Source organism: Porites lutea, chromosome 11 (assembly GCF_958299795.1).
Source record: "Porites lutea chromosome 11, jaPorLute2.1, whole genome shotgun sequence".
In the NCBI taxonomy this organism is placed as follows: domain Eukaryota; kingdom Metazoa; phylum Cnidaria; class Anthozoa; order Scleractinia; family Poritidae; genus Porites; species Porites lutea.
The window spans coordinates 791,150-857,386 of NC_133211.1; the positions used below are offsets into that span (position 1 = coordinate 791,150).

The following is a 66,237-nucleotide window of genomic DNA, read 5'->3' on the forward strand; positions in this document are numbered from 1 at the left end:
ATTCGAAATCTAGTGCGAGGCCGCGGAAAATTTAACGTGTACGAGGAAAACATTTCTTTACAATTTACTGTGCATGACACATCACATCATATTAATATTTAATATTGTAAACAGTGTCTGAGAAAACTACAAAAGCGACATGGACTTCGCACCAGGCAGGCATTTCAGAGAAAGCAAGCCAAAGAAACTAAAATCTTTATTTAGCCGTAACAAACAGAGGTCAAAGAAAATTTAAACACTTTACAGCTGCATCTGAAATCAAATCCTATCAGAAACACCCACAGAAGCATAAACCACAGGAAATGATTACTCAGCATGCATGTAACAAACCTGCTTCATGACCTCTAAATGTAAGACTTACAGCGGCAAAACGAGATTTACTCAGTCAAAGTCTAGGACTGCTAGTAACCTTCGCGCGAGAGAGAAAAGAAGAAAAACCTCTGTTCAAGCAGACTCTCAAGGTCACGTTTTGCATTATCACGAGCTTTAAGATGATGTTGTGTTTGGCCTGTCAACTATTATTTTTAACCGGATATTATTTAACAATTTATGCGAAATAGAATACCCTGCCAGCAGGACGCTGGAACACAATTAGCGACGGCGTTACGCAGACATCCCTTTTCCGCGTGCAAGAAAGGAAATAGGAGACGTCTGCACGCAGGCAACAAAGGAAATAGAGAATAAACCTTTACGGTTAAAAAAATTTAACCTCAATATAATTTTGACCTATGATTTAACATATATTCACTGCAATGTGTGAATTATGGAGGAGATTGTTGGCCTGCACTAAATCAGGAAGACCACCAGTACAAATAATTTCCTGAGCCACACCCACATTATGATTTGAGGAAAGGATCAATTTTCATTTGTTGGGATGGGGTGGTTGACATTCAAGGGGAGAGGTACTGGAAAAAGAGACAGTCTCCAGCATTTTAGATCTTTAGAGGATAACATCTCTAGACATGGAAGTTGCACAGCAGTGGTAGAAAATAGTATTAATATCTGACAAGCATGTCATAATTGTCAAGACAAAATGAAAACTACTGAGCAGTTTTACTGACTCTTTAACATAAAAAACTCTTTAATGTTTATGAGAAAGTTACACTTGACAAGTTCTGTTAGATTTGCTACAAAAACATCTATAGAACATAAATACAAATATTAATTACCTGCAAAGTTAGTAACACTAAGAAATATGATGATGTAACGCCAGTGCTTAAGAATTTAAGGTGGTTACCAGTAAAAACCATTTTATACTTCAGAGGTGCCGTTTATGACTTTTAAGTGTATGAAAGACATGGCCCCAGAATATATTTAGGTAATAAATTTATTTTTAGAGGCAACATAAGTGGGCGGGTGAGTAGAAGTTTGCAGAACTTGAATATTCCAGTATTTGTACCTCGACAAACATGGGTCTCGGGAAAATTTTGGCTCAACATCTTGAAATCTAGGAAGCATTTTTGATAGGTCTTGAAGTGTTGTTTTTGAGTGATTTTTACCTCTCAGAGAGTCTCGATTTTTTCTTTTTGCTGATGGGTGTCGGAGTCTCGGATTTGTTGTTTTGTCTTTTCATTTAGGGGGTGTTTACATGAGAAAACTCGCACCGGTGCGAGTTTCATACCAGGATGACTTTTTGATTTTGTATCGCGTACTGACTGGGTCATTTCACATCTTGTTATTTGAAGGTATGTACACTTCAATACGTTGATAAAATACACGTGTGATTCAAAAATAAAAATCACAAACATTACGCATGGGCTACCCGTTCCAGTGTACTGGCAGCCCGATTCCACACCGAAACAGGTGGTTGTTTCGCGTTTACATGATACCCGTGTAAGATTTCATACCGGAGTGAAATTATCGCCCCCGGTACAACAACTAGGGTGAACTCATGCTGGGGTGACTCGCGCTGGTATGACATTTCGTGGTGTTATCATGTAAACAAATGTAAAGCCATAAGAGGGAACCGGAGTGATATTGCACCTGCACGAAAGTCACCTCGGTGCCATGTAAAACCCCCTTAGGCTTCACTGGAGTTGCATTTTTAAGAGTTCCTGGGTACAGATTCTCAAACTGAGCTAGTCGATATTAATTATGCAAATGTATGGGCTTCTGCATGCTAGCTCGCTTCCATTGGTGTTTTTGGTCATTTTATTTATATTTATTTGCACCATTAGCTCAAAATTTTTGGCACATAGAGTTGGCTCAGAATTGATAAAAACGCATTAGTCTCAGTCTTGAATTTTGAAACCAGAGTTACCCATTCTATACCCCTCATTATTTATGTGCCAAATACCTTTTGTAGAAGAACTGGAAGGTCTTAAATACATGCACCTCCTTCAATGATAAAGATTTCCACAATTCAATTCCCTCCTGTTAATTTATCCATAGCATGGTGACCTGTGGAAGGCATGATCACTGTTTGAAATTATTAAATTCAACAATGACAATAACCCTCCCCTAGGGGACCTTTGATGACAAAATGCCCCCCTCCCCACACCACCACCACCACGGCAAAAAAAAATGCTATCAAATGCTGAGACCGGGGAAGGGGGATGACGGGTATCCTTGGCATTGACTGAGCCATCACAGAATACAATAATTTATGCAGAAGGCTTTATTAACAATAATTATGTGAAAATACTAGTGTTGCTATTTTATTTTATTTTATTAGCTATGCCCTGAAGGATACAAAAATAAAAAATAAAAACAAAAAACACTGTAGATATGCAAACACTAGTAATAAGAACGTAACAATACACTAATAATAACTTGAATATTAGGGCAGGGACACCACAACAGCTAAAGCCAATTACTGCGGACCCAAAAAATAAAAAGATATAAAAGTAGCAATTTAAATCACATGCAGCAGCTAATTTCCTGGGCTAAAAACCTGGCTGTGTTACTTTTCAGGTAAAATCTACAAAATGCTACAATATTGTAATTGTGGAGGCAAGGTGTTTTAGTTGTATGAATTTTTGAGGCGGTAAGTTTATTTCGGTCTGACAAACTGAGGTGGCCCACTCAGACTCCATGGGAACTGTGTTGAATTTTATAATAGAATGCTTGGGAATAAAAATAATATATTGCCCGGCCTAGCTAGCAGCTGTATATCATTTGAAAAGACTTGAAATAAAGAAATAAAGATTAATTTGGTTTATTAAGTCTGTTTGCTTCTAGAACAGAGAGTTAAATCCCTAAGGGTATTCCCTATAATAGCCTGTATGAGGAGGCTCCACTTCAAAGAGTATATATGAAAGCTAGGGAAAAATGTTAATTCAGCTCGACGTATAGAGCCCCAGTCCATGGACCACCCCGGTGGACTTAGCTGTCTATGGACCCTCTTTTGTGGACCCAGTCCATGGACTACCCCTGTGGACCACCACTAATTATTGAAAATGAATTTTACCAGAGGTCTAACCAAATTTTAGGAACCTCAAATGAATGAAACTCTGGTCAGTCTTTATTAGCAGGGTTATGGGCTCTTACATTCTACACTAAGTTCAATTTTTTTTTTGGCAATTTCATACCAATTAAATGGGTTCATTTTACTCTTGTGAATATGGAGTAACTATAATTGAAGGGAACAGGAAGAGTGGTGTGGAGGAAGCAGTCTACTACGTGGTTCTTTTATTCTGTCATCGTGTTGCATGAAAGTCAAGAAAAAACAGGTGCATGCATACGAGACTATTGGAGAGAGCTCATGTACATGAGTATTTTGTAACGGCAACATTCTAGACCTGAATGAATGGCAATTAATGAAATAGTGTACACAAAATAGTGTACACAAACTTAATGGTAAGACATCTGACCAACCACATTGTTTGATAATATGCAGGTCATTTGTGCTTGATTCATGAGCTGAGGATTCACTGAGTTTGCCAACAAATAAACATATTTTCCATCCAATGGCTATAAAGGGAAGAAGGAAAGTCTGCAGTGGGTACTCAATCATAATGCATTACCTCTTCTGCTCCAATCTCATATGCAGCTATTTTTGTGTTGATCTTGACAAGCAATGTATACACACAAAAAAAAGCTGCATAAGTGAATACTTCCTCCCTGCCTCTCATCATGTCCTCTTCAAATAGTTTCTCCTTCCAGACTAAACCGAACCCATTGCATGAAATTCAGACAAAAATATGAGCAAGTGTATAATATGAGAAGCCTTTAATCCTGATAAACTGACAAAGTTTCATCCATTTAAGGTTTCTAAAATTCATAAAGACTCTGGTAAAAATTAATCTTCTAAAATTAGGGTTGGCAGGGTTGTCAAAGGTAGCCACATGCCGGCGAAAATTGCCACCTACTTGGTTAGTATCAGCTGACTACTCTGCTTGGCATTTCTTTACAGGTGGTATTTTCAAAATGAAATATCACCATTCACGAACAAGATTGGAAGATAAAGAGCATAGTTTATTCTCCATTTTTTTAGTAATTATGGAGAAAATAGCCTGGAGAGTGGAGAAAACAGCATTTTAGAGCGTCTAAACGTAAAAATTTTCCTGGGGAGCATGCCTCCAGACCCCCCCAAGAGGCTTGTGCCTTTGGCGCTTGGCAGTGCCTCCGGCCCAGCGCTGGCTGCTTACTTTGACAAATCAGCCGTCTACTTCAAAACTTTCTGACGACCCTGGGGTGGTCAACAGGGGTTGTCCATGGACCGGGACTCCATGTTTTGTATACATTTTCAGTTTAGATTTTAAAAGGACCTTAATTAGACCAATGGATGCATTTCATTGTTGTAACTCAAAGACACAAACTTCGCAACTCACTGATTGATTCATAATATAAAGATTAGCCATAATAAACGGAATGCAGTGTTTTGAACTGGATATGAGAAAGGGGTGCCATTTGAGAATTGAAGCTCTCAATTTAATGATACATAAGAGGGTGAGGGGTTGAACCTTGGCGTGGAGCCTCCCCATATAAAACTTCGTTGAGTGCCCCCCGCAGCACCGTAGATGTTTGATAAAGATTTATTCCTTTTGCAATAAAGGTCAGTTTCTTGCTACAATTGATTATAATCTGAAATTTTTTATATTTGAATTTTTCATGTTTTACATTTGAGCACATGACTATATCAGCCCAACTGTCATTGTACATGTTTGAATAAATACCATGCAATTATGTTGTGGTTCAATATTTATCCTTGGTTTAAGAAAAGGAAACAGTTTGGTGTCAAAACAAGGTCGACTTTAGCCTCACGTTTACTCAAACTCTGGGAAACTAAGCCCACAACTGTGAAATGGTCTATTATGCCTTGTTCTAGCCAGGGGCATAGCCAGCTTTTTGACTACTTGTAGGCCTGGCTGACTTTCATTTCCACATATCCTATTAGGCACCGACCTCGAAAAAACTTTGACCTCTTAAGCTTTTTAGTTCATCCCAACAATGCATAATTTATCAAAAATTTCTAGGTCCGGGCCCACTGGTGTATGGGCTGGCTACGCCCCTGCTACAACCAGTTGCAAAAATGTTGAGAAACTCCCACGAAAAAACAACCTTTCATGCTTCAAATCGCTGCTAGTCACAGGTCTGTGAGATATAACACTGACCTCCCTTCTCCCTCGCATTCAAAGTTGTTCCTCCAAGTTTATTTGAGCATGGTCTTGTATTGCTAGCAACTTTGATAAGGGATGGAGGGGGGATCACAAGCACATGATCATGGACAGGCCATTTATGCCAAAATACGGTACAGTGTCTAAAGTACTTTTGCAACTGGTTGTCAAGGCCGGCATCACATGTGAAGTTAAACATTTGAACTTATTCCCAGTCCCTAGCTATTGGTGATACTTAGAAAGGTATTTCTTTGTAAAAGTACATTTGCATTCTAGTTGAATATTTATAAAAATTATGCCATTTACACCACCTAAGACTGAAAAAAAAAAACAGCTTTGATTTTTTTACCTTGAAAAGATGTCTTCCAAAGCTGTTTCAATTGTTTTTCTCTGGACTTTGATTCCCATTCATTAGGCAGCTTTGTAGCATGTTTAACTTCCAAATATATATATTAAATCGAAAATAGACAGCTGTTCCTCAGAAAACAAGTGGACAACAACACAGCTGACAACATAGAATCTTTGCCAGGCGCCGTCACGCGAATCGCGCGAAAGCGCGACAAGAAGCACGCATGCGCAAACGATTTGGTCTTTCAGTCTTCACACGCGCATACTAACGTTTTGGGAAGTATGTTACTGTACTTTTTTCACTTTGTATCGTTCATTTAAGAACTGAGAGAGGAACGCATAATGTCGAACAAACAATCGCCTGACGTTGAGATGTGCTATGGCGGCTCATCTTCTTTGACAAGCTTAACAGCGTCACCCACGCGAAGGGCATCTTCCCGATTATGACCGTTGAGATACAAAGACAAGATCAACTGCCCGGAGGACTTAGATCTCCCGGTAAGAAAAAAATGGTAATGTTTACAAAATATTTCATTTAAAGAGCATAGTATAATGCAGATGTTAAACCCTTTGAATGCTCGCCCCCAAACGGCGGCCATATTGGATTTTTGGACGGAAGTGTATTTTTCGCAGTTTGGACCAATTCAAGATTTTTAACACTTTATAACAGCTCTTTTGTTGTAATTCCCGCGTTAAACAAGTAAGTAGAGTAAAAATGTAAGTGATTTTGATTTCATGTGAGCTTACCGTAACTCCTCTATTAGCCCCTCCCCACCATTTTCAGGGGAGAAAAGTTAATAAGCCGCCCTCTCTATTAGCCCCCCCACCCTTCCCCCCAATCTTTATTCTTCACAAATAATTAACGTGGCTGGAAATTCATATTGTTTTTCGTCTTTGGTTGCATGACCTTCAACTTCATGTGCTAAACTTTTTCAACTTCATGTTCTAGAATTGTTACCATTTTCTTATTGTTAGAAAAAGCAGTATAGCGACCAGTAACCACAAGTCCGTCCTCGAGAAACCTTGCTCCTGTTGATGCATTTCGCTAAATTAAATGAGCCCCCCCTCTCTATTAAGTCCCCCCTCAAAAGTGCTTGAAAAAAGTAAGCCCCCCCCCCCCCCGGGGGACTTGATAGAGGATTGACGGTTTTTCAAATTTCACTTAAATCAAAAAAGTATTGACAGGAGGACCCTAAAGTTTAACCTGCATTGAGTGGCTGGTTAATGGAGCTTGGCTGTTTAATAGAGCTTCATTATACATGTAAATTAGTATGATAAGAACATAAGTTACTTTATTTTCAAACAAACACAATGATGGAAGCAGCATTACTGAAAAAAAGCCAAACCAAGTGTATCAATTTCTTGGTGGCTGCTTAATAGAGGTTTGCCGCTTAATGAAGGTTTAACTGTACTTTCCTCACTAAAGGGTTGCCTAAAGTTCACAAATATAAATAGAAATTAAACAGCTAATAAAATCATAAATACCAAAAATATTTCATCCAGTAATAGCAGGGGACAATTATCTCTTTTTCGCATCAAAAGGGGGCAATTTTTTGAGGGAGGCAATTATTTCAAATATTGCTCACTGCAAGTCATAGACTAAATATTTATTATTTCATGAAATCCAAAAATTATTACATCAAATAAACTGAACAGGCCTTTTAAGTGTTCCAAATTTCATTCTTCCTGTGTGGGGGGGCTGGGGGGGGGGTGTAGGGGTCACATTGCAGGGATGTACATGTAGCAAAGGAAAGAGATAAGTAGGCTTTTTTTATTAGTCAAGCCGGTGTTTTTACTCAATGTGCCTTCAATAGATGCCCCATGTCTTTTTTTTCGGAACAAGGTTGGAGCTCACAACCATCTTAATTATTTGAGATGGTGGTAAGCTCTATACCAGCTGGTGAAAATAGCCAGCTGTCACCTCTTAGTGTCATCACTGAATATTTTTTTTTATTGTCTTCTTACAGTGCATTTTGGTTCTACAATCATGGCTTTGACAGGAAGGGTTGAAAATGAGGTACACTGTAAAAGGGCAGTGTCAACATGTTTTATTCACACACAGGTGTCTTTATTGACAGAAGTGTTTGTTTATTATTTTATTGCAGTTTGAATTTTCGCCTGCTGAACTTGATAATTCCTGCTACTGTCATTTAAAAGACTGCCCCAAGTGGAAATGCAAATATGTGAGTTGGTTTTAGTACAGTCGACTCTCTTTTAACAGACACCTTTTTAAGATGGACACCTAAAGTTGGTCCCCGCTTTTCTTTACTCCCTTTATGTGACTCGCTCTAAAACACACACTTATTGCTGGTCCCAAAGGTGTGCGTCTTAGAGAGAGTTGACTATACTACAATCTGTTAACCTTACCTAAGGGAACGCGTCCAAATATCGGTAGGGAACCCGATCATGGGAAACGGACCCGATTAATTTTTTGATTGATCGGAATCGGTACCGATCTAAAGGCACCAGTTGCCGTTTCCGATTACGATAAAAACTTTGCCGATTCAATCGGAGCCGGTTGACATTCTGATGTTCATATGTGTCATCGTCATATTATTTTATCTGATATGTAAAATGAAACGTGTCACGAACCAAATAATGAAAGAGTCATTTCACTCCAAAATAATTTCAATCGACTGTACCTTTTCCTACTCCATAACAAATAGCAATATTGTATGTTCCTGCATGTTGTGTTTCGAGTTTGTTGATTTGACGCGTGCCTATACATGTGATTTTCGGCGTTTTGCAGACGTATTTCCTTCAGTCGATCGCAAACACCACGCTGCTCCATAACATTTATTCTATGAAAATTGAAAGGAGTTAAATATTATGAAGCAAAACACCACTGTTCTTCGTTGATATATAGCAAACAAAACACCTTACTGAGTAGTGTGTTCTTTACTCGATACTTTCTAACAATGCAATCCAAAAACACAACCGGAACTCACTTTTCCGAAACGCAACTGGATTCATAGACTTGTTACAAGTAGACCTCAACGGGTTTCCTAGCGAGCGGAGCGAGAGCAAAACCATGGATAACATAAAACCACGGGATAAACTTTTACTAAAATTTGTGTCTTTCATTCAACGATCCTAAACGCAAGGTGTAATGTACCCTGCTAGCATTAGGAAAGATCGAAGCGACTCTGCTAGCAGGGTAGGTGTAATGCGACCTGAGGCAAAAAATACTGACCAATTAGATTGCGGCCTTAGATTGTCTCCAGGGAATTAGCAACAAGAACTGAAAGATTCCCACACTCGCGAGTCACGGAAGACACGGAAAGAAGTTTCATGCAGGAGCTACCAAAGAGAGAATAGCTTAGCGACTTTGCTGTATGTTCTGTGAGCTTGAGCATGGTGCTAAGTGAAATTGCTTTCCACTCTCAGCACTTAGAAAAATTTGCACTTGACTCTAGGTGGCTGACTTTTTGACAAAAATCAGAACCTTTTTTACCGGAGTGTTCAACTAAAGCAAACTGTGCATACATCTGGTAAGTTCGACTCAATTTAATAACGGAAAGAGAATCGAGAAAGAGAAAACCAGTTGAACGCCTCCATCAGTCACTTTTTTGAGTTCATATGCAACCAATAAACAAGTTGCAGCCTGATTCTCAGACGATGTCCTCTTCTCTCCTGTGGCAATTTAGCAGTTAAAGTACACAACATGGTAACAACATTTGCATTTTGGTCGTGGATGTTCTGACTTCTATTTTTTTTGTTTACAGTCCTAAACTGTTTATTCCTCCAAAGATTCCTATAATCATGCGTTTTGGGTCCGGTTAGCACAGGCTCAAGCTATTTTAAAATTATCATTTTGAGATCGTACACTTGCAATGTACATTGCCCCGTCTTTCACTCAAAAGATGCTCTTCAGCATTGTTAAATGACCTGCAGTTTCTTCTCGTGCCCATTTTGATACACAGATTTAATATTTTCTGGTCATACTCTGTCATAGGAAATACAAACAAATGTTCAAAACTGTGACGTTAAATTTCGGTTCAAACAAGACACATTTATAAGAAAGATAAGGTTATAAAAAACAACATTCACGCTTTTGCTTTTGTGACGGGTTATTTGAGCTGCCAGATATTTTTGATGACCTTTGTTAATTGGCCCGATAAAGACTTGAGACCCGTTGCCAATTCCATTTCATTCTATCGATTTTACCGATTTTACCTCAAAAATTTCCCCGTTCACACAAAGGGATTTGTTCCTCCGACGTGTCGCGCAGCGTTTGCCTGAACTGTACACCGGGAGTGATTTGTCACCGCGACTTGTTGTAGCAACTTTTAAAATTATCACTTTGAATAACGCCTTAGGGCCTGTTTACATGGAGGTGGAAGACCGGAGATAGTTGAGGTAACATGTTGTGGGTCACCCCACCTATCATGTTTACGTGATCAAATAAAATGAGAGATTATATGGACAGGCTGGTTACCTCACCTAAGTGGGTTACCTCACATACCTGGGGTCCACCACCTCCGTGTAAACAGGCCCTGAATGTGGTAATATGTTATCTAGGAGCGAAGACAATCAGAGCCTGCTTTCCCGTCCCGTCGCCATAGTAAGCAGCATGAGACAAGAGCGACTGTGCCCTTATCATCAGAGTTAACCACAGCACAGAAGGAAATCAGCTCTTTACCAAGTAGTCTGCTGGTTAGTAAATCGCGGTCATCCTCAACTGTTGGCCTAGAATCACTGAACCCAGATTCTCATAGCGTTTCATCAGGGTACCTGGGTACCTCAGAGTTCTAATCACAAAATAGCAGCTAATAATTAGCAACTAGCAGTAATCAGATAAAAAATCGATAAAATCGGGTCTGACCTTCAACGGAATCGGAAAAATCGGTGCCCAATTGATCGGCATTGGCGTGACCCGATGCCGATATTTGGACGCGTTCCCTAACCTCAACCTAAGGATTTTGTGCAAATATCTATAATATGTTACATGATACAGGTCAAATTTAATCTTAACCTCGGATAAGGATGATAAACCGTAGGCCCTGTCTCACAACCCTTTGCACAAATTCATTAATGCATTTGAAAGCTGGTTTTGAAACTAGCTTTCTCTTTTGTTTTTCAATGTTGCTTCTTTATTCCTACTTCGTTTTCCCAAACAAAAGATACAAAAATAATGCTCCTGATCTGCCGATATGCATGCTTGGGAATTGCACTGGATGTCTCATTCAGCGTGTAAAGAAAGGTTTGTCCAATTGCCTGGGCCCCACAGTAAGTGGAAAAAAGCTCTGGTGCAGAGCACCTGGATTTACTGGCAAGTGGATTGTGCTAGTATCAATCGTGAATTCTGATCTTAACTTCTAACTCAATCCAAAAAAGGTTTTTTTTAAGGAGGGTGGGGTTCAAATAAGGCAAGTTTTTGTAAAAGACAGGTATAAAATATATCCTCAACATCCTTTAAGACCAGAGAAAGTTAAATTGAAGAGATATTCCTTTTTGCTTGTCATTTGACTGATTGCTCTTTTAATCAAATTTACTGACATTCTAGAAACAATCAACACTCTTTCACTCAAACGAACTTTGTGCTTTCAGTGTATGAATCTGTAAAGATTTAATTTTACAGCGGCCAAAACTGATTGCTTATTTTTGTATGAAAATAATGAAAGTTGCAGCTTAGAAAGAAGGTATTTGAAAGCTGTTCTGGTCGTCCGCTTGGACTAGAACTTGGAGTTTTTGTGTGCTGAGGGACAAAATTAATAAACTCGCTGTTGTTAAAGTTGCTTGTTTTGAACAACAGCTAAGAACTGGTTTCAAATTACACGTAACATATGCAGATTTTAATTTTTTTGATAAAACATTAAATTGCAAATTGATATTACAGCCTGAATAAGGCTACTGTTGTAGTTTTCAAGCAATTATAGGATTGGAGCTAATAACATAGCAATTTTTTGTTTAAATTTTTACACACACAATCATTCATTTCTTTTGTACTTTCTTTAGTTGAGATACATGTATTTATCAGTTCTTTTCAGTACTCACGCTCAAAGTTGTTTTATACCTGTATCAGCAGTTCCTTGTTCCCCATGATTATACTTGCAGTTAATTTAAATTTAATTGGAGGTTTCCCATGTATATCTGATAGGTTAAAGCTCAACTTAAATATCACGTGAAAAACCATCCAGGATGGGAAAAATGTTCAAGCTGCAAAAGTTTGAGTGCTGTTTAATATTGAAGAACATTCAAAACAATGTAAATTTCAAGGATTTTGGTTTGAACACTCAGATAGAATCAGGTGATTGAATAACATAATATGTAGATTTAGCCAGGGCTAAAAGCGAAGCTCTGGTTAATAATACATGTGAACAAAAAAATTTGAATCGTATAATGCTAAACAGGGATGACAATGAAAATGGCTTCAAGACTAATAGATCTAATTAGCAAAAAAACAAATTGTATGTGCAGCACACTTTTTCGTCTACAGCTGTAATTAGCAAAAAACAAATTTGCATGTGCAGCACACTTTTTTGTCTTTCCCTTGCCGTTGTTTTTCACGACTTCAACGCTGTTTTGTATGACTAAAACGTCAAATGTCCTAGTTACACAATATTTTTATGGAGGTGCGGACAAACAGTTGCTAACTCTGTGTACGGTCACGTGATTACCAAATTTTCTCAGATGGGTAGATTATCACATTTCCTTAGCTATGGGGCTCCGCAGCACCGCGCGTGGAGCTCCGCTATGAAATCCACATTGCATTAGTTAAGGTCTCACATTTCCCTAGACTTTTCTCAGTACTGGTTTCTCAATCCTTTACCTTGAGTGTGGGAGAGGTTATTGAGGTTACACTGTCACCTGAATTTAATTTTGACCTGTAACACATATGCTTTATTTACCAAGCGTTACATGTAGGTCAAGATGGATATTTTTTTGCATTTTAATGATCCAAAGAAAAGACGGATCATTATACGTTTTTGGCAAACTGCCCACCTACCCCTCCCCTAAGGCAACACTTTGCTCTACATGTAAGCGAGAAGTAAGTGTTAACGTTGGCTTAGGGAAGGCACCATTCCAGTTAATTCTTTCAAGGGGGGGGGTCATGTAGACAATCTGAGGGGTCATCAAGGAGCATGCAAAGAAAGTCATGTCCAATAGCCCGGGGCTAGTGGATTTTGCTATCGGGCTAGTGATTTTTGTTCTCAACTTGCCTGACAGGTAAGTGTTTTTTTTTTTTGGCAAATTCAAATTACAGAAGGATTAATTGTAATCAATCCTGCTGATCAAAAAGGGTTTTGGGGCTAGTTAAAATGACTTTTGGGCTAGTACACACTAACTGCAGCTTGCCTGAATGGCAGGCTGTAAAACTGACAAGACCATGTACTAATTTTTTTCATTTTATTTAACTTTACTTATATTATGTCATCTGTCAGGTCAGGAAGCCTTCTTTGTCAGGCCATTGAACCGCAAGACCTACATTTATCTTTTATCTGGAACACTGAAGAGGGGCAGGTGGGCAGTTTCCCTGAAATGTATAATGATCCAAAAAGATAATAAGCACCAAAAAGAGAACTTTCTCTTGTGGGACAAACACAGAAAATCCTGAGTGCTCAATATAGGCCCCGGCATTGTTCCAGTTCTGATAGCCTATCAGATAGCAGGATTTGCTTCATCTTGACTGCATTGAAAAAATAGTAAATTCAAATCAATTTCAAATGAAAGAAGTACACAGCCTAAATTTATCTCGAACATGACCCTTTTGATCAACAATGACCTTCAATGGCATTTGAAAAAAAATGGCTTAATTTTCTTTCCAACATAACTCTTTTGATCAACACTGGTTTATTAATAAACAGTATAATGATTTGATTTATCCTTTTCTAAAGAGCTGAAAAGCTTGTTCCAACCTCTGCCCCAACCTGTGGAGAAACCAATCTTGCAGTCATCAGGAGCATAGAGAGGAAGAAAGAAGACAATAATGAACACCAGGCCAAGATTAAGGTGGAAGAGTATGCTGAAGATAGATAAATTATCATGTTGCAGTGGACGTTGCCGCTGAGGTTCAGAAAAGAAGGAATGGAAAGCCACAAGGTCATTATTATCATCATAATTCTCAAAAACATGTCGTAAACCTGGTGGGGAGTGGACTCTCACATAAGAAATGACGGGGATGCTTGCTGTCTTGCTTAAGGGGTAAATTGCAGATTTCAGTGTCACCTAGGGTGTTTGAGATGGAAAGTCACTTTACTTGCCCATTCAGGTATCATTTAGTGCTGTTTATTAAGAAAGTCACTGACTGCACAGAAATATAGTGTCTAAAAAAGAACACAACATCCCCGGCACATATTTAGATCCCTAGCTCTTATGTAGACGTCTATGCATCCCTGTCACTTTTATATGGGGGTCTCCCCCCCCTCCCCCAGGTGGTTGTGAAACATGTGTTTACCTCCTTATCCTCTCTATGACTAAACTGAATTAAAGTTCTTAATGCCAACTTTCATAAAAGAAATAGGATTGACTTTTTATCTAACTATTCAGCATTGGCTGTCCCAAGAAAGTGCTTATATTTGTCTCTTGTTATTTTCTCATTTAAGGTTGATGTTTCCCCTGCAGACCTGCAGCATGCGTCATATTGTAGGAATCTAAATTGTTAAAACAAAAAATGTAGAGATGTAAGTTGTGGTTATTAGTGACAGCTATGAAAGTCTCAATCCCTACTTTTGATTCTCTTACTAGTCATTTTATACTTGTATCAAATTTGTTGTAATTACAACTCTCATTTCTCATGTATTTTGTTCAACAGGTGAAGACAGAGTTAAATCACTTTAAAATGCATCAAGAAGCAAGACAGTGAACATGGAGTGCATACCTGTAATCAGTTGCACTGTATACAGCACCATGCACAGGCATGTCAGATGTGAGGAACATGTCAAGTTCCAGGCTGTGAAAGTACTAGGTAACTACATGTACACTACAACCATGTCATAGACAACTTTTTGCATGGAAAAGCTCCCCTCAAAAAACTGTTAGCTTACAGTGAATGTGCCTTGGGTAGAGGAAACAATTTATTCACACCAGGAAAACACAATAGTCAATGCCAGAAATCGACCGGTGCAGATGATGGCTTATCAAGCATAAATCTAGCCTGCGAGCAAATTCTCCTATTTGGGTGAGTGAGGCAAGTCTGGCGAGAACGTGCGAGCGAGCAGCGAAGCCGCGAGGGGCCGAGGAAAGGAGAGCTTGCAATGATCTCTCATAAAGTTTCATTTGTACTTCGCCCAGACGAAGGGAAATACCTTTGGCTGAAAAATGACGTTCCGGAAATCAAAGTTGATTGATAACAGGGTAAGCTGGCACCCGCTTCGTCTGTGTGTCAAATTTGGTTCTCAGGGGGATCAGATTGGTACCGAGAACTTGTTTCAGCCCTCAAAGCAGACGGGCTCATTTGATGTAATTCTCGTAAAGAGAATATTGCGAGCCGAGGATAAGGCGGATCGAGTTTGTAGTTCTTTTGGGAGGAAAATGAAAACCCTTCATCAGTTGTTTTCGTTTGTGTTAAGCGCCTTTTTAGTTCTGAAAACTGGGAGAGTGAAAGTGAAGAGTGATTCAAGCGCTGTTTTCCAATGTCAGTTTCTTCGCCCGGTTGAATTCTAGTGGGTAGAAAAATTCAGAAACATGTACTTGATAGTGTAGCTGTGTAGCGTGACCGTAAAGAAGGTAAAGAGAAGAGTTGGAAGCAACTGGAGTAAAACTTAAGAGAACCAAGTGCAGGAAAACGCTATTCTCCAGTTCCAGATGGACAAACATATGATGTTTTTGTTGGTGATTGCGATGGGGAGTAGTCTTCTACACTGGAGTATGGATGACTTTTCAAAAGTAAACGAAACGAGAATCAAATTAGTGAGTTCTTATCCAAGAGGACACGTTGAAGTTCGATGTCCCCCTAGAAAAAAAACATATCAGCGACTTTAAAAAAACATTGCTTTGACGATTTATAAATATATAATTCTACGCGCCCTCGGCTGTCTAAAGTTACTTGACAGGCGGTTGTCACTTTTCTAATCTGTGGCACGTTTGCGGTGACAGTTTTCACGCTTTGCGGAGTCCCGGGGTTTCTGGGGTGGAAATAAAGTTTTATGAGAGATCGTTGCAAGCTCTCCTTTCCTCAGCCCCTCGCTCGTGCGTTCTCGCGAGGCTCACTTCGCTGGCCCAAATAGGAGAGCTTGCTCGCAGGCTAGCATAAACTACAGTTACTTATGTAATGGCCATGGCCATAAGGAACCCTTTAATCTGACTATGTTCTTGCAAAATGGACTTCTATTTTTTAATTTCTATTCTGAGCAAAGCTTTCTTTTCTATTACAATATTTGTACCTGTTACACATCTTAACTTTTCTTATTTCCACTTATCTCATTTTTTTTACTCTAGACAAATTTTAGTGTAGAGGAAGTGAAGGTGTATGAAAAATAAGAAGACCACCCACACCTCGTTACTCACTATAGAGTAGCTTTCAGCAGTGAACACAGAAAGATGAACATTTTCATGGAACTTTGTGGTATGTTCTTCTCATGTTGTTTGAGTTTACATGTATCTGTTGTTTACAATGTTTTTTTTAACTGGAGGCTGATAAAGGAACCAGAAAATGGTCATGATTGCAAGTTTGTTTTTGCTTTTATTCAGTAAAGAACTCTTTAACCCCAATCAATAAAGGATACAACAATATTTATTGAACTTAGACTGCTAATATTAACCCTCTAGCAACATACATATTCTTTTCACTTAGTCCTCCCCATACTGTGTATTACTTTCTTAAGGTACTTTTAAGGTTTACCTGAGAGAATTTGTTCAAACATGAATATATTCCATTTTTGGTGATAATTTTATTCATTCTCATTACCTCTGTGTTTGATTCAACAATGTTGTCTGGAGAAATTAAAAGCTGGTCACTTTTGGGGCTTTAAGGGTTAATTCCTGTAGACTTACGACTTACAAATGACAACCATAACTTAGACATGACTGATCCTCTATGTTTTTTGTTGGCAGATGGCAGCCTCTTTTCCTACATGAAGGAATTAAACAGAAAGCTTTCAGACAGGGAAACCTTGAATTTTTTTTGTTCAAGTACTTATAGCAGTCTTCTACTTGCATAGCGTAAGAATTGTTCATCAAGATCTCTAAGGTAAAATAAGTTATCAGAGATGCTCTGTATGTATCTACAATAATGGACAAATATACTTATCTCCTTCCCCTGTCTACCCCAACCCCTTCCCCCCAAAATCAATCTTGAATTTTGGACCCTCAAGTCTTTTTTTTTACTTCAGACAACATTGATTCAGAGGGTGAGGGGATTTACGGGGATTTGCGGTCAGGAATCAGAAAATCAACATCTAATTAACCGCTTTATAATCTGGTGTAATTGGTCGAACATGATAATAAGAGTTGATAAATGTTCTACTTTTGGAATACAGAAACTGTGCACTAAATCTGTCCAATATTTACCCAAACTGTTGATCAATGGAGTTCTAATTCCCTGTGTGGAAATGGTTGAATCATTTCGTTACTTAGGTCACTTCTTTGACTTCAACATGTCTAACAACCGACACATGTCTGAATTTTCCTCTCTTGTACAAGACTTGATGAATGACATTGATATAAAGCCACTACATCCTAAACACAAACTTCTTCTGTACAGCCGCTATGTCCTATCTAAATTGTCCTGGCATTTCACTATAGCTAATATATCCAAAACCTGGATAACGGAACATCTCGACTCTTTAGTGAATGGCTATATTCGAAATTGGCTTGATATTCCGATAACTGGAACACTGAGCAATGTTTTCCTAGAACGAAATAAATTTGGTCTTAATATTGTCCTCCCTCTATTAAATTTACTCCGTGCCAAACAGTTCTCCGAAATTCATTAAAAGAGTCACCAAATGATTCCTTAAAAGGTCTTTGGAAATTGTCAAGCTGTCACACTAATATTCAATATGATGTGTACAGATCCACTAAGGAAGTTCTTAAAGATTTCTGTTCTAATCAAGAGGATAAACTGCAACACCACCTAACATCTCAAGGTTTCTTCTTCTCAAATGTTATCAAGTACTCATTGTCATCTGTAAATTCTATTTGGTCAGAGGCCCAGTCTCATGTACCCAAGAACAATCATTTACAATTTTACCATCCGCTACATCAACAACTGCCTCCCTACACGTAAGAATTTGGCAAGATGGGGATTATCACAAAGTGCTGATTGCTCCTTTTGTCTTAATCCTGAATCACTCCTTCATGTTGTCGCTGGTTGTCAACAGTACCTTGATTGTCAACAGTACCTTGATCGCTTTACCTGGAGACACGACTCAATCCTTAACTTCATTGCCAAGTAACTTTAACCTGTAATTAATGTTCACTCTTCACTCTATGCAGATGTTAATGGTTTTCTGAATCCCTCAATAATAACTGGTGAAAATTATCGTCCAGATCTTCTTTTCCTAATCCAGTCTAAGTGCCTATATGTTCTAGAATTAACATTTGGTTTCGAGTTCAACCTTAACAACAATGCAGTGCGTAAGAAAGAAAAATATCTGAACTTGATCAACGAAATGAGTAGAAATTACAGATGTGTGAGATTTGTAAATCTCTCCATGAGTTCCCTTGGCGTTTTCTCCGATGAATGCTCCACGTTCTTAGACATGATGAATGACATTGGCATTGACAAAAAGCAGCAACATTATGTAATCAAGAAAATGATAAATACAGCCATTAGAGGAACATATTACATAGAATATTATAGAATATAGAACATTATATTAGAATATTATTATTATATAGAAACAGGAACTGGGATAGCCAAGACTTAATGCAATTTTGATTTTTTTTTATTTTTGGCTTTTGTTTTGTTTTTTGTTTGTTTTTGTTTTTGTTTTCTTTTTAATAATCCAGTCTCAAGCAGCATTTGTAAATTGTCTATATGTAGCGAGATTTACAATTGTACATTCAAAAACACAAATAAAGTTTCCATTATATTACTTGTCGGCGTTTAGGGCTGAAACATTATTATTACCCAATGTGTCCATGCAGTCAATAATCTCTCAAAGGTTTCACTCAATAATGTTCCCACTACCTGGCTAAAATGTGAATTGAAACATAGTCCTTGACATTTTTAATGATTACATGGTTGTGTTTGAGTCACCGAGTGAATACTTCGTGAAACTAATGAACAAGCAAAGTTTTATCCAGTTTGCATTAAGCATGTAGTTACAGTTTACTGTTTAGATTTTAAAAAAACAAACATTGTTTTCTTTGCTTGTCTTCTTTTTCACTTTTCTTGACATTGTTTGACTAACTAATACAGGCACTCTGGTATGTCACATATTAAGCAGGTTCCACTGCAATCAGTTTGTTTTGTGTTTTTGCAGAAAATAACAATGTGAAAGGGTAATGTTGCCAAGCTGGGTGATTTTTACACGGCCAAAATACTTACAGAAGAGATGACAGAGGCAGGGTCTCACCCTTGAGGTACAAAGAGCTCTGCTGCACTGCACCTGAGGTATTCAACTAATTAGTCTACCTAACTGAGTAACTTAAAAATCAAATTAAGTTCTGTTGCCCTTCCCTCTGTTGTAATGCCAGCATCCCATGTTGCTTGGCATTAATAATAATGTAACCTCATATGAATGTTTTATGCTGTGGTTCTACTTATCCTTCACACCGTTGCAAATTTTTTCAGGAAAATGACAAATGATAATCTGACTGTAATTTCTGATAACAAAATTGGAAAGGAAGGGACATAAGACGCGCTATATCTCGACGATCTCACGAAAAAATTGGGGACTGTGAACAGTCTATGTGTATGGCAACATTACAAGGAGCAAAGTTTGAAAGGAAACAATAACCTTTTGTTAACAGTGATAGGAAATTGTTAAAGGCCTGCAAAGAATTTCTTACAAATCAGTTTCAAGAGAATAAAAATGTACTGGTGTGCTGGCAATGTGATATGAACTGTTCTATTTTATAGAGCATCGTGTACTATGTTGACATTATACTCATGCTAAGTGGTAATCATTAGAACTGTTATTTACTACAAAAAGAAGAGACTGCAGAGTTTAAAAAAGCATTGTCCTTGTTATCAAGCTCATTTGACCTGCACTGTACCCACTGTATAGTCTCTTTTTATCAGGCCTTTAGGGATTTCCCTGTGTTCCAGCATCTACAGATACGACTTAGCCGTTTATGTCCCAAGATCCACATACAAATTCTCCAGACTGATCTCCATATATATCTTTGAAGAATAGTTGAGAGAATTTGGTTTAAGGTTGAGGACTGGTTAAGACTCTGACTTTTTTTACGCACATAACAAAAAAAGGAAAGAACGTAATGCTGGATTATTGTGTCATGAATCAAGTGAGATACACAGAAATTCGAGCCCTCAATGTCATTCACACCCATCTTATGGCTCCGGTGCCTCAGATACTGAGCTGCAATCTAGGACACCTACTCTGTACATGGGACCCCAGGGAAGGTTCTTTTGGAATGTTTAAGACACCAGAACCCTTAGCCTATACCAGACCTACCGTAGTTCAGCTGGATTTTTCTCAGCTTCCCCCTCTCGTAGGATTTGCTGATCTTCTTTTTTCCGAGTGTCATTTCCCGGCTTCCCTTGTCTTTAACCAAATGATCAGTTTTCTGGAAAATGACCCCTATTATAATCCTTAACTCTCTGATTTCTTCACCCTATCCCGGACTAAGTTCCATATATGGCAGTAACCCCTCCCACACCCCTAGAGTAGGACACATTTCACCACTGCTGGAATCCTGCATGATGAAATCTAAAACTTTTGCAGGTGATGGGATTGAAGCCTCATGAGAAGGCAGCAGATGTGTCTAGCTTGGGCTCACTTTTGCTTGAGCTAACAGTAGGAGCTCGAGCTCCCTCTAAAGATCCAAAATCATTGGTACTGAAGGTATATATGCACATGGCTTTATAATTTCACGACTAATCATAACTACATGAATGACAAAATTCTCAAATATGATTGGCTATCAACTGTCCTGACTTCAGCACTAATGACAGTATTCTTCCTCATCTTCTGAGATGAAATTTTACTGTGGAATTATACAATTTCCCTGCCGCTGAATCAGGACAGATTTTACTTTTGTCCTTTTCTCATGATGTAATAAACATTTAATCCTTTGTATTAATCTGTTTTATGCATGTTCTCCCTGTTGTTCATTCTCACTTTACATTCAATAATATATTTTACTCAGAGCGCTTACCATTTCTAGCCAGCCAACCAGTCCATCTGAAAAGAAAATTTTGAATGACAAGATCTTAAAGCGAAAACTATCGAGAAAAGCCTATTTGATTTTCAAACGGACCGACCAGGCTGGCTATTTCTGACATTTGGTAGTCAATTAGTGTAATTCTGATAGTATTATTAGACCCATTGCTCAAACTAAGAGACCTCTTGGTCAAACCTATTGTACTTAGAGAGAACAGACACGGGTCTTTATGTACCCATTGTATAGCCCCCTCAGCCTCACTTAGGTTAGTTCAATGTCCCTGTGCTATTTGCCTGACAAAAAATCCTTCGTTTACATAAAGTACCTCAGATCAGTCTTAAATTTTTTGTCGATTAGGCTCATCGGATGGGTGATATCTTATATTCCTCCTCACCCACCCCTAGTTAAGATGGGTCCTGGTTGGGTCCGCCTGCCCTACTTCCGTATCACATACAACTGCTGTTAACTTCATATGTGACGTACAATGTTAGTATATTATTTTTTAAACAGATTAAGGAGTTAGAAGCCAAATATCCTGACTTGGCAAAGTTAGCCAAAGCATGTGTACAGGTGGGACAAATGTTTTTCATTTACAGCTAATGTAAATGGGTAAAAGTGGCATGCGTCCAGATCTTTTTCAACTCTTCTGAAAAGCTTTATTCTTGCCGTCTACTAGCCTGCGAGCAAGCTCGGGGAGGCTGTAGATGCAAGGGAGAAAAGAATACCCGCGTATTTAAACTCTGGACTGCCTAGAACAAATCCCGCTAGCGGCCAGGAGGGGACTAAAACTAGGGGCCTCGGGATTGCAACATCCAGCCCGGGGGGGTGGGGTACTCCCATACATTACCTACACGGGTATGTGCCGCCCAACGGGGTCGTGATTTTAAAGCTCCTGATTAAGAACGAGCTATCCATCTGAGGCGTTTTCTAGAACGGGGTATAATATTTCGAACGCACGAAAGCTCCAGTTTTGTAAGCAGCCATTTGAAATTATTCAAGGACAGATTGCTTTTAAAAATACGGGTCAATGCGTTAACAAGCAAACTGTTGTACTCTTGTTTCACCCTGTGTTTTAGCGTGCAGGGCGGGCGTATTTTGGCCACAGGTAACCCAGTTAATTGTTGTTGTCCTTATTCCTCCAACGAAGTTTCGTGATAATTTGCAGAAATTTCTTCAAATTCACTCTATATAAAATAATGATATACAAGGTAGGAGACAAGAGATGCCATTTTCGCCGACATGCTCTCATTCAACACAACTTTTTCCAAGAAATTCGAACTCCAACGGAAAATAAACATGCCAGGATCGTAGAAATAGGATAGCAGCAGGTATAGAAACCAATGAAGCTTTCCCAGATAGAGAAACGCATCCCACAGACTTTGACAAACTCGAAGGATATAATCCAAACAGCCCGAGAATATGCTCGCCGAAGCAGCCGGGCCAGATCAACGCGCGGCCAAGAAAATGAGGCCTGGGCTCTGTACAAAAAAATCCATCCCGGGAGTCCTGAGGTGACGTTTCTGGGGACCGATACATCGTTTGCCCAAAGTCACCCTACCCTGCTGAAAAAATACTTGATAGAAGGCAATTGTTCTTCCTAGACAATCACAATTCGCCAGAGCAAACCTCGCACACGCGCCTAAATTTAAATGGCTAAAAAAAGTAAATAAAACCAAGATTGTCTGCTGAGTTACGAGGCGCCCCATTTCTTTTACTAAGGAACGCAAATAACAGTAATGAATTTATGAAATAATAACGCGAAATACTTACAAGGTGGGCTAAAAACGAGGTTGAACAAGAGGTAGATGATGACTGAGATACTGTTGCTGTGAACTCTCAGCGAAACGATCGTAAATAAACGGTGAAGCTTACAAAATAGTGTCAAAAATTATACAGAAAATTCCAACAGGATATGAATTGAGATGACTGAGACGAATGTGAAAGGCGTGTGCACCAGTAAACAAAGAACTAGCACGATTAACATATTTAGCGATTAATGCGGCCGTAACACGCCGACTTCTTGTCAATACAACCGGACGTTCTATCAGTTAGGATCGTATTTTTACCCCATACAAACACTGTAATTTTACTGGAACCGTTCTGTGGTACTATCACAGAGCCTGGGTTACCTGTGTTTTGGCGCCAGCCGCGAGCGCAGACTGCGCCATCTTGGATAAATAGGCACGCGGAAGTCTGGAACGAGTCCATAATGTACCTGAGGGAGATGGAGACGGGCTCAAAAGAAAGTGACGGGGGAGGAGAAGGAAAATCATTAGCTTCCGGGCGTTTTTCTGTGCGTGGTGAGAGATTTTGCGTCATAATTAACCGCATTGTATCCACACGCACAGGAAACTTACTCTGCATGATTATGAAGAAGCATTTATTTGATGTATAAGTCGAACAAATAAAGAAATATCTATTTAAAAAAACAGGGCTATCTCAATTTACAAACTCTCTAGAACGGAGTATAAAAAATTGGCCCATTTCTAGAACGGGGTATCAATTTTAGGGGAAATTTTTTTTAGAACGGGGAGCCAATTTGGAGTCCCGGGCGGCACATACCCACCCAAAAATACCCAATCCCCCCCCCCCCGGGCATCCAGCGCTCTTACCGCTTGGCCACACAGTAGCAAAATGGTAGGTATCCTCTTTCCCCATAAACGGTTTTGCAGTGTAATTAGACATAAAACCGACACAACCTCAGCTTAAATCACATTTTATATTTCCAGACCGATTATTGCCACACGCTCATAGAGAAACATCAGAGAGATTAAGATTCACGTTTACGCCAAACGGCAAACGTGAATTTGTACCACGTGACTAAGTTTTTCCCTTAACTGTCGTTAACTGTTTATTATTTCAACTAAAAAATAAGTAGTTTTACGCCAGTTTTATACATAACAATTGTCCTGGACAGTTTTTATCTGCTTATTTTCTATTCTGAGAAATTCTCAACTTGAATCTGACGTTTGCCGTTTGGCGTAAACGTGAATCTTAATCTCTCTATCGTTACGTAACGTTGCCATGGTGGCAAAATTTGTGGATCTCAACAAACCGTGGTCCTGCAAATTTGGCAGAAAAAACGTTAAAAATGACACGTATGATTTTCCTGTACATCATTGCACTTCGAAACAAAACGGTAGCCCATACTTTCCTTCCATCGTTCGACAATGCAAATGGCCGTCTCGGTCAAGAAAGATTGTTGAGATCCAGAAACTTTTCAACTATTCTTCACTTAAGAAACGAGAAGGGAACTGCACTCAAAATGTGTCCCGTAATTGTTTCTGGAATCGTTACTAAGCACGCGCCAGTCAGCTATTGGTCAATTGTTTTTCCTGTCCCTAGTAACAGTCCCAGAAGTCTCTGCAAAAGTTAACTCGGCCCAGTTTCCCTCTCGTTTCTAAAGAAGTGAATGGTAACGTCACGTTGCACTTCTCTCTCTATCATGCACTGACTGTAAAATAAAGCATCTCTATTATTCGTTTTGTTTACGACGTCCTAATTTTTTACACGTTACTGATAATAAAATTAGATGTTGCGATTTTCATGTCTCAGGAGCCAATGGATCGTCCCACGGCCTCCTCCTTGTTGCATTGTGACATTGTCCGTAATAATATCAGGTAATATTGTCAGAATTGACGTTACAGCCTGATTTAATTAGTGAAGTTTTCGCGCTCTGGTATTTCTGATTATTCTGTTGTTTGCTTTTTCTTATAGGTCTCTAAACAGTCACCCGTTACCTAACTTGCAGCTACATGAGTAGGACAGTGTAGCACTAAGATAGGTTACTCTCTGGTATCGCTACATGCTATTTTGCTACACATTTTCTATGCATTCTTTTCTGTAAACCTTTAAGAGGGCGATAGCGGACCTAGGATGTAGATAGCGAACTCGCATCTAGCGAAATCGACAGGTTGATAGTCTCCGACGCAGCCGTTTTTGTTTCGAGACAAGAGTAAAACGGTTGCCTGGGAGACTAACGAGTGCAAAACTTTAATTTTAATTTTTAACGAACGTTAAAAGAAAAGTATAAAACTGGTGTAAAGCTGTTGTCGAGTTTCAGTCGCGCTTGCATGCAGCTGAAAGCCTTGTAGTATGTTAAGGTGATGTTACACAGGACGATTCTTAACAATGAATTTCCTGGCGTTAAAAGTTGATACCGCACTATTTGTGTTGCATCCTTTTAAACAGGCTTCATATACTTGCAAGGCCAATTCACGAATTTCACCCAAGTTAGTTCGTGTAATATACGTTTCGTTATTAATCGTTCCGTGTAACATCTGCTTAAACTTGCTACGCCAACTTGCAACAGCGGCAGGAGCTAACTACCGTCGTTGCAAATCGTTCCGTGTAACATGAACTTTAAAATCGCGAAATCAACACGACTCCACTCGCGAGGAAACTAGTACCAGCCAACTTAAATTGTATAGCTCTTACCTAAATAACAGATAAGCCATAAAAATAAATGTAACATAGTAAATTTTGATAGAAGTATAGCATAGTTTTGTAAAAATAGTTATGTGCAACTTGAAGGGGTTCTTGGCATGTAAAATTGACAAGTAAATTAAGGTAGTTTTGGAATGTATAAAGTATTTGAATCGTGTAAACTTGTCTTCGTTTGGTCAAGCGATAAATATGCTTTTATATGCTGCGATTCAAATACTTGGTTCTAATTAATTAGGTTTTACAACGAGTTGGGAACAAAGTAAAATAACCCAGGTATAGGCGTCTCTCGTCTCATTGATTTTTTTTTAAAAAATCATCATCGCAGCAAAGCTATATTTCAGGAGAGCGTTAAAACAGCAACCAGGCTCCTTTAGGGGGAGAAAAGGCACCTCTCTTTTCGCGCTCGTTACCGTGGTTACTCGTCCCCCCCTCAGTTTCTTCTAACGAGCCTGTTCCCAGGCTAAAACAGCTTTTAGAAATAAAAGGACACAATTTAGACTCTTTTTCTCTTTAGTATGTTTTAGCGAGTCTAGTTACATAGAAATCCGACTTGGTCTTTACTGAAAAAATTCAGGGGTTCTTACGCTCGGGTATTCTTACCTTCAGGGGTTCTTAAATTCAGGGCTTTTACGAACAGGGGTCTTACAACCAGGGATCTTCCATCCAGGTGTCTACCATTAGGAGGTCTTACGACCAAGGGTCAATTTAATAAAACTTGTAAAAGTCCGGGGGTCTTAGCTCCAGGGGTGTTACGACCAGGATCTTACATCCAGAGGTCTTATGACTAGGGGTCTTCCATCTAGGGGTCTTACGACCATTGATCTTACAACCAGGTGTCTTACATCCAGAGGTCTTACGACCAGGGATGTTAAATCCAGGTGTCTTACAACCAGGGGTCTTACGACCATTGATCTTACATCCAGGGATCTTAGTTCCAGGGGTCTTACGACCGGGGGTCTTCCAGCTGGGGGTCTTACGAGCAAGGGTGTTATATCCAGGGGTCTTACGACTAGGGGTCGTACATCCAGGGGTATTACGACCAATGATCTTACATCCAGAAGTCTTGCGACCAGGGATCTTACATCTAGACTTATTACGACCAGGGGTCTTACATCCAGAGGTCTTACAACCATGTGTCTTGTATGACTAATCTATTCAATAGCATCTTGAATATTGGTAAATATACCCTATTGGCTGGAGTTTTGGCCTCATTGTACCCATATACAACAAAGATGATCAATCAAAGTCGAAAATTACCGGGGTATTACTCTGCTCTCAGCGTTAGGTAAACTCTTTACATCTATCCTTAAAAACAGATTGTACGCCTACATGATCGAAAACTGAGGAATAAGGCGGCTTCAGAAAAATGCATATTTTCCCCCAGTTTGTGGGGAGAAGTGTTGCGTGAAGACATAAAAAACGGCTGTGTATCAGCCTACTGACGCGATAGTCGCAGCTGTTTTTAGTGTGCGTGATGACACTAAAAACGGCTGCGAGGGAGACTCTGTGTAAGGGGGCTCGATACGGTTTTTCATGGTCAATACCTCCCAAGTTTGAGCATAAACTATGTCGCGTAAAAAAAAAAAAAATTGGAAAAATCGCCACCACAATTGTATTAGATACAGATGAAAATTTGTTATGATCAGTTGGAATGACATCGCAGTTGTCATAGCAACGAAATGACACCATTACCTGGGAACTGTTCTTCCAAAGTCGTTCACGGGAGCTCTTTCTTCCAATAGCCGCCTCGATGTTCGTGAAGTTTAAGGAAAATCTTTAAGAGCGTTATCGAGATATTTTGGGATGAAGTTTTTTTGGTTGGAAATACGGTAAAAAAAATTCTTGATATTCGGCCGTTATCTGTCGAAAACGAGGGCTTTTGAAATGCAATTTCAACTCATAGTACTTTTGTAAACATTTTGGTGTACTTAAAGATATCAGTGAATAATTTTGAAACCGCTAGATAGATTTTTTTAAAAATTCAACATTTGTGAGATTAACCGTTTCCGTCATTATATGACTTTTTAGTTTCAAGATTAATATATATTGTAAGGCAGTAAAATAAGGGCTACACTTCTCTAATACTTTGCATGTATCAAAGCTAAAAAAACGTTGTTACCTTACCGTCGGTAAATTGTCGTCCTTTTGCCTGAGAAGTGGTATTTTGGGCGATTTTGAAGGAATTTGAGTTCCCTGTTTACTGTTCCTCTTAATCAAAATCCTTCATTACAAGAACAGGGACATCATTTACCTTAATTTATTTTAATTCCAATTCAATTTATATGAAAAATAAGAGAACTAGACTGATATTATGCGCCCCCTGAATTTCTATATATTACGGCAACCAGAAGGCAAAAAAAGCAGCAAGTCTAAAAAGTAAAGCAACAGCTTTGCAAGAGCATCGAGCTTTCTGTCTATATGTTCTCCATTTATGCACAACTAATACGTGAAATGATCAAATCTTATAAAGTTCTCTTGAGAACGTGAACGGCAAGGCGATAAATTTTATTGTCTGTCTGAGCTCGGACGCAGTCTACAGCTTCATTTTCCAACCTTTAATTGGATGAGCAATAGTTTGAATTAGGACCCGAATTCAATTTCTCAGTGGCGTTTTCGGAAGGAAGGTTTCAGTCAAAGTGAAGTAGACCACCTATTTAGCGCCTTAGTTTTACCAAATTTCACTTATGGTCTGCCTGTTTACAGCGCTGAAGACTCAGATCTCACGGTCATACAAGACTTTCTGGGTAGATGCTTTAAAAGGAAATACACATCTAAGAGAATGGACATTCGAGAACTTTTAGAAAAGGCAGATAAGAAGCTTTTCAAGGTACGTTCAGTGGATCCCGATTGCCCGCTTAGTAACATCATTCCGAAGAAGAAAGAAACAAAGTATCAACTCAGAAACAAAAGTGCTCATCGCCCGGATATAAAGACTGGTAGATTTAAGAGTGTTTTTGTAAATAGGCTTATTTTTAGATATAATCTTTGATCTTTCTATTATTTGTATACAGTACGTCTTATGTATTTTTAGACTCCCAACTGCTGATGTATCTTAAGATATGTCTTTTTATCTTAGGAGGAATAAAGATTGATTGATTGATTCATGAAGTCCGCGACGGTCAGCGTTCACGTTACCTAAGTTCGCTTAAAGAGACCCTTAGATTCGAGGACGAGAACGACTACGAGTACGAGGTTTGATTTAAAGTTTTTTCGAGTATTGTCAAAAAATAGACACCACGGAATTCTTCATTGTACTTTTTTTCCCCAGAAAAGTTACCACTGCCCCAGAAAAGTTACCACTCTCCCGATTGCAAAATGGTAAGACTTTTAACACTTGTTAACTTGTTAAGTTACATGACTTATGTCGATTTTGTTCTAGTCTTGTTTGATTAATGTTTCTTTATTGTTTCATTTTGTCCCTTGTTTCATTAATTAGACCCTTACTTGAACTTCGTTACTGATTCTGATTATGGCGGTGACCCCGTGCAAAGCTTGGCGGTAAACTTGAAAACTCAATTGTCATTTTTTTTTTCAGTCAAGGAAATTCCAACAAACAAGTGAAGATTGAGCTCTTAGCTAATTCAAGAGCTCATTCTTTTTTTCATTTTTTCCTCTTGCCACTATTAAATGAATCATCGCAAAAGCCATCGCAAACTTTTATTTCTTTTCATTTTACTATCTGTTTCTTTCCATCATTCAAAACAATCGCTTAAAAGCTTCTTCCACGAGTCTGTACTCTGTTTCCGTATTTGGGACTTTCTGTTAAGATTCTTATCCCAATCAAATCACAAAGCAATGTCCAGAAGCATAAGTTATCGTAGTACTCTTGACTAATATTTTTAGCAGTTGGAATCCTTTAATAGTTAATGAACAAGCCTATGACCATGGTGGTGAAATCTGACGAAATGGTATGATAAAAGTTTACTGATGAATAGAATGCGAGGTTCTTAGTCTATGCTAACTTTTTTCACCCAGCCCCTCAATAATGAAAGTGAACTTACCGGTAATCATTCTTTAAAACTGCAAAATACAGTAAAATAGATATGAAGTAGCAAAATAAAAATGAAGGAACATTTCCTATTTCGAAGGAGAATTCTGTTTGTAATAATGATTCAAATTAACATTTCAGGCTATGAAAGAGAAAGCTGAACAGTACCAAGCACAGCTGGCAGTTAAAGAAAACCTAATTAAATGTTACACGACCTAATCAGCGAACGGGAGGAGAAGATTGAAATCTTAGAAAACCACATACGGGGAACAGTTCACAAACACCCCAAACCGGCCAAGCCTTCGAGTATCGCTAAAATTGTTGAGGCCGTACAGGTGGCCCACAAAGAGATAAACAGAATCCACGATATGTAGTTCAATGCAGATTACGAGAGAGTGACGTTTAAGACGTAACTCTCGGATTCGGAAAAAAAATTAAGAGAAGCAAAAGATTTTATTATAGAATTGCAGAATGCAAGTAGTGTAGGAGTTTTATTTTTCAGTTTTTCAAAGTAATGATAGAGCCGCTCTCCAAAGTCCAATCGTTAACCCTCTCTCAGAAAGAACTGAGTTCTTGGTTCTGCGGGTCTCACTTTGGTGTAAAATAAGGCCGGGGCCCAGACCCACTGCGCTCCTCCCCTAGATCCACCCCTGTAAGTGCTTTCGAGAGAAGTACTGAGTATTTAGTATTCTGTAGTACTTTAAGGCAGCTGGAAGGATTCATGTACTATTAAGGAGCTTCTTTTCACCAGTAGAACCAAGTAGAAACAGACGAACAACTGGTCATCAGAGAAGAAAGGAACAAAGTGTCGAGCAGGACAAGGTAAAACTGACTGATTAATAACGTATTTTCCCTACAAAATGGGAAAGAAACTAACGTTAAGAACACGTTAAAGGAGGATGATTATAAACCTGCTAATTCAAACCATAGCACTGTCCTGTAGTCCAAATAGACTATCTGATAATTCATCGCAACACCGAGAGCGAAACGCGTGAGACACGTAAATGAACACGCGCGTGACAGAAGGCGCAAGACGTGAGAGGCACGAAACTTTTTTCCTTTCGCGCTGCGACCCTCGATTCTCTCTCCTCTCTTGCAGCTTCGCCGCTAGACGCTGACGCGCGCGTGCATTCCCTTTACTAAATCTGAAGAAAAGGAGAGACTGTTCGCAGTTTACTCATTTATATTTCCAACTGTAGAAAAACTGAGAAGAAATTTAAGAAAGACCCGCCACCATAAAAAATAAAAACAACGTTCTTAAAAAGAATATGAAGAGTCTTGAGCAGAGCATCGAAACGTATTTAGATGGAGATACTATACTGTATTGAAGCTTAATATAGCTAGGCCGTTTGGTTAGCAACATGATTTATCTATCAAAACTCTGGAGTAAAGTAACAAAGTTATATTTCAAAAAAAAGTATCTCTAACTGTAGGAGTGAAGGACATAACAAGTAAATAAAGGAATAAACCAGTTAAATCTTAGGCTACAAATTTAGCACATAAGCAGAAACTGATGTCGCCTCTTTTCCCAGATTTGCTTAATTCTTTAAATTTCATTTAGACATCCGTACATCCGCCTTCAAAGGGAGGTTTCAACAGAAGACGTCATGGACGTAATCTTGACATCCAAGGGACCATACACAACGTCAGCGCATGTTCGTACCAGTTTCAAAAAGCTGCAATCTTGGACAAAACTGCTGAGACAATTGCATACCTGGGGAGCATTTTTTCTAAACTTCGTAGCCGACCGGTTCTTCCCTTCCCCCCTCCCTCCCCCTTGAAGCAGTGTTGTTGGGTCTTCAAAAGAAAGCCGGATCCCTAAGAGTTTGTAGGAAGTAACTTTGAACTGGGAAAGGGGGTTTTCTTTGCGTAAAGCCGTTGATTTGGAAATAGTTTTGTTGCGTTAGGTAGTGCACATTAATGAAAACATTTTCTCAAGTAGTTTTGTCCAGGATTGTATTTGACTGGAAAAGTCGATTTTGAGCATTTGACGCGGGCATATAAATCTTTTCTTTATATATTTCGTACGTTTCACAGAAAAGTAGATGATTAATGGAAAATAAGTGACAACAGAGGAGTTGATGACAAGAAAATCAACTTGTATGTCTTTCTTGATTCAAGTAGCCAATCGTGAAACGTTTGTAAATTTCATTTTCCATGCAGGGTTTTTACGCGCCCTTTGAGTGCAGAGGAGCAGGCATACATTACTTTTTTGGCGGACGAGAAGGACGTCTCCGTCAAGGAGATTAGCTAGAAAACGGGAATTTCACCAGCTACGATTCGACCAACAAATAACACATGAAACTTTTGCTGAATTTTCAGGGCGCGTGACCCTTACTTTGAACAATTTTCCCATTTCCGAAATAGATAAAACAATCAAAGTCACTGAACGAGCGCTTGCCATTAATAACAGCATCAAATGGAAAGAGGATGAAATATTAACAAAACTTGTATTTTTACTTTCCAAATTTGAAAGCTGACTTTTGACATTGTAGCGATGTCCAGCGCAAAAGATCACACTATAAAATCTAGAAATGTCACACGCGGTAACTGTGCAACTCGGCACAGATTGGTTCTGCTTGGTGCTGGTTTGTGCAGTTTGGTTCAACCTGGTTGAAATTAGTGCAGCTTGGTGCAGATTTTAGCCCTCCCCAGTATCTCCAAGTGGTCATGTAATATCTCTTGCTACTTGTTTTAAATGAGAGGGTTCCCATCCGGTTACAAAATGTAATTTTCGTGACCCATCAAAACAGACTCGCTCCACGCCCCAACCTGCCAACTCCTTTCCAACCAAGTCTTTTTCAACACCAATAAAAGTTGAGCGCTTACGTTTTCTCCTCGATGAGTATTTCCATTCCACTGTTACCTTTTTGCTCTCAGGTTTCACTCATGGCTTCCCTCTTCACTTTGAGGGTGAGCGTAAATCATTCAGTTCTGGTAATTTAAAGTCAGCCTTGCAAAACCCAACTATTGTTGATGCAAAACTTGAAAAGGAACTTGAGTTACAAACGTTAGCAGGCCCATTTAAATCTCCCTTTCGAGTTCCTCCTCTTGGAGTCGTTCCTAAGAAAACACCAGGGGAATATAGATCGATTCCTCACCCATCTTTTCCAAAGAGATCCTATGTTAATGATGGTATTTCTTTGGAACACAGTGCCATTATTGCTAAAGCCATTCAACTTATCAAGAAGGCAGGGCAGGGTTGTTTTATGGCTAAAACTGACATAAGAAATGCTTTTCCAATAATAACAATTCGTCCTGAGGTTTATGGCTTGCTGGGTATGCAATGGCGGGATTTGTATTATTATCATAGGTCCATGCCCATGGGTTGCTCATCCTGAAGTCTGACCTTTGAAACTTTCAGTACCACAATGGAATGAATTGCCCATGGTAAGCTAAACATCTCATATATTCTCCACCTACTCGACGACTTTCTTTTAATTCCTCCTTCTAGGCAGTTGTGTCAAATGCAGCTCAATTTATTTTTGTCACTTTGTTCCTACGTGGGTATTCCCATGGCACCAAAGAAAACTTATGGCCCTGTCACCACTCTGTCTTTTGCTGGCATTGAGCTGGATTCTGTACTTCTTGAAGCTCGTTTACCTAGTAATAAGCTAAACCGATGCAGATCCCTTATTTCTGAATTCTTACACCGCAAAAAAGTCACCCTTAAGGAAGTTCTGTCTTTTACAGGCTTGTCAAATTTTGTCTGTTCTGTGGTAAGACCTGGTCGTGCTTTGCTGGAGCAGCTAATCGATCTGACTTTGGGTATTCGCTCTCCTGAACACAAAATCTGGCTCAATAAGGAGGTCAAAGAAGACCTTAAATTATGGTTGTCATTTTTCTGCCATTTTAATGGTCGGTCATTTTTCTTAGAAGAGCATTGGCTCAGCTCCACAAACCTGAACCTCTTTACCGATGCTTCGGGTGCCCTTGGATTTGGTGTAATTGTTGGGTCTCATTGGTGCTATGGGAAGTGGCCACCTCGTTGGGAACACAAGAATATCGCCATCTTGGAATTTTGTCCCATTGTTCTGAGTCTGCACCTGTGGGGCGAGGCTATGTGTAATCAGTGTATCTTATTTTGTACGTACAATGAGTCTCTTGTACACGTCATCAACAAACAGTCTTGTAAGGATAAATCAGTGTTTGCTCGGAAACTTCTCCCCATTTGTTTACAATATTGTTTTCAAAGCTAAGCATATTCCAGGTGTTCGCAACAAGCTCGCTGATGCTCTGTCTCGCTTGCAGGTGCACACTTTTAAACAGTTGGCCCAAGCTTATATGGACCCCTTCCCCACGGAGGTTCCCCAGAGCCTCAGAGTTGGGTAACATAGTAACTATGGTTGCCTCATCTAGTCTATATAGCCTTCTTCGATTCCGACTTACAAGAGAGCGTAGAAGTTGTTTCACCCGTTTTTGAATGCAATTTTTCGGAGAGTTTCAACAGTTTTACTTCTCTCTCCAAATACCATAGCTCTATTTATCGCTTATATGTTTGATAAGCAGCATGCACCTTCAACCGTTAGCTCCCATGTTTCGGCTTTAGGCTACTCTCATAAATTTCTTGGTTTTGCTGATCCCACTAAAGCCTTTTTTGTTATCCAAATGCTCAAAGGCTACCTACCATAATCAGGGCTCTCATCTGGATAGCCGTCTTCCTATCACCCTCCGAATCTTGCACAAATTACTTGATTCGGCATGTAAACTGGTCATTTGTAGGTATCAAGTTTGTCAATTCAAGGCCATGTGTTCTACAGCTCTTTATGCTTTTTTACGGGTTGGTGAGATGACTTCCACCTCCTCTGTGGGTTCACCTCCTCCCATCCAAATAGGTCATCTGTTTAAGCTAGCCAATAATAGTGGCAATACTATTGCACGTAAGCTTGTTCTCGCCAACTGTAGGCACAGCTACAATCGGCGCTAATTTTCTATAGTGTTCTACACGGTCAGCCCCCTTTTTGTTCTGTCCAACTGTTGTTAGAATATTTGGCTCTTCGCGGTAACCAACCGAGCCCCCTCTTCGCTAATCGAGACACTACTTCAGTGTATTGAAGTTTCTTTACAGACATGCTTAGTTAGCATTGACATCTGATGGCCTTAACCCTTCACGTTAAAGGTCACAGCTTCCGTATTGGAGCCGCCTCTTTTGCTGCAGATAGGGGATTGTCCGATGCCCAAGTCAGGGCTTTCGGGCGGTGGAAGTCCAATGGCTTTCTTAAATATATTCGTTTACCTTCTCTTTCAAGTACATAGTTGAGTTCAGGCAGGGATTACAGGGCGCCATTGTATAAGAATTGGAAAGCGCTGGACCTGACTTGCAAGGGCAGCTGGCCCAGCTCTTTCGTTTTGTTTGTTTCATGGCGTTGTTAAAAGGCGATAACTTACAGGGGTGGTAGCTCCCACTTCAACCCGGTAGAGTTTCTGATACATAACCATTATCCACTGGAGTTTGGGGGGCTGATTAGCAAGGGCAGCAGCCCCCCCATTCTCCCAGTTTTGTACACAGCCGGCAATGATGACATAGACTAGTATAAAAACCGGGACTTGGGGGACTGATTAGCAAGGGCAGCAGCCCCCCGTTCTCCAGACTTTGTACATAAAGGACGCTATATTTTAGGTCTAGCTGGTTTGTCGGGATTTATTTGTTGCTGTTGTTTTGTTCTAGGGCTGCATTTCCCTTGGGTGGGGCGGCACCATGACTGTCGTCATGCTGCTGTGGCTTTTTTCTGCCCCTACCTTTACTGAGCATAATAATTTATGATTGTGATTTAGAAGTGTATTGAAATGATCCGAAGAAAATTAATTATTTATTAAATCGGCTTAGGGCATGCCCTTAGCTAATTACTCCAGATCAATTCTGTCTCTGTGTTTTATCGCCTCGCCCAGTAAACGAGCTCGGAAACTGCAGCCCAATAACTACATAGAATATATATTTTCGACAGGGGAAAAGGCATAAAGAAATGTTTTGCAGATTGTGACTTACAATGTATGATTTTTAGTCAATGTTCCAGACATTTGAAAGCTAGTCAGGCATGTATCTCCCAATTAAAATTTTTTTCATTCACTATGTATTAAAAGGGCAGGGATGTTAGGGTCATAGTAACACACTTCTTGACCCACTATTTCATGTCACCCTTATTTCTCACTACATGTATATTGAAATAAGCAGCTGACTGTAAAAGGTATAAGAAATGCATACATGTAGCTTTTGAAGTTGTTGCTGAACAAGCCATCCAGATTTACAAACTCCTCCATCTCACTATAAGAAAGGTCTCTTCTGTTGATTCCTGTTTTCAGACCCAGATCCTACGAGGAAGTTAAAGTTGACATTTCCACTTCAAGTTCCCCACCCTGAGCAGGCAAACATCAAATTCATCACTCTTTGGGAACAAGGTATGGACAAATACCGGAGAAGATGTTGAAGTTTTAAGTTAATTCACTCTGATAACTGGGCTTTACAACGAGAACCCAGTCAAATTCTAACACTAGACCCTAAAAACATCAACAATCAGCTCCTGTAGCAACAACAACAACAAACTTTATTTATAAGCAAAAATGTGGTCCCCCTCATAACTTAGAAACCTTATAAATGCATCGTACCCATTTACAAGAGACAACTCGCAAATGGCTATTGCATGACTTCTCTATTTTCTAACCAATCAGTATCCACGAGTTCCCCATAGTTTTTACTTTGATTGTTTTTCGGCCCTTCTCCTCTCATGCTTCCTTTTCATTTTTTTTTTTACTCGTGGATACCCGTGGGTTTGTGTGATGGGTTTGGATATGCATGTGTCACTTTGGATCGACAAAAGTGGCTCTCCTCGACTCCGATCCGAACTCGGAACACAATATGAAAATGACATATTGTTGTTGATTTTCGTGAGAGAACCCTGGGAACGAGATATGTCACGTTCAGTTTTACTGCTTCAGTCACCAGCAATGGGACGGTTTAAATTTCCAGTACCGGACAAAGAAAGAACAGTGACGTTAAATTACGTAAGTGTCGATATTAGTCGTGTGGATTGAGTTCGGTAATCGAACACACCGAAAAGTTTCAGTTCGATTATGTTTGATTACCGAACCAATCAAGCAACAATCCGACCCATTGAGTTCGATTGATTTTTGATTTTTCGTTCGATTAGCTACCTCGAGTTATAAAAACGCTGGATCAAAGTTTTTTTTTCAGTAAGTTGACATTCTAAACAAGAAAAAACCATATGCTGTTAAAGGGATTTTTGACAGAACAGGCTTGAATAGAGCGTTGAGTAGAGCGCCTTTAGAGCGCCTGTCACACAGAAAAAAATCCATCTTTTTTTTGCAATGAATGAAAGATCGACGAAAATTGAAGAAGTCACAACTGAAAAAAGGCAAAGAAGTTTAAGAAAGTACAGAGATGTTAAGGTTAAAAAAAATGAAAGGCAGTTAAAACGCGACCATAGCTTTTTATATAGATATTGAAATCGAGTCTACAAACATAATTCGCTTTGATGAAAGGTTTAAGTGTGAAGGCAATTCTGTTTCTGATTCTTAAAATGATAATCTAGTCAGTCGACTCTAATCGTTATGAGTTCTTCTAAAAATGATTGTTTTAAAGATGTCAGTTCTGTGGTTAAAATCGTGGAGAATACAACTTCTAATATTACTGTCGGCAAGTAGCAAACTGTAACTTGAAGTAACGTTCGCCAATTACATTCATTACAGATATGATGTATAGATTTTCAGTGGTTATTAGTATTAACTGAAATGCTCACAAGTGAACGCAGTCATAAAATGTATGGTCTTGGTTTGCAAATCAACTGATCTTCATAACCAATAGAAACGAGGAAATCTAAATTTACTGACGGATTTTGTCTGGCATTTTTTCTACTAGTATCGACAAAACGTGAAATTAGGTACTTGCACGTTGTAGTCGTTCACGGCTGAGAAATGTAGAAAAAAGCGTGGGTTCTTGTTTTGCCAATCTAAATCAATTGCTTTTTTTCCGTTCTCGTTGCCGTCGTCGTTGCTTAAGCTCCCTAATAGCGGATTAAGGGGGGTATACGACAACAGTCTAATAGCGAACTTCCAAGTTACAAAGTTCCAACCCAAAAAATTAAGTTAAGTACAAAACCTTTCTTGTAAAGATGCAAAGTGGAAAGCTTCTCTTGTGAAAATGAATTTAAACTATTAAATGAGGAAAAAACTCATTTTCTCAGCAATAGCCTCGCACTCAGCCTCACTTCGAAACAGAAACTTGGAGCAACTGGGAAATGGCCTAAGGACTCTTAGAGAAAATTATTTACAGCTGAGTTTAAGACCTCCTTCAGTTTTGTAGTAACAACTTAAAATGTACAATGTTTATAAAAAAGACAACTGGCTATAATTAATAACGTACAAGTCAAGAAAATCACAAAGAGTAACGGCTAACAAACTAGTCATAATTAACAACAACTCATAAAAATGGAAAAAAGTAATAAACTGTACGGAAAATGATATACTGAAGAATTTCCTTGACAGACTATGCAGCCAGCCTTTAAGTGATGAAAATGTGTTTGGTTCATGACCTTCCTTTTGACCCTTCAAGTCCATACTTTTGGCCATAAAAGTTTCCAAATGAAGGATCGCGGAAGAAAAAGCAAAATGGCCACCGTACCAAACAAAGAGTGGTTACGCTTGATCCTTGAGGACAGTTAATTTTTAAACAACTGTTTTTTAACAAGTTTGTTTTGGATCAAATGGACTTTTGAAGGCTCAGAGAACAGTCAGTTTGTAACCAAACAAATGGTCATCCTTATTTTTTGATTGAAAAACATTGATCTTCCTGAATGACGTATTTTAAACCGATAAACAGGCGCAAAGTAGTTTATGTTTGCTCTCCCATGGGGCACTCCCTTATTTGGCCTAAACGGTTAGGTGCCGCTGTTAAAAACGGTGTATATATGTCAAGACGTTCTTGAAATGCGATCACGGACTTCAAAACGCGAGTTCTCAGGTTAAAACCAGAGGTTCGGAAATTCTGGGTTCTTTGAAGAGTATTCGTCATACAAGTAGAAATTCTTCGTCAGAAATCATGTTTTCTTCTTAAAAAAGAAACAAAACTTCACGCAAATTTTTGAAAGACATTTTCAACTGAATTATTCTGTCGGCGTTCGTGATGGTTTCACGTTGGTTTGCTTCATGATTTGTATTTGGGGCGTAAACCGCGTCCCTTATCCAGTTCTGGGCGGCCAGCCATGCCATTCGTGAATCAAGAACGTCTGGTGCTTAAGTTCCCCAATTTTGTGTCTTGAACAGGGTGTATGTTTAGACCGGAAGTAGAGTGTGGAGGTTGGCGTTCAATGGTCCAACAATTTCTCCTCCATCCCCCTCAAAAATCTGATCGCATGATAAAAAATATTTTCTAAATTCTGCATGAAAAACGAAATGACGCAGGATCACGCAATTAGATCTTTTTTTTAGACAACGTTAGAGTTTGAAGGTCTCAGCTGCATACCAACACCCACCTTTTCCTTGAATGCCCACCCCTGGATGTTCACGTACTCGTGTTGAAAACTGACTCAGGTGACATTGCTGGCGAAGCAAACATTACGTCATGTACATTATACTGCGGGCGATACGTTCAGGAGTGAGAGACCACATTGAGAGCAGTTTTATAACTGAAGTGGTTAACCAGTTAAGCAAGTTTGTTTTACCCCGTACAAACTTGTAATCTTAGAGTAAACGGGTTCTGCTAAGAACAAGATATTTACACTGAACAAACAGCTGATCTTAATAAGCAACTTAATATCTTAAGTGTTGCTATAGTGCCTTATGCAGAAAAATGACTAAAGTTCCTTATTTCGCTTCTTAAAAACTGAATAACAAACTATCAAATGAAATCTATAAAACAAACTTAGACTGAGAAAAATAATTTTTTGGAGTCCTGATGTGACTTGAACAATTGATTGGAAAAAGGTTGTCAAGAGAAAGTATAGATAAATTCGTACGCGACAATGGCAAGATAAAAAGTCTTGAAAATCATTAATAAATCTAATTAAATCCTTTTGTTTTTAACGTACATGAAGGCCTTCAACATTCGCTCATGGTTCCATTGTTTTCTACTCCTTTTCTTGTGTTTCAATTCAAGTGCCCCAAGTCTGGTGGTCTGTTATACTGTGCTGCAATGCAAATTAAAAAAAGTATATATATAGGGAAAATATATGAAGATTGATAAGGAGACTTATATAACGATAATTCAGGGTATAGTGTGGTAAATTGCCTCAAGGTAGTTACTTTTCGAGATGCCCCAAGCCTCTGTTTTAAACTCTTAGCTTAATTTCGGGAATTGTAGACTAAAGAGCCAGAAATAAAATCTTTGTATTTCTCCAAAAAGCAGCGACGGTTATTCGGACTTTAAAAATTGATGGAGATCCCATTTTATTCTTCTCTATCCGAAATTGTTCCTTTTCTTAATAGTATATTATAGAGCGTTTTCACTCACGTGACCAGTATCTATGCAAATTTATTGGAACAAAAGAAAGTGTTTACATAAGAAAAGAGTTCAACTACCACAGGACTGGTTTGGAACACCAACACGGCTGCCGTTTTATTGTTTTGGAACACCAATATGGCCGCCGTGACGTCATGTGAAAACGCTTTATTGTGTTTTTATTATTTTTTATGTTTCCCCCACTTTCAAGGTAATTTTTTGCGTTTCATTGCCTTAAAACGCGTTTCTCAGATACGTTCATGTAAAGAACCTCACCTTCATTGGCCGAAATTAAAACTGACATCATCGCCAATCAGCATAAATGGCGCCCAGTACTTCGCGGCATTGAAGTCGCCTGACTCCCGCATCATTTTCATGGCCTCATGCAGCGACTTACTTGCACTCTGCCCCTTGACCAGATGTTCATAAAAGTGTCCCATAAATGTCAGGGTGGCTTTGTCGTTAATCGCCCAAAGTGACGCAATAACGGAACGCGCACCAGCTCCTAAAAAACCACGTGCAATACCAACCACGCTCTCAGCCTTGATCTTTCCTCGCCCACTATGACAGCAGCTCAAGACAACAAGCTTGGCATTTAATTTTGCGTCCAAAACATCTGTCATGGTCAGAAGAAAGTCTTTCTCTTCTGGAGGTTTGGAGCTGCTTAGATTAGGTGACAACAGAATTTCACCCCTTTCTGCAGAACCATGAGCTGCAATGTGAACTAAAGAAACTGAGTTTAGCTTACTTAGCACTTGTTCTTTAGTAGCGTTCTTTCCAGTGAGAGGCTCAACGTTTAATATCTGTCCAATCATTTTTACCTCTTTTTCAGCACCAGGGAGCTGCGGATATCTTTTTAGTTTTTGTTTTTCTCCGCTTTTAAGGCGCACAGTCTCAATCCACGGGTCACCAACCAGGAGGACACCAGATGTACTATGGCGATCCTCTGGACACTCTGCCAGCAGCCTCAAGCTTGTTATTGACGGAGCCAATCGAATTCTCAGCGTTTCAGACAAGTACATGGAATTTTGGTCCACAAGAGCAGCATAAGGAATCAAGAATGATGAACCATCAGGAACAATAATAAGTTCCTCATCTTCTATTAAGTGTGATATCGGAGGGATCATAACATTATACAACTCTCTTAAAGCATCACCCCCAGGTTGTGACGATGTAAATTCTTTTTCATCTGTACCTCTTTCAAATAAATCTTCAATTGTTCCGTCCTCTGGATCATCAAAGGAGCGATCTTCGCACAGAGCAAGCTCGTGAACACCAATCTGTTTGTATGCTTTGTCAGTCATATCTTTCAAGGTATTTTTGACTTTCTTTTTCATAAATTGCCACTCTTGTCCCTTATGAAGTACCCAGAGGTACACTGATTTTTTTGCCTCCGCAAGAAATGTCGTAGGCGATGAAACAAGGCTTGAAATATTAGTTGTTTTTACCATCTGCTCTTTTGATGCTGATGGAGTTGACTTTGCGCCATACTGTGATTCCATGAGATGCGCGAGAGCTTGCACTCGTCCCTGCTCAGCTGTTAAAAGCGCCTCTTTGGTCTTTTTTTGTCGTAACTGAACAATCCACAAACGAGTGTACGATTTTAATCGATCCCGAAAGCTGATTTTCACATCATCTTTCTCCTGAAGTTGGAACCTCATCTCCTCAAACACTTTTATACTGAACTCAAAACACTCTTCAGCTTTACTGAAATCATGAAGCTTATAAAAACTACGACCTAGTTTGTTGTACGTATGTTGTTCTAAACCTTTGTTTCCTCTGTCTTTTGCCATACGAAGAGACTGCTGATGAAATTCGATTGCTTTTTCATAATTACCGAGACATCCATACGCATTGCCAAGATTGCTATATGCTGCACCTTCTGTACCTTTGTCTCCAATCTCTTTAGCGATTCTAAGAGACTGCTGATGAAATTCGATTGCTTTTTCATAATTACAAAAACATCCATACGCATTGCCAAGGTTGGTGTATGCTGCACCTTCTCTACCTCTGTCTCCAATCTCTTTTGCGATACTAAGAGACTGCTGATGAAATTCGATTGCTTTTTCATAATTACCCAGAGAGAAATACGCATTGCCAAGGTTTGTATATGCTCTACGTTCTGTACCTTTACTTCGAATCTCCTTTGCAATACTAAGAGACTGCTGATGAAATACGATTGCTTTTTCATAATTACCGAGACATCTATACGCAGTGCCGAGGTTGGTATATGCTGCTCCTTCTGTACCTCTGTCTCCCATCCCTCTTGCGATACTAAGAGACTGCACATGAAATTCGATTGCTTTTTCATAATTACCGAGAGAGTCATAGGCATTGCCAAGGTTGGTATATGCTGTGACTTCTGTGCGTTTCTTTCCAATTTCTTTACCGATAATAAGAGACTGCTGATGAAATTCGATTGCATTTTTGTGATTATTAAGACATCCATACGCATTGCCAAGGTTGGTATATGCTGTGCCTTCTGTACCTTTGTCCCCAATCGCTTTTGCGATGCTAAGAGACTGCTGATGACATTCGATTGCTTTTTCATAATTACCAAGAGAGTGATACGCAGCGCCAAGGTTGGTATATGCTGTGCCTTCTATACCTTTGTCCCCAATCGCTTTGGCGATACTAAGAGACTGCTGATGAAATTCGATTGCTCTTTCATAATTACCGACACATCGATACGCAGCGCCAAGGTTGGTATATGCTGTTCCTTCTGTACTTTTGTCTCCCATCTCTTTTGCGATACTAAGAGATTGCTGATGAAATTCGATTGCTTTCTCATAATTATGGAGACACCTATACGAAGAGCCAAGGTTGGTATATGCTTTGCCTCTTGTACCTTTGTCTCCAATCTTTTCTGCGATACTGAGAGACTGCTGATGAAAGTCGATTGCTTTTTCGTAATAACCGAGACAGTGATACACGTTGCCAAGGTTGGTGTATGCACCTCCTTCTGTACCTTTGTCTCCAATCTCTTCTGCGATGCTAAGAGACTGCTGATGAAATTCTATTGCTTTTTCATAATTACCGAGACAGTGATACGCAGCGCCAAGGTTGGTACATGCTTTGTTTTCTGTACCTTTGTCTCCAATGTCTTTTGAGATAATAAGAGACTGCTGATGAAATTCTATTGCTTTTTTATAATTACCGAGAGATCTATACGCAGCGCCAAGGTTGGCATATGCTATGCCTTCTGTGCCTTTGTCTTCAATCTGTTTAGCGACACTAAGAGACTGCTGATGAAATTCTATTGCTTTTTTATAATTACCGAGAGATCTATACGCAGCGCCAAGGTTGGCATATGCAATGCCTTCTGTGCCTTTGTCTCCAATCTGTTTAGCGACACTAAGAGACTGCAGGTGAAATTCGATTGCTTTTTCATAATTGCCGAGACATCTATACGCAGCGCCAAGGTTGGTATATGCTGTGCCTTCTGTACCTTTGTCACCAATTTCTTTAGCGACACTAAGAGACTGCTGATGAAATTGGATTGCTTTTTCATAATTACCGAGACAGTGATACGCAGCGCCAAGGTTGGTATATGCTGTTCCTTTTGTACCTTTGTCTCCAATCTGTTTTGCGACACTAAGAGACTGCTGATGAAATTTGATTGCCTTTTCATAATTGCCGAGACATCTATACGCAGCGCCAAGGTTGGTATATGCTGTGCCTTCTGTACCTTTGTCTCCAATCTGTTTAGCGACACTAAGAGACTGCTGATGAAATTGGATTGCTTTTTCAGAATTACCGAGAGATCTATACGCAGCTCCAAGGTTGGTATATGCTATGCCTTCTGTGCCTTTGTCTCCAATCTGTTTAGCGACACTAAGAGACTGCTGATGAAATTCGATTGCTTTTTCATAATTGCCGAGACATCTATACGCAGCGCCAAGGTTGGTATATGCTGTGCCTTCTGTACCTTTGTCACCAATTTCTTTAGCGACACTAAGAGACTGCTGATGAAATTCGATTGCTTTTTCATAATTACCGAGACAGTGATACGCAGCGCCAAGGTTGGTATATGCTGTTCCTTTTGTACCTTTGTCTCCAATCTGTTTTGCGACACTAAGAGACGGCTGATGAAATTTGATTGCCTTTTCATAATTGCCGAGACATCTATACGCAGCGCCAAGGTTGGTATATGCTGTGCCTTCTAAACCTTTGTCTTCAATCTGTTTAGCAATCCTAAGTGACTGCTGATGAAATTCGATTGCTTTTTCATAATTACCGAGACAGTGATACGCAGCGCCAAGGTTGGTATATGCTGCGCCTTCTGTACTTTTATTTCTAAGGTCTTTTGGGATACTAAGAGACTGCTGATGAAATTGGATTGCTTTTTCATAATTACCGAGACAATGATACGCATTGCCAAGGTTGGTATATGCTCCCCCTTCTGTGCCTTTGTCTCTAATTTCCTTTGCAATACGAAGAGACTGCTGATGAAATTCGATTGCTTTTTCATAATTACCGAGACAGTGATACGCATTACCAAGGTTGTTATATGCCCCCCCTTCTGTATCTTTGTCTCTAATCTTTTTTGCAATACTATGAGACTGCTGATGAAATTCGATTGCTTTATCATAATTACTGAGACAGTGATACGCAGTGCCGAGGATGCAATATGCTTTGCCTTCTGTACGTTTGTCTCCAATCTCTTTCGCGATACGAAGAGCCTGCTGATGAAATTCGATGGCCTCTTCATAATTACCGAGACATCCAGATGTAATGCCAAGGTTGGTATATGCTGCCAATTTCAACTCGAAGTCATTTCGGGCAGTTGGGAAATCAAAGCGTCCGAGAGCTTCAACTCCGAGGTTATAACTGGAGGTTTTGTCGCTTTGTCCATGTTTACCTTCAGCTTTCCTGAAAGGCTAAAAGCACAACAAAATTACTAATTTTAATAAAATTTGACATCAGGCTGATTTCTAGCTTTTCGTGACTTTTTCTGGCCATTATTATTTTATTCTACTGTTCATTCAAAATATTTCTCCGTTTCTGATTAGCCAAAATTCATCCTAACCAGCTACTGTCGGCCAAATTTGGAAGAATTTTGCGATATTGAACCGATGACGTCAATCGTGAAGCAGAATTGCTAGATTATTGACCTGTTAACTGAGAAGTGGTGGAGACCAGGTTGGGCTGTTTTGGCGTGCAGTGAATACAAAAAAGGCGGAACTTTCCCTATGAACAAATGGGCGAAATATTGGCTAAAGACATAGCCAGAACAGCAAGAAGACAATTGGACCGACGACATTTGCCATTTGAAGAATACTTTCGAAGCTAAAATACCCTTTCCTAAAGCTGGTGATTAAATTGATTAACATGCACTATCGAAGACGAACTTAACTTCGATGGGGGAGTAAGCGTGTCGTAGCTTGTTTGCAAACTAAGAATTGTTTTGAATGAATCATTAAAGCAATTATTGAATTCGGCTTTTGTATCATCTGAAGAATCATCGAGATCTCGGAAGGTGTTATCCGCCTCTGCCTACGGTCTCGACGGATAACACCCTCCTCGATCTCCATCATTCTTCAGATGATACTCAGCCTCATTTGTTTGTTGTCGTTTCTCACTTTTATCAAAGCTTGTACAAATCAAACATTACAGATGAAGATAGAGAAAATAGAGACAAATTTTTAAACAATTTGAATGACCAAGATTATCAGAAGAACAAAAGCAATCTTTTAAAGGAAAATATTTGTTGAAGCCATACCCAACAGCTTTGAGAATAGCAAATCTCCAGGTAATGATGGAATAACAAATGAATTTTACAAAAGTCACTGGGAATTAAATCATAATTTATTGAACGTATGAAATAAATTTCCGTTAACCAACAACTGTTTTTTCTGTTCTGAGCCATGAGCTTTACTGAAACGTCCAATCCCTGACCTCAGGATGTCCTCACGTGTGAATTCTAGAACCAACCAGTCGGAACGATCTTCGGCAGTTTGATGCATGCTTACTAAACCCGATCACTGTCTCTGTTCTCACACGAGATAAACGACTGGTGAGCTCAATTTTTTTTTTTCAGTAATATTCTTCGTTTCCTCTCGCTCACCCAAAGCTCTTGCTCACTCATTCTTTTCAACAAAATTAATATTACAATTTGCCTAGGGCATTGCTGAGACATCTAGGATTTTTGATGTATGGGTGTTGAGTCTGCGTACATTAGCATTTTGAATTCCTCACATGAATATTCAAACCGGAAAGTGATTCAACCTCTCAGAATTTGTGCGTTGCCCCAAATAGTAATAAATAACAAATAAGTCAATCGTTAAAGCGACAATTGAGCTTTGGATCAGTCAAATACTTCTTGTTGTAAACAAGATAGGACTGGGCCGAGATAGCTCGAGAACACGTGACAAATAGGCGTGAGAAGATGTGTAATCGGATCATTCATTCATTCAGTGTTTTCCTTTATCTAGTTCGGAACGGATTTCAGTATCTCGGAATGGATCTCAACTTTTAGGCGGAATCAGTCTTGTATGGAAAATTATCTGTTATCTGAATAAAGAGTATGGTCATTTCATCATTTTTGGTGCCGAGACCCGGGATGAATGAACTGAGCGGAAAGAACTGACGCGGATCGGAAACGAACAGAAGACAACAAGTCATAACGCATGTTACACGGATCATTTCACGGTGGAAAAGTTAAAAACAATGTCAGATCTCAAGAAAAAACTTTTGGAATGGTCGGGCTTTAGAGTCTACGTGCGAAAGGTTGTAAGTACAGTCAGAGAATTGCTCCAAGAAGAGGACGTGGAAAATATTCGGCCAACGCTAGAGTCTCACAAGATCAACCTCGAGAAACAGCAGAAACAGATCGAAACTCTTAATCAAGAAATCGCGGAATTTGTGGGAGCGGATGCAATTGAAAAGGAAATATTAGACCGCTGTGAATTCGAAGCTTCCCTTCAAGAAACAATTTCGCTTATTTCTTCACGGTTATCGTTTACCAAGGAATCCAAAAATTCAGCCGAGACAACGCCGCCGTTAAATCAACAAGAAGCTCCGATTGGCGCCAAAACGAGTAGCAAGGCTAAACTTCCAAAACTCACTTTGCCAAAGTTCGCTGGCGATCCCACAGAATGGACAACATTTTGGGACAGTTTCTCATCTGCTATCCATTTAAGCGAGGAACTCAGCGAAATCGACAAATTTCAGTATTTGAAATCCTTGTTAGTAGGAACTGCGGCCGAAACTATTTCGGGTTTGCCCTTGAGCGGGTCGAATTACAACCATGCGGTCGATCTTCTCATGAAGCGGTTTGGAAGTAAACAAGTAATTATTTCAAAACACATTGAAATGTTGATGCAGCTGCCAAAACTGAATAATTCCAGTGATTTGAAACAACGACGGCAACTTTTGGACAAAACTGAAGCGGCCATCCGAAGTTTACAAGGAATCGGTGTATCATCTGAGACATACGGAACATTTCTCACGCCTGTCATAATGGCCAAAATACCGCAAGAGTTTCGTCTTATTTTAAGTCGTGGTATGTCCGACGAATGGGACTTGGACACTGTGATGAAATCCTTTGCGGAAGAATTACAAATACGGGAAAGGTGTGCGCTGGGACCGGTTTCAGAGCAAACGCCAAAGTTGGGAGTGAAGGAAAAACGAGACTTCGGATTTGGATTTCGTCACGGTCAAATCAGGGGACCTCCCACTTCATCGACGTTGTTTTCAAACCAAGAAGGACCACTGCCGAACAAAGAAATGTGGTGTACTTTTTGCAACGGCCCTCATCCATCAAACAGGCGTGCTGTTGTCACTGATCCTGAGACAAAGAAGAACATTCTCCGACAGAAAGGACGATGTTTTGGTTGTTTAAGGAGTGGTCACATCAGTAAGGATTGTTCAGCTAGATGTTATCGTTGTGGCGGGAAACATCATTTATCTTTGTGCAGCATGCAGAAACAACCGATGCAGTTTAGACAAACCCGCGGCGCCACACAGGAAAAAACTGTGAGTACAAATTTGTATTTCACTCAGGATGTTAAGAACAATTGTGTTTTGTTACAAACGGCTAGAGCAAAGGTCGGAAATCCCAGTGGCGATGTTTATTGTAATGTGAGAATTCTGCTTGATTCTTGTGCTCAGAAGTCCTACATAAGCACTAGGTTGAGAAACGAATTATGTCTGCCTTCAATTGGAACGGAAACAGTTTTAATTAAAACATTTGGAAACAATGAACCCTCGCTAAAGAAATGTAACATTGTTCAGTTTGCGTTGGAGTGCCAGGACAATTTGAGAGTGTTCATCAATGCTTATGAGGTTGAATTAATCTGTGGTCCTATTGCAAATCAAACCATTGAAATAGCACAGTAGTGTTATCCGCATTTGCAAGGTTTGCCTCTTGCTGATTATTCACGAGGTGATGAAGGTCTAGAAATTGATGTCATGCTGGGAGCTGATTACTATTGGACTGTTGTTCAAAATCATGTGGTACGGGGGGAGTTGCATGGCCCAGTAGCAATCCGTACAAGATTGGGTTATGTGCTGAGTGGACCTGTCAATGTTGCTTGTTCCGATCGCTGTCCTTCAAGTGTTAATATGTCCCATGTAATGAAAACTGAGTGTCAAGTGGTTACGGAAGATTTTAATGCAGATGATGCCTCACTCAAAGAACAACTAGCCAAGTTTTGGGACTATGACACTCTTGGAGTTAAAGGAAAGGAAGAAGATTTCTGTGAAGAGTATCTAACTAAAGTAAGATTCAATGGTGACCGCTATGAAGTTTCTCTCCCATTCAAGAAAGAACACCCCATCATTCCAGACAACTACTCCTTGGCACGAAACCGTCTGGTCTCCTTGTTGAAAAGATTGAAGTCATCGGAATCAAAGTTACTAAACCAGTATGATAATGTAATCAAGAAACAGTTGGACTCTGGTGTTGTTGAAGTGATTGACAAGCATGAAGAGGAAGTTGTCCCAGGAACTGTTCATTACATTCCTCACAAGGAAGTACTGAAGGAAGATCGAGCTACCACTAAACTGCGAGTTGTTTATGATGCTAGCGCAAAGTCTTACAGTGAACCAAGTTTGAATGACTGTCTTTTATCTGGACCTGCATTAACTCCATTGCTTTTTGATATCCTGTTGAGATTTCGTCTCCCAAAAATTGCTTTGATCGGAGATTTAGAGAAGGCATTTCTTAATGTCGAAGTCAAGCCAGAGGATAGGAATTGGCTGAGGTTCTTATGGATTGATGATGCCAACTCCTTGAATCCAGAAATAATCAAGTTAAGATTTACGCGGTTAGTGTTTGGCCTTGTTTGTTCTCCATTCATTCTGAATGTGACATTAAGGAACCACTTATCAAAGTATGAGAACATTGATCCAGAGTTTGTGAGCACTGTAATCAAAGCCTTGTATGTTGATGACTTTGCATCTGGAAAGAACACTGTATTGGACTGTTTTGAACTTTATCAGAAGCTGAAAACACGTTTCAGGGAAGGAGGATTTAATATGAGGAAGTGGGCGTCAAACAGCAGCGAGTTAAACGAATTAATAAAGAAAGAAGAGACTACTCTGTCATCTGGAAAACCTGCAGTGGAACCAACCAAGTCTGTTGAAACTGAAACTATTGATCAACCAAAGTCTACTAACAGCAATGCCATGAATGAAGAAACTGTTGTCAAGGTCATGGGTGTTATGTGGGACAAGTCAGAAGACTGTTTCAAGTTTGACGTCAGCGCGTTCTCTAAGCAGACATTGAGTGGAACTCTAACAAAACGAAAACTGTTGAGCGTTACCGCTCGATTCTATGATCCACTAGGCTTGCTGTCACCACTTATTCTGCCATTTAAATGCATGTTTCAAGAAATTTGCCAGCTGAAGGTTGAATGGGATGAAGCTCTTCCGGAAGACCTCACTTCACGTTGGAAGGAATTGGTGGAAGACATAGAAGGAGTTTCAAGTTTTACAATCCCCCGTTGCATCATTGATGGAATAGAAGCAGAGCAGGTCAAATGTATTCAGCTACACGGGTTTGCAGATGCAAGCAGGATTGCTTATGGTGCAAATGTGTATGTTCGGGTGACAACGTCTGATGGACACTATTCACACCTGCTAGCCTCCAAGACCCGAGTGACCCCTTTGAAAGGAGAAACAATTCCTCGACTTGAACTGATGGCTTGTTTGACATTAGCCCTTCTCATTACAGCAGTGTATAAGGCGCTGGCATGCACAATTGAAGTTGACGCAGTAATTAACTGGACTGATTCTCAAATTGTGTGGTGGTGGATCAATGGTGAATCAAAGCAATTTAAGCAGTTCGTCCAAAATCGGGTAGAGAACATAAGGAGTCTTTGGAGCAAGGAACACTGGAGATATTGCCCATCTGAGCTTAACCCAAGTGACATTGCTTCACGAGGTTCTAAAGCATCTGATCTTGTATCCAGTGATCTCTGGTGGAAGGGAGCTCCATTCCTAGAAAAAGAAGAAAGGCAATGGCCAAATGTGCCTAACTGTCCCATCAATGGAGAAAAAGTGACAAGTGAAGCTGTAAAAGAGTTGAAAGTTGGAGATGCAACTAAAACTTCAAGTTTCATGACAGCATCATCCAAGGTCTCTCAGAGTGTTTCAGAAGTCATTGAGCCGGAAAGATTCATTAGTTTTAGCAGGCTTATCAGAGTGACAGCCCTCGTCCTGAAGTTCATTCGCAAAGTCAAGAGAAGCATGGAGACCCAACCTGACCTTAATATGCAGGAGATAATTGCAGCAGAGAACCTGTGGTACAAGGAAATGCAATTGAAACTGGACGAGAAGGAAAAGTCTGGTACAGTATGGGAACAATTAGGAGTCTTCAAGGATGCCGATGGGGTCCTACGATGCAAAGGTCGGATCCAGAACTGTTCACTGCCATATTGAGCCAAATTTCCTGTCTTGTTACCAAGGAAACAGTACTTCACACAACTGGTGATTAGACAGTCTCATGAGAATGTGAAGCACAATGGAGTTAGAGAAACACTAACTGAAGTTCGCAGCAAGTTTTGGATAATCAAGGGAAGGCAAGCAGTCAAGGACGTTCTTTTCAAGTGTGTGATTTGCAAGAAGATGCTGGGAAAAGCTTTTAGTACTCCACCCACTCCTCCGCTACCCACCTCTAGAGTCTCGGATGATTTGGCTTTCATTAAAGTCGGTGTGGACTTTGCCGGACCGCTTTATGTTAAGAATATCTACCAATCTGGTGGGGAGATGTACAAGTGCTATATTGCTCTGTTTACGTGCGCCAGCACTAGAGCTATCCAAATTGAACTTACTCCAGACCTGTCTGCAAATTCATTTATACGAGTTTTGAAGAGATTCATCGGGAGAAGAGGATTCCCAGGCCTGATAATTTCAGACAATGGAGCAACTTTCAAGGATGCTAAAGTGAAGAAGTTTACCCTTGAAAGAAACATCGAATGGAAATTCAATGTACCTACAGCAAGCTGGTGGGGTGGTTTTTTCGAAATATGCGTCAAGCTTGTAAAGAGGTGCCTCAAGAAAGTTCTAGGAAATACAAAACTCAGCTATGAGGAACCAGAATCAGTCTTGATTGAAACTGAAGGTGTTCTAAATTCTAGACCCCTAACTTATGTCTACGAAGAGTTGTCAGAGGATCCACTCACGCCCTCTCATCTCGTAATTGGTCGAAGATTACTTGATAAGCCTACCGTATCCACAGAATCTCTGTGCACAATGGCACGACGTGAAAGATATCTGCAAAGCCTCCTCACTCACTTCAAAAATCGATGGAGAACAGAATATTTGACAGGAATCCGGGAGTACCAGAAACTCAAGGTAGCAGAGCCAAAGAGAGCAATTCAAGTAGGGGACATTGTGCACATCCATGCGGATAAGAAACCGAGACAACAGTGGAGGATGGGTAAAGTAGAAAAGCTTCTACGCGGAAGGGATGATGTAGTGCGTGCAGCAGAAGTGGTTACAGTGGACAATTCTCTTCGCCAGGTTCGCGTAAAACGACCAATTCAGAACCTCTACCCACTTGAAGTCAATGCGCGCGATGAGGATCCAGTTAGTGTAGTAGGAGCTAGTGTGCATCCCGGAAGCCGAAACATTCAGGTGGTCAGAGATGAGGATATTCCAGCAGTGACTATTGCCACTTAATCTGTCTGAGCAGAGACTTTGGAGTCTTCGAACATTGAACTAAATCTTGAGTTATTAGTTTTTCTCACCTTGTGATTGACTTCGTCAATCAGGGGGGAGTGTGTTGTAAACAAGATAGGACTGGGCCGAGATAGCTCGAGAACACGTGACAAATAGGCGTGAGAAGATGTGTAATCGGATCATTCATTCATTCAGTGTTTTCCTTTATCTAGTTCGGAACGGATTTCAGTATCTCGGAATGGATCTCAACTTTTAGGCGGAATCAGTCTTGTATGGAAAATTATCTGTTATCTGAATAAAGAGTATGGTCATTTCATCATTTTTGGTGCCGAGACCCGGGATGAATGAACTGAGCGGAAAGAACTGACGCGGATCGGAAACGAACAGAAGACAACAAGTCATAACGCATGTTACACGGATCATTTCACGGTGGAAAAGTTAAAAACAATGTCAGATCTCAAGAAAAAACTTTTGGAATGGTCGGGCTTTAGAGTCTACGTGCGAAAGGTTGTAAGTACAGTCAGAGAATTGCTCCAAGAAGAGGACGTGGAAAATATTCGGCCAACGCTAGAGTCTCACAAGATCAACCTCGAGAAACAGCAGAAACAGATCGAAACTCTTAATCAAGAAATCGCGGAATTTGTGGGAGCGGATGCAATTGAAAAGGAAATATTAGACCGCTGTGAATTCGAAGCTTCCCTTCAAGAAACAATTTCGCTTATTTCTTCACGGTTATCGTTTACCAAGGAATCCAAAAATTCAGCCGAGACAACGCCGCCGTTAAATCAACAAGAAGCTCCGATTGGCGCCAAAACGAGTAGCAAGGCTAAACTTCCAAAACTCACTTTGCCAAAGTTCGCTGGCGATCCCACAGAATGGACAACATTTTGGGACAGTTTCTCATCTGCTATCCATTTAAGCGAGGAACTCAGCGAAATCGACAAATTTCAGTATTTGAAATCCTTGTTAGTAGGAACTGCGGCCGAAACTATTTCGGGTTTGCCCTTGAGCGGGTCGAATTACAACCATGCGGTCGATCTTCTCATGAAGCGGTTTGGAAGTAAACAAGTAATTATTTCAAAACACATTGAAATGTTGATGCAGCTGCCAAAACTGAATAATTCCAGTGATTTGAAACAACGACGGCAACTTTTGGACAAAACTGAAGCGGCCATCCGAAGTTTACAAGGAATCGGTGTATCATCTGAGACATACGGAACATTTCTCACGCCTGTCATAATGGCCAAAATACCGCAAGAGTTTCGTCTTATTTTAAGTCGTGGTATGTCCGACGAATGGGACTTGGACACTGTGATGAAATCCTTTGCGGAAGAATTACAAATACGGGAAAGGTGTGCGCTGGGACCGGTTTCAGAGCAAACGCCAAAGTTGGGAGTGAAGGAAAAACGAGACTTCGGATTTGGATTTCGTCACGGTCAAATCAGGGGACCTCCCACTTCATCGACGTTGTTTTCAAACCAAGAAGGACCACTGCCGAACAAAGAAATGTGGTGTACTTTTTGCAACGGCCCTCATCCATCAAACAGGCGTGCTGTTGTCACTGATCCTGAGACAAAGAAGAACATTCTCCGACAGAAAGGACGATGTTTTGGTTGTTTAAGGAGTGGTCACATCAGTAAGGATTGTTCAGCTAGATGTTATCGTTGTGGCGGGAAACATCATTTATCTTTGTGCAGCATGCAGAAACAACCGATGCAGTTTAGACAAACCCGCGGCGCCACACAGGAAAAAACTGTGAGTACAAATTTGTATTTCACTCAGGATGTTAAGAACAATTGTGTTTTGTTACAAACGGCTAGAGCAAAGGTCGGAAATCCCAGTGGCGATGTTTATTGTAATGTGAGAATTCTGCTTGATTCTTGTGCTCAGAAGTCCTACATAAGCACTAGGTTGAGAAACGAATTATGTCTGCCTTCAATTGGAACGGAAACAGTTTTAATTAAAACATTTGGAAACAATGAACCCTCGCTAAAGAAATGTAACATTGTTCAGTTTGCGTTGGAGTGCCAGGACAATTTGAGAGTGTTCATCAATGCTTATGAGGTTGAATTAATCTGTGGTCCTATTGCAAATCAAACCATTGAAATAGCACAGTAGTGTTATCCGCATTTGCAAGGTTTGCCTCTTGCTGATTATTCACGAGGTGATGAAGGTCTAGAAATTGATGTCATGCTGGGAGCTGATTACTATTGGACTGTTGTTCAAAATCATGTGGTACGGGGGGAGTTGCATGGCCCAGTAGCAATCCGTACAAGATTGGGTTATGTGCTGAGTGGACCTGTCAATGTTGCTTGTTCCGATCGCTGTCCTTCAAGTGTTAATATGTCCCATGTAATGAAAACTGAGTGTCAAGTGGTTACGGAAGATTTTAATGCAGATGATGCCTCACTCAAAGAACAACTAGCCAAGTTTTGGGACTATGACACTCTTGGAGTTAAAGGAAAGGAAGAAGATTTCTGTGAAGAGTATCTAACTAAAGTAAGATTCAATGGTGACCGCTATGAAGTTTCTCTCCCATTCAAGAAAGAACACCCCATCATTCCAGACAACTACTCCTTGGCACGAAACCGTCTGGTCTCCTTGTTGAAAAGATTGAAGTCATCGGAATCAAAGTTACTAAACCAGTATGATAATGTAATCAAGAAACAGTTGGACTCTGGTGTTGTTGAAGTGATTGACAAGCATGAAGAGGAAGTTGTCCCAGGAACTGTTCATTACATTCCTCACAAGGAAGTACTGAAGGAAGATCGAGCTACCACTAAACTGCGAGTTGTTTATGATGCTAGCGCAAAGTCTTACAGTGAACCAAGTTTGAATGACTGTCTTTTATCTGGACCTGCATTAACTCCATTGCTTTTTGATATCCTGTTGAGATTTCGTCTCCCAAAAATTGCTTTGATCGGAGATTTAGAGAAGGCATTTCTTAATGTCGAAGTCAAGCCAGAGGATAGGAATTGGCTGAGGTTCTTATGGATTGATGATGCCAACTCCTTGAATCCAGAAATAATCAAGTTAAGATTTACGCGGTTAGTGTTTGGCCTTGTTTGTTCTCCATTCATTCTGAATGTGACATTAAGGAACCACTTATCAAAGTATGAGAACATTGATCCAGAGTTTGTGAGCACTGTAATCAAAGCCTTGTATGTTGATGACTTTGCATCTGGAAAGAACACTGTATTGGACTGTTTTGAACTTTATCAGAAGCTGAAAACACGTTTCAGGGAAGGAGGATTTAATATGAGGAAGTGGGCGTCAAACAGCAGCGAGTTAAACGAATTAATAAAGAAAGAAGAGACTACTCTGTCATCTGGAAAACCTGCAGTGGAACCAACCAAGTCTGTTGAAACTGAAACTATTGATCAACCAAAGTCTACTAACAGCAATGCCATGAATGAAGAAACTGTTGTCAAGGTCATGGGTGTTATGTGGGACAAGTCAGAAGACTGTTTCAAGTTTGACGTCAGCGCGTTCTCTAAGCAGACATTGAGTGGAACTCTAACAAAACGAAAACTGTTGAGCGTTACCGCTCGATTCTATGATCCACTAGGCTTGCTGTCACCACTTATTCTGCCATTTAAATGCATGTTTCAAGAAATTTGCCAGCTGAAGGTTGAATGGGATGAAGCTCTTCCGGAAGACCTCACTTCACGTTGGAAGGAATTGGTGGAAGACATAGAAGGAGTTTCAAGTTTTACAATCCCCCGTTGCATCATTGATGGAATAGAAGCAGAGCAGGTCAAATGTATTCAGCTACACGGGTTTGCAGATGCAAGCAGGATTGCTTATGGTGCAAATGTGTATGTTCGGGTGACAACGTCTGATGGACACTATTCACACCTGCTAGCCTCCAAGACCCGAGTGACCCCTTTGAAAGGAGAAACAATTCCTCGACTTGAACTGATGGCTTGTTTGACATTAGCCCTTCTCATTACAGCAGTGTATAAGGCGCTGGCATGCACAATTGAAGTTGACGCAGTAATTAACTGGACTGATTCTCAAATTGTGTGGTGGTGGATCAATGGTGAATCAAAGCAATTTAAGCAGTTCGTCCAAAATCGGGTAGAGAACATAAGGAGTCTTTGGAGCAAGGAACACTGGAGATATTGCCCATCTGAGCTTAACCCAAGTGACATTGCTTCACGAGGTTCTAAAGCATCTGATCTTGTATCCAGTGATCTCTGGTGGAAGGGAGCTCCATTCCTAGAAAAAGAAGAAAGGCAATGGCCAAATGTGCCTAACTGTCCCATCAATGGAGAAAAAGTGACAAGTGAAGCTGTAAAAGAGTTGAAAGTTGGAGATGCAACTAAAACTTCAAGTTTCATGACAGCATCATCCAAGGTCTCTCAGAGTGTTTCAGAAGTCATTGAGCCGGAAAGATTCATTAGTTTTAGCAGGCTTATCAGAGTGACAGCCCTCGTCCTGAAGTTCATTCGCAAAGTCAAGAGAAGCATGGAGACCCAACCTGACCTTAATATGCAGGAGATAATTGCAGCAGAGAACCTGTGGTACAAGGAAATGCAATTGAAACTGGACGAGAAGGAAAAGTCTGGTACAGTATGGGAACAATTAGGAGTCTTCAAGGATGCCGATGGGGTCCTACGATGCAAAGGTCGGATCCAGAACTGTTCACTGCCATATTGAGCCAAATTTCCTGTCTTGTTACCAAGGAAACAGTACTTCACACAACTGGTGATTAGACAGTCTCATGAGAATGTGAAGCACAATGGAGTTAGAGAAACACTAACTGAAGTTCGCAGCAAGTTTTGGATAATCAAGGGAAGGCAAGCAGTCAAGGACGTTCTTTTCAAGTGTGTGATTTGCAAGAAGATGCTGGGAAAAGCTTTTAGTACTCCACCCACTCCTCCGCTACCCACCTCTAGAGTCTCGGATGATTTGGCTTTCATTAAAGTCGGTGTGGACTTTGCCGGACCGCTTTATGTTAAGAATATCTACCAATCTGGTGGGGAGATGTACAAGTGCTATATTGCTCTGTTTACGTGCGCCAGCACTAGAGCTATCCAAATTGAACTTACTCCAGACCTGTCTGCAAATTCATTTATACGAGTTTTGAAGAGATTCATCGGGAGAAGAGGATTCCCAGGCCTGATAATTTCAGACAATGGAGCAACTTTCAAGGATGCTAAAGTGAAGAAGTTTACCCTTGAAAGAAACATCGAATGGAAATTCAATGTACCTACAGCAAGCTGGTGGGGTGGTTTTTTCGAAATATGCGTCAAGCTTGTAAAGAGGTGCCTCAAGAAAGTTCTAGGAAATACAAAACTCAGCTATGAGGAACCAGAATCAGTCTTGATTGAAACTGAAGGTGTTCTAAATTCTAGACCCCTAACTTATGTCTACGAAGAGTTGTCAGAGGATCCACTCACGCCCTCTCATCTCGTAATTGGTCGAAGATTACTTGATAAGCCTACCGTATCCACAGAATCTCTGTGCACAATGGCACGACGTGAAAGATATCTGCAAAGCCTCCTCACTCACTTCAAAAATCGATGGAGAACAGAATATTTGACAGGAATCCGGGAGTACCAGAAACTCAAGGTAGCAGAGCCAAAGAGAGCAATTCAAGTAGGGGACATTGTGCACATCCATGCGGATAAGAAACCGAGACAACAGTGGAGGATGGGTAAAGTAGAAAAGCTTCTACGCGGAAGGGATGATGTAGTGCGTGCAGCAGAAGTGGTTACAGTGGACAATTCTCTTCGCCAGGTTCGCGTAAAACGACCAATTCAGAACCTCTACCCACTTGAAGTCAATGCGCGCGATGAGGATCCAGTTAGTGTAGTAGGAGCTAGTGTGCATCCCGGAAGCCGAAACATTCAGGTGGTCAGAGATGAGGATATTCCAGCAGTGACTATTGCCACTTAATCTGTCTGAGCAGAGACTTTGGAGTCTTCGAACATTGAACTAAATCTTGAGTTATTAGTTTTTCTCACCTTGTGATTGACTTCGTCAATCAGGGGGGAGTGTGTTGTAAACAAGATAGGACTGGGCCGAGATAGCTCGAGAACACGTGACAAATAGGCGTGAGAAGATGTGTAATCGGATCATTCATTCATTCAGTGTTTTCCTTTATCTAGTTCGGAACGGATTTCAGTATCTCGGAATGGATCTCAACTTTTAGGCGGAATCAGTCTTGTATGGAAAATTATCTGTTATCTGAATAAAGAGTATGGTCATTTCATCACTTCTTTGAGTATTATTTGTTCATACCAGTTCATACTTGACTGCTGTTAGATTTGTTTGCATAAATTACTTTAGTTTTAAAAAATTGCTTTAATGGACATTTAAATGATATACATATATATATAATTTATTAAGTTAGATGTCCACCGGCGAAGCCAAGACAGTGCTCTACTTACAGTAAGGGAGCGGAATAGACCAGTAGGTGAACTACTCAAATCCTGAGTGCATGGGTTTTAAATACAAACTTGTTTCGTAGGCCACCAAAAAGGTGACCCACTTATTAGTTAAACTCCATTATAACACTGAAGCGTGAAGAGAATGAGAAAAATTCTCACTTTCCTAAACCGTTTACTTGCATCTAAAATTTTCGGGAAAATAACACTGAAGCCCTTGTAATTTCGAAAAGCCTCAAGTTCCCCTAGCATGACCGAACAGATGCAACTTGTGTAGCGGCTCTTAGAATGCATTTCTAGAGATCTAAAAGTACTTTGGATAGCCTAAAAAGACCTTTTAATGCATTTAGGAGGAAACCGTCGTTGGGTGCCCCCGATTGAAAATTGGAGGCCAAAAAATATCTCAGGAATGATTGCTCTAAAATTAAAAAAAAGGTTTTACCTAAAATTATACGTCACGATCAAACAGGGGTAATGGATTCAAACAGGTTATGTTGAAGATCGCTATGTTGGTGAGACTATCCGATCAATTTTTGATATAACGGACGCTCTAACTACTGACCTACTGGAACTCATATGGCGGGTAGGGTCGGAATTATACTCCAAATACACCAATCTTTTAGGAATGCATCGGGAACTTGCTCGAAATCAGCCGTCCAAAAGGGTACAAGCCCACTTAGGGTGACTGTCTATTTATGGTAAAGTAACTATATCAAATGATTACTTATCTTAAAACTAAACATATTCGGTTCTTTAACCTCCATGCAAAATCATCAAACAAGTGAATAGTATAATTTTTTCTTTTTTATTGAATGGAAAAGGTAAAGAAACGAAGCTTGGTCAAAGCTGTACGACTAGCTTGGCTAAAATGTATTTTCAGCAATAAGAAAGTACGTGGAAATTCTACTTGTTACATCTTTTACGTAATGTTGGTGGTCTTTTAATATTTTGCAAAAGAAAGATTTATAATCAGAATAATATCTAAAGTTCCTTTGGATTCTCAAACTGATGCTCTTTTCAAAGAGCAGGTGATTTTAAAATTCTCTTACATTTATTTACAGCAAATAAGTAGATTTATGTATCTTAGTTTTTAAAAGAGGTTTTCTTCCCAATTATGTTTCTAATATGTTTACTCTTGCAAGCCAGATACATTCGCATCATACAAGAAATTTCATTGTGGAACTAATTTTCAAAAATTCTCAATTCGGTTTCAAACCCCTTACTCTTTCAATTCGCTAAATCATGAAATTGATTAATGATAAATGAAGTTATCCAATATATATTTAGATTTGCTGCAGCTCTACCATTACTTTTTGCATGTGTAATTATGATAATACTTTCTGAGGGAACCCATTTCTTATAAGCACGGTGGCTTCCGTTGGGCTTCCTCGCCATTACAGTCTTAACTGAAATTTTTCTTCTTTTGTACAACTTTTTGGCAAAACAATAAACTCAACTCAACTCAACTCAACTCAAATTCAAAACAGTGAAAGTATCAGTTTGTTTAATCTGGCAAAGGACTTTAAAAATTCCTCCTTTCTTACTCAAATATTAATTCTTTGTTGAGATACACACTTTTGTTTTTCCTTTTTGTTTTCTTTTCTTTGCTTTTAACGATCTTTCAATTTACACGGGTTTTTATAGCGAGCTCTTAGAATGGTGGCTAGAATTTGGAAATCTCTTTTTAGCTGACAAAGAACGGCTCTGCGTCTATAATTTGGAATAACAAAGACATAAGAATAAAGGGAAAACCAGTGTTATAAATGCATTATGCCTCGGGGATATGTATCATTAAAGATCTCTTGTTCAATCTTGACAATATAGAATCGTTTAATGCAATAGACCATTTTACCATTTTACCGATTAATTAATTTTAAGGAGTATTATGGGTTACCCAGGGGGCACGAGTACGATCCGATATACTCGCTTAGTATTTACTCGCGCTTTTCGGGACAATTTTTCCTACAGCTCTCCTAGAATAAGACTGTAATGGGAAAAAAAGATCGTTGTGCCCTGTTTGTATGTAATAATGATCGCCGTTTTCCAGAGAAATATATGGTGAAAGACCATACCAGTTCCTTCGGAGGTACGTTTCTGCTCTTGCAAGTACCCAAGGCACTACCGACCGGAAGGGATTTAAGGCGAACAAAAATACTAAAGTTTGCTAAAATCATTTGAAATTTAGAAGACCAGTATACAGTCACCCTATCTCACGCTCTTTCTGAAGGGCTATGATCAGGAACACGTAAGAAAGAAGTTCCCATGGAAAGGCTTACAGTACAGCCATTTAGGAGTAAGAAGAAGAAGAAGTCAGATATTGCCTCTAAACAAGGAGGGAAAAAAGTAGCAATTAATATTGTGGACACTCCGAAGAAAGTCTTTCACTGTATATTTCTCGGGAAAAAGGCGATCATTATTACATCCAAACACGGCACAACGATCTTTTTTCCCATTACAGTCTTATTCTACAAAAACTTTGCCCGAAAAGCGCGCGTAAATACTGAGCGAGTATATCGGATCGCAATCATGCCGCCCGAGCATCTCATAATACTCCTTAAATCTAATTAAATCAACATAGCCACTGTATCGGTAAAATGGTCCAGTAACGGGATGGTTGAGAAAGCCAATTTTCTCACATGGACAGGACTCAGGCACGCAACTCCTTCCATGCTGGAAACAGTGGATTACACTACCTTTACAGAAAAATACTTGTTACAAAAGGAGATGAGATTTTTGACATAGAGGAAAAGAAAACGAAAGACTACAACCAGGAGCCGTTCTTAATATCAAATAAAGCCCAGTTACCTAGTAATGCAAAGAATATAAAACATGATTTCAGCGTAATTATCTGACGAAGACTTGAAAATTGCTTAGTGACAACACAGGAGACTTACGTCAAATCTTTTCAATACAAAGTTCCAAATTCAATACTTTACACTAACACAAAACTTTTCAAAATTGGATATCTCCAGCATGATCCGTTTTGGAAAAATGTTGAACAGTATTACTTAACAATAGCGAAGGAATTTCATGCGATGTGTTTGCGAAACGTCATAATTGGAATAACACTGTCATGTCACTTCTTAAATTCTCTGATATTAATTGGTAAACTATATTTATGGGCGTGCAGAGGGAACCAGGTACTTCCAAAGATCGAAGGTTTCAAATTTAAAATAAGAATTAAATACCAAGCTGAAAAATATATTTCCACCAGGAACAATAAATTAGAAACCTCTTATGAAAAATGGCCGAAAGACCTTTCTCCTCTTTAATTAAGTTCGTGTGTAATTAAAAGTGGAGGAAGTGGAGGAAGTCAGAGGGGGGTGATTTAATCTTGAATTCTCTGCTTAGAACTTGGTTAAGTCTCAAGCATCCTCCGTCATTTAGGGCCTTTAAGCAGCTAAAGTGTATGGACTAGTCCAGAGTGTCTTTTTGATGGACTTGAATGTTTCTTTTGCTAATCAGGAACCAAGAAGAGAGACAACTTAAGAGAACCATGGGTAAGAGCTGAGTTTCTTGGCGATATTTACTTTAGTTGAGTCAGTTTAAGGTGTGTGGGCTCCTGGAGTCCGATGGTACGGTTTTCAAAAATCCGGCTAGATATATAATATAATGATTCGCTAAATTCTACTCTAACTGGTTCGTCCTCCGCTGCTTCTTTTAAAAGAAAGCTTAAAGAATTTCTTCTTAGTAAGTATTAGCTTCAGTATGGCACTAAATAGATTATTAGATTAATTAATTTAACATGTGTGTGTGTGTATGTGTGTGTGAGTTCGCCTTCAAAGTTAGCCATCATAAGCCCATATTGTAATTATATTATCAAGACTAGTTTATCCTAAGTTGAGGAGACCTAGCTGAGACCTGACATTATAAGCCTCGTGGTTTCTTTCAGGTCTCCTCGCCATTTACTTTTTCTTTAATCTCATTATTCCAACCTTAAATTGTAAAATTTTGTATATATGGCAAATAAAGAATGAATGAATGAAGCAAAAAGCTTCTTTGACCCTTTAAGTCCCAATATCCACGTACAAATTCATCAGACTGGTCTTCATACATTACTTTGAAATTTAAATGCGAAAATGCATGGAAGTATTTCCTTTTTCTGATCATTTTGTTAATTCTCGTAGCCTGTCTACTTTATTAAGCATTGAGATTGACATGAGAAAATCAATGTTGGTCACTCCTAGGACTTTTAACTTAGGTTAAAAAGTCGCACTAACGCTTAGATTTAGTCGGTAGTAGGCCTGTCTAATTTGGAACCCATGCGTCACCCCATACGTCATCAAGTATGTTGAAGCTACAAAAGAGGCGATACAGAAAAGAGCCACACACCTGATTTGTGGCTCTGATAAAGACAATTCGCCTAAAGTGGGATAGTTTTGAACTGAGAAGGAAACGCCTTAGCCGGATACAAATGTACAGCTGACTCAATAAAGGTTGCTTTGGGCATTGGGAATTGTGCATTCGGGAGCTATTGTTTAAGTAAATCATTACATTGTTCCATGGTGTCAAATACAGAATGTCCAATTATTAAACAGGAAGTTCGTTAATGATCTCTTTTACTGGCACTAGAAGTAATCACAAGTATAAATTCACGCCCAAAGTAGCTCCTTCAAGTTATTTTAAATACTTGTGTTTTCATCGTTTCATTTTGGACTGAATCGCTATATCCTCGGGTTTATACCAGCTTCCAGTCTTTATTTCTTCTGAGCTGCACTGAATAAGACTTAACACTAGAGATTTCTATCAATGCTATTCTCTAGCTAAATTTTCCTCAAAACGTTGTTAAGTGTTACGGCTGTTAATTCCTTGTTGCTCAACTTTTATTTCTTTTTGTAGCCTGTTCACAGACCTGTTAATTTATTTTCAAAGATCATCAAGTGCGCATGCGTTCGCAAATCTCAAAGAGTAAAGAAATAAGTCTCTGGACAGGCAACCTTTTTTAAACTTTCAAAATCTCTGAAGCAGTAAAAAACTTGTAAGTAAAAACTGAGACTGCGGAGATTTCTTTTGCTATCTTTTTCTTATTTCCATCTCCTCGCTTTCTTTATTTTTCTCATTTTTCTTTTTCTTTGATGGTGCGATTGATTCTGAGCTTGATGGACCCTAAAAAGACTCCAGTTTTCTACTTTTACTGCTCAAATGGCTCCGTTAAAAAATCAAATTACTCTGTCTGACTGAATTTTAAAAGATGTTTACGCTTAATTAGCCTTAACTCTCCATTTTTTGTTAATTCTGGGCATCGATAAAAAAGATCTGCTCTTCATGACTTTTTCTGGCGACTATTAGTATCGAAATACAACTTTTTAGGAAACGTTGACAAAAGGGGTATTTAAACGTGGAGCCTTCTCTGTCTTTTTAAAGTAAAAAAAAAAAGATCTTGGTATCACTTTGGGCAATTTTTTTAACTGAGTTAATATATTCGTTTTGGCGGGATTTTTCTTTATTGATCTGGAAAGGGAACTCTTACTTTTCTGCAAGTGTTACTAAGAGGAAAAATTCCAAATGAAAATTATGATCCTAATTGCTCCTCTTGAGCTGTTGACGATACACAACTTAACGAACGAGGTAAAATTATTTCCGAAAATAGTAGTTTTCACTCCCATTGAAAGATATTCAGAAAAAAAACTTTCTCTATAAAATAAGCTACAGTAATCGCAATAAGGACAGTAAGGGAGGTACCCATTTTATTAAAGAGTCACCTGCGTCACCTGCGCCTAATCAAATTAAAATGCTTTTCACAAAAACAAACCAAATACCTTGCTGTCATTTCCCCCAGCTTCGTCTAAACTACTCTTTGTGTTCTCTTCAGCCAGTTTGTTCTGTTCCAACAGCGTGGTATTTTCCCTTTCAAAATTTTAAAATGTTTATTAATAACTTAGTAAACAGAATTAAAATTCAGTAACTTTTTCACCCATCCGTTGATGGAATTCTAGTCCATCACATGTTGTGCAATACAGTACAATATTTCATTAATTCCATGCGATATGCTGAAGACAGTCATTGATGACTCTTACGAGCACTGTACGTACCCAGGGCCCATCTTCAAGATGACTTAACTAACCTCATCGGCAGTGACTGGCTAGATTCGGAAACGTTCTTCCTCCAGTATTGTAGGTATCCCAGAAGGGATACAAGAGAGAGCACAACTGTGAAGAACATGGCCCTTACTTTTAGTGCGTTCTACAGAGGCACGTGCTGGGGTCTCTCGGTCTACAGAGACAAAAAAAAAGTGTAACAAAGTGACTGTATCATATTTAGCACATTAAATGGTATTCAAACGTCTCGTTTGTAGGCAATCTTGGTAACTACTTTAGCAGTTTATATAACGTTATCTACTTTATTACCTTCCTCCAACACTATCATTCAATATCTAAAACAACATCTGTGCTAAAATATAGAAAGTTAGGGCTAATTACTGATTGCTACGCCGCCACTACCCGCATAATTATTCTTATAATCAATTTAGTAAGCCATGATTCAAACGCAGTTGATATTCTCGATATCCTCAGTCTTTTTTCTCACTCTAGCTATCAAAAGAGAATAAGCAGGCTCATTCTCTCTTGACTATGTAGGGTTTACTTACCAAAAAAGCACAATGTTTATGATATGCAGTAACTGCCGATTTTATCAAATAATACAGTGACACGACCTTTCTGAGGCTTTTCGTTTGCCGACAATTTCATGAAAACTTGTTGTTCTTCGGTTCAAGTTATTCGAATTCTAAAAGCAGCGACGATGATTTTCACCCTCCACTCTTGAGAGTCACTGAAAGGTGCAGGCTGATCAACAGATCTGTGTTCTTTAAATATGAAAAAAATATACAATATTCATCTATTGGTTTTAAGTGTGGCCATTTACTGATAAATTTTCCCTTTTCGAGTTGCTAAGGAAGACTTACGGCTTCATTGAAGCAGAAACCACCAACATCAATTCACGTTGAAACAGAACGCAAGCGCTTAAAGTCGTCCACGTGCCATCGTGTAAAATAGGGACAAAAAAATCTTTGTTGAAGCTGTCGCATTTGAACTGTTTGTAGACGAATGGAGGGATCGTTTTAATATGGTTTGAGGTTGAGGCTGATTTTCTTCGGAAATTTTCTTGCAACCTCTTGGACTGTCATTCAGCGTATGCATCTTCGTTTTTGCTCTTTAATGAATGCATCACGCCAGCAGGATTGGCACCTTTACGTAATATACGGACACAACCGTTGTAGAATGCTAAAATGCACAACATCAGTCTGATTTAAATCAAGGAATTAAGAAATCCCATTTCATTTATTGCTTTTACTGTTGTTTTTGTTAAGAAGTTTTGTCGATTAAGTTCCTAGGACTGAAACTTCTACTCTCTTCAGTCAACCAATTATTATTATGAAAAGGAACGATCACTTTCATCATTTTGGGGGACTGTTTTGAATCTAGCAGTGTGTTGAGTTGACAATCCTAAAATATCGTTTTGGGAAGGTAGACATAGGGGTGGTTGTTTCCGTTATCAAAACGTGGTAGTAGAAAGTAGGCTTCAGTAGACGTTAGCTAAAAACTTCTCCTTTGGTTTTTGTAAACACTTAGGTTGTTTGTTTGCAATATAACTATCAACGTAAAGTGTGGGCTGATGAACAGATCGGAGTATATACATATATTGGTTTTAACTGTGGCCATTTACTGATAAATTTTCCCTTTTCGAGTTGCTAGG

At 39.5% G+C, this 66,237-nt stretch overlaps 4 protein-coding genes, 1 long non-coding RNA gene and 1 pseudogene across 5 annotated transcripts; all 6 read left to right on the forward strand.

The window, feature by feature from the left end:
- Positions 1-16,284: 16,284 nt before the first annotated feature.
- On the forward strand, positions 16,285-28,650 carry LOC140952604 (uncharacterized). Its single transcript, XR_012167368.1, has 3 exons — positions 16,285-16,413; positions 16,902-17,009; positions 28,290-28,650. It is a non-coding gene; the product is annotated as an uncharacterized lncRNA (long non-coding RNA).
- Positions 28,651-33,089: 4,439 nt separating this feature from the next.
- Positions 33,090-33,906, forward strand: LOC140952325 (uncharacterized; annotated as a pseudogene).
- A 12,787-nt stretch (positions 33,907-46,693) lies between these two features.
- Positions 46,694-48,364, forward strand: LOC140952326 (uncharacterized). The gene has a single exon (XM_073401746.1). The coding sequence runs from the start codon at positions 46,694-46,696 to the stop codon at positions 48,362-48,364; it is 1,671 nt and encodes a 556-aa protein (XP_073257847.1).
- Positions 48,365-48,436: 72 nt separating this feature from the next.
- On the forward strand, positions 48,437-50,908 carry LOC140952327 (uncharacterized). The gene has a single exon (XM_073401747.1). The coding sequence runs from the start codon at positions 48,437-48,439 to the stop codon at positions 50,906-50,908; it is 2,472 nt and encodes an 823-aa protein (XP_073257848.1).
- Positions 50,909-52,597: 1,689 nt separating this feature from the next.
- On the forward strand, positions 52,598-54,268 carry LOC140952330 (uncharacterized). The gene has a single exon (XM_073401751.1). The coding sequence runs from the start codon at positions 52,598-52,600 to the stop codon at positions 54,266-54,268; it is 1,671 nt and encodes a 556-aa protein (XP_073257852.1).
- Positions 54,269-54,340: 72 nt separating this feature from the next.
- On the forward strand, positions 54,341-56,812 carry LOC140952332 (uncharacterized). Its single transcript, XM_073401753.1, has one exon. The coding sequence runs from the start codon at positions 54,341-54,343 to the stop codon at positions 56,810-56,812; it is 2,472 nt and encodes an 823-aa protein (XP_073257854.1).
- The last annotated feature ends 9,425 nt before the right edge of the window (positions 56,813-66,237 follow it).

Excerpts from the sequence above, each read along its gene's own strand:
- LOC140952326 (XM_073401746.1), top strand. The coding sequence starts at position 46,694 with ATGTCAGATCTCAAGAAAAAACTTTTGGAATGGTCGGGCTTTAGAGTC.
- LOC140952327 (XM_073401747.1), top strand. The coding sequence starts at position 48,437 with ATGCTGGGAGCTGATTACTATTGGACTGTTGTTCAAAATCATGTGGTA.
- LOC140952330 (XM_073401751.1), top strand. The coding sequence starts at position 52,598 with ATGTCAGATCTCAAGAAAAAACTTTTGGAATGGTCGGGCTTTAGAGTC.
- LOC140952332 (XM_073401753.1), top strand. The coding sequence starts at position 54,341 with ATGCTGGGAGCTGATTACTATTGGACTGTTGTTCAAAATCATGTGGTA.